The following is a 51,278-nucleotide window of genomic DNA, read 5'->3' as shown; positions in this document are numbered from 1 at the left end:
AATTTAAGTATATTTGAAAAACGAATGGGGACACGTCAAAAGAGTGGTTTTCCGGTTTTTCAAAACTTTTTGTACTAAAAAAATGAATGAGTTGTTGTTTTAATAGGAATGGAATAGCACCGGAAAAGTTATTTCTAACTATTAAAAAAAAATCTAGGCCAAACAATCCTTGTGTTAGGCTCCTGGGAAATAATATTGTTAGGATTTTGGAGAATTACCCAAATATATTTATTCTTAGGTAGTGCATATAACAGGGGTTCTCAAATTTTTTCGACTCAAGGCACCCTTTGAAGAGTTAAAATTTTCTCACGACACCCTAGTTCATCTCTGTTATGTAAACTACTAATGAGCTGTTATTTTTAGGGGTTTTCTCCCCAAACCTGCGCACAGATCGTGCAACATGTGCAACATATGTAGTACCGGATCATGTCATCCTCCCAAATACTTCGGTGTTATATTTAAAGGACGCCGGAGCGTTGATAAGGCGAACCATGGTAGGGTCAGGTGGGGTGGAATGGGTAGTTTAATTAATCTTTGAGTTACAGGAAAAAAAAAAAACCCAATTTTTAAAAAAATAATAAAAAAACTCATGTTATGTACAATAGTTTGGCTTTATTTTGGTTCAAGAAAAAACTGAATGGAAACAGTTAGTTTAGTGGCAGCCTTCTTGAAAGTTACATTGTAAAAATCAAAACTAACTGATATCTTTGAAACTTTGTTTTCAGAATTTTGTTTGAATTTAGATAACACTCTATTACTGCTTTTTTTATTTAAGGAAATCGAATTTGACAACTGAAAAAATTAAAAATGAAAAATTCCATACATTTTAAGAAATATGTTAAAAAATGTTAACTGGGGTGGAATTGGTATAATATAAGGCTTAATGACATAGGCTGTGGAATTAACATTTTTTCTCATTAAAAGTTTTTCTCTGAAGTAAGTTGTTCATTTTATCGAAAGTTTTAGATTCTCAAATCCTTATGTTATGGAGTTGCTTATGGTTGTACTAAATCGGGTTGCATAGAAGGCATAATATTTGAAGAATGGTTCAAACTTTTCGCAATTCATCTGAAAAGACATCTAAACCATCTGACATATGAAACTGTATCTATAAAGAAATTATCATTTGCCTACCGCCTAATACGAGCCATGCCCAGCAACCACTAGACAAAGCCAGAGCTGACTGAATAAATTGAAAACCAGTCTGATCAAACTTCCATTCCACTAAGCTTATGTACAATATCTACATGAGATTGGGTGCTAGTTATAAACATACATTGCTAAGAAATTTAAAAAGTATTTTATTGCTCAAGTTCTAGAATCTTTAGATACTTGTGCTTATGCTGTAAAAATTCTCAAGTCTATGTTGGGAAACTTTTTCACCTTCCCCAATAATGCGAAAATGGAGATTGAAGAAGAACAGATAATCAAAAAACTAAATCAATCCTCAATAATCGTGGACATTTTACCTTTTGTTGAAGTGAAATTACAGACCAAATTACTCTTATATTAATATCTTTTTGTGAAAAAATAATAAATAAATTCATGTTTTCACTCTGAAATTTAATTTAAAATAATGCTACCCATTTTACCCCACCCCATTGGGTGGAATGGGTATAAAAACAGACTTTGAAGTAATAGCTTTTTCACTAAACAATAAAACTATTTCAGCGATTATAACTATAGATATATGAAGTATATTGTTCAAATGTAAAAACTCAATTATGGTTTTTTGATTGTTGGATATCAGATTAGAATAGTTAGACAATCATTTCAAAATTATCCGTTTTTATACCCATTCCACCCCATCTGACTCTACTATTTTACTGCAATCTACTTTTCTAGGTTATTAAATTTCGGGAAAAATCATGGCACATAACGACATTTTTCTTTTTGGATTCGTCAACTACATAAGTTAGGCTTCAAGAACAAACACTATGCAACTTTTTTCTATTCTAGTTAAACTTCAGGGAACCATGTAGAAACTTACCTCACACGTATATTGAAACCACGGACACTTCGCGGCACCCCTCACCTCTTCCTACGGCAACCTAGGCTGCCATGGCACCCAGTTTGAGAACCACTGGCATATACAATAACATTAAAGTAAAAAAAACCCTACTGTATTCCCAAAATATGTAAGTCCTCGATATAACAATATATCCCTCTACAACAATATATTTCTTTGGTCCCCAAAATATCGTTGTAGCTAAGTTTTATTGTATTGCAACTACACGAGGCGACAAAAAAGAAGGCAAAGCCCTTAAGTACACCGCCGAAGACGGTGTACGCCAATCTGCCGTAGGCGACCTAGCAATAACAATTAATGCTCCTTTCATGTTTTGAGCTATTTTGTTTCAGAATCTTTCAGCCGAAGCTACTTTCATGTGAAAATATAATTCTCTTGAAATATTAAGTGAATGATAAAAATATCTTTATATTTTGTTTTAGGCCTTCTTTATCCACTACACTGACATTGAAATACAGAGACCTGGATGGACCTTTGTTAAACGAGCATGACGAAGTAACAAAGTTTCCTGGCATTACGATTTGTGGCCTTATACCTTTTAAAAGGCAAGGTAACCAACTTTTTTATTTTATTTATTTTTTCATCTAATTTTTATTTATTTATTTATTTATTTTGCAATTGTAATTTTAAAGGATAAAAATGCTTACATTAGAACACAATTTTAGAAGCACGATTACATAATGAATGTTTCAATGGTAGAAATTTTAGTATTTGACTCTACGTATGAAAATTGCAAGTTAACCCTTAACTGGTGAGGCATGTTGCCTTACACCGAAAAAAATTATAGGAAGGTCAATGAAATGTAAAAATAACTGAATATCCAGGTAAAATAAAAAGTTCTCGATTTTTCCCGACTTCCCGCGCCGTCTCTCATAATGAAAGTTTCCTGATTCGACCAATGTAAATTTTAGTAACCCTGAGTATAATAGTGGTTTAACTTTAGAGGGAAACGAATCATTTTACAGAAAATCGCCGCCAAATCGGAAGTATCTAATCCAACTAACTTTTCTACTCTTTGAGATAAGTTACGAAGCTCAATATATTCTGCCGTGGGAAAGTAAAACATAATATCTGCAGAAATAAGTTTCTGACATGTCTGAAAGAAACGCGTTTTTTATTCCTTACTAACAATAGGGAAATGTTGGAACTTGATTTTGTTTTTTTTTCTTTTGGCTTAATTTTCAGCGGAAACCAAGTAAGCAAGCTTATACAATAAAGTTAAAGTACAATAGATGCCAAAACTGCAAAGTGTTGAAAAATGAAATTTTTGCAATTACTACGCTTTACCTTCCCAAGGCAGTATTATTCAACATAGCCCTGCATTTTTAAGTGCGTATTTCTTTAACATTGTAATATTTTTACCATGGTGAAGTAAGAGTACTGCAGATTTGTTTTAAAAGACATGAGATAATTTCGCTTATAACGTTTTACTTTCTTCTACAGATTCCCAAGACTCTTTCTCCTCTACGATGTATCACGCCTTGAGTCTTGGATATCCTTATAGTGGTTTAACTTTAGAAGAAAAAATCATTTTGCAGAAAATCGTCGCCAAATCAGAAGACTGGAGTGATTTTAATATTTCAGTTGTTTCAGCTGTGAAGAAACGATTGGAAGAATACACCCTTCAATCTGTGGAGAGATCAGCTGTCTATGAAATTTTGTCCAATAACAGCTATAGGTGAGAGAAAACGCAGGACCTGTACCTCATATTGTGTTCACGGGAAAGATAGACTAGATGTAAACAAAAAAAAAAAAATACGCCATGTGGCGACGTCAACCGCATGTTTAGCGTGGATGATGTCAAACCGGTGCCAAGCAAACGGCGGATATTGGTTTACATTTTCTGTTTGAGAGAAAATACTAAAAAGTGGCGAACATTCTAGCAACTCATTTGTGTACTTTTAGTCTATCTTTCGGTGAACAGACTATACAACTGCACATACTGGACTGCTGATTGCTTTTAACGAAAATATTTGTTATTTGCTTGATATAAAACCATTTTAACATGGTATCAGTGAGTACAATTTACAAAATATCGTAACCAAAGTTATGTCTAAAATATATCAAAACTAAAAGTAAAACTTTGAACTCATGTATCTTCAGTATGTCAACGCTCTATTTTTAATGTATAAGAATTATATAAAACTTCTCTTATTCAGGTTCTGAAACTTTTTGTTGCGCGCCCTTGCTAAAAGGAGCATGTAAACAAAGCATATTAAAATATACATATATATATATGTAATGTGCCCCAAAACTTCATACATTTTACTTTATTATGCTTGAGAATGTAGAACGATGAAAAAAAATCTCGTTTATTTTTTTATAAGTTTTAAAGCAAGAAAAATGAGCTTGAGGGATTTATGATGACACACTACTTTCAAATACCTCACAATTCGTTACAGCATTCAGAATCAGCAACTTCATGCTCATTAACGACCATCAGTCTGGAATAGCAACAACAGAGATAGAAAACATTTCATTAAAGCCGAGATTACTTTCACATTGATACTGGCCCGGATCTGAAAATTTTTGGTCCCCTTTCAAGAAAATCTGTAGGGCCCCTCCCTAGAGGCCAACAGTGTATATTTGCAACGTTAATAAGTCTTAGTGCTAGTTTTTTTTTGGGGGGGGGGGCCGTTGGGTCCGTTAAGTACGTTGGCCCTCTGCACTGCAGGGTCTGCAGGCACGCAGCATCGGGACTGCATTGATAACTGAAAATAATTTGTCACAAAAATAAAGGTATACAAACCTGGTGAGACTAATTTATTAGAATGAAGATAAAAAGTTGAGTAATAAGCTGAAAATTACCAGTGGTAGCTATCAAACTGTTAAAAATTGAGGCTTCATTCGTGAAATACTGTAGTACTTGCCATTACTGGAATTCGGATTCGTTTCTAGTGTTCAGAGATTTTAATTTGAGGAAATAGCTTGCTCTTAATTTGAACTCTGCAAGAAAGCCTTCTCTCTCATTTTTTACAACTTTGATTTTCTGAAGTATTACATCAAACACCATTGTTTTGATCTGCAATCAACTATTGTTAATGGATTAGTTATTGTAAGGTTGTTTTTCTATTTAGAAGTAAATATTATTCCTTAGATTTTAAGCAAATCTCAAGAATAATCATTAGATAAGACTTAATTGCTTCCTTCACGATAGCTTTTGAAGCATTCCAGAATGCTTTGGCTAATAAAATGGGCGAAAAAGAAATATTTTAGAGCGTATTCTCACGTTAAAAATCATAAATTTTTTTGTCATGGCATATACAGAAGGAGATAAAAAATAAAAACATCAAAGCTCTGATTATAATCCAAGTGGTCTAAGCATTGCCCGTGTAAGATTAATCAAATCCCCCCCCCCCGCCAAAAAAAAACCTAATTATAAAATCACCTCTACTTTACCTTCAAAGGAATAAAACGATATTTCCGCACCCGCTGATGTGTCCATCCGCCATTTGCATTCTGAGTTGAACCGAAATTTCGGTGAAAGTAAGAATTCGCTGATTGAAATCATTTTAACTGATAGAGAAAAATAGTTCATTCTATTAAAGTTCTGTGAATTAACCGGAGTTTTGGTGAAACTTTGAACCTTTATTTTTCACAGTGCATGCATGCCCCTTTTTCCGAAGATAGAAACCGGCTGTCAACATGAGGAGAAAAAATGCACTCACCTTCCCCTTGCAAGATGTTAGTCAAAAATTCTTCACCCGATGATTTGCTCTTCCGCCGCCCGCGATTTGCACTCTGAGTTAAACCAAGATTTCGGTGAAAGTAGAAATTCGCAGATAGAAATTATTTTAATTGAAACAGGAAAATGATGCATTCTCTTGAAGGTCTATGAGTTAACTGGAGAAACGTTGAACCTTTATTTTTCTCAGTATACTGTTCGACCAGCACGAGAAAAGCCTCAGCCGAAATGTCTGTGCCTGTCTGTTGCTATAGCAACGAAGCGTACCTCAGTTTTCCTAGGGAATTGTAATGTTAGAAAAACTGTGCTACTGCACAAAATCGAGAAGACGAGTGGCGAAATGGCGCCGAAAAACACCTCCTGCTAATCCTTGCAGAAAATGAACGTAGTCTGTTTCTATGGCAGTAGATGGATTCAGACTTTACGGCGGGAGCTTTGCTCGTGAAGGACAGATAGTGTATAATCCTTTTGCAGCCAGGTAGAAACTGACTGTCAACATAAGGAGAAAAAAATGCACTCACCTTCACCATGCAAGGTTTCAGGCAAAAATTCTTCACCTGATAATTTCGGTGAACGTAGCGATTCCCTGATAAAAATTATTTTACATGAAACAGGAAAATTGTGAATCTTCTTGAAGGTGTGTAAATTGACTGAAATCTTTATGAAACATTGAACTTTTATTTTTCATAGTGCATGATCCTTTTCCCCGCAAGGTGGAAATCGGCTGTCAACATAAGGAGAAAAGTAGTGGTCAATAATTCTGTATTTTTTGACCTTTAAGCCATATCGTGGCGAAATTACAAGGTTGATTATGCTTGCGCTGAAACGTTTTGGCTGAAAACAAGATCGCTCCGCTCGCCAAACGGTAATAGTTAAAACCGTTGTCCCATAGACAGCCAAAAAATAACCTTAAAACGCGTTTGAGTTCTATCGTAACTTTAAAATCGCAACTCACAGTTTAACTGCATTCATCACGTTCAGTAAATCGTATAAATACAAGCATGTTTCCTTTAGCATAAAAAAGTGGTCTCTCGAGCTTTTTTCCATGCTGCTCTATTTTACTTTTTTTTTTAGTCGTTTAGTCAATAACAACACACAGATAGTATCAAGCCGGCTGTGAAATTATTTTTATTGTAGTTGCAGTGAAATCTTCAGCAACTGCTACCTAGGCTTCGAAAGTTTAAATTGCTGTGATATTTTCGAGCCCATTCTGACTACATATGGTTTCTGCTATGCTCTTCGAGTCGAAAGGACATCTCTCGGTGAAGTCGAAATGGAAACGTTGCCTTTTGTTGTTGATCTAAATACTGCTTCGAGTACTAGTAAGTATATTCCCTTATTTTTTTTTATACTGCTACTAGCGAATTGAGAGACATACACATAGGCACTACAAATCTTGTACAGTGCTCCTCCGAATTGTTGGTGCTCGATGGAAGAGTCAAAAGTATCGTATTCGTTGGAAATGGGAGGCCAATAAGTGCGATAAGTAAGTGATGAATTGCATAATGTGTACCTTAACGTGGAGTTAGGCACGAGTTTTCAATTGAAATTTAGTTGCAGATGTAAACAAGCTACGACGCTTCCCGACAAACCTTATTTCACCATCGCTTGCCTACAGTAACCCAAGCGTCTCTTGCTTTGAAGTGGACTAGCTCAAAAAACTAGGGAGTTGGGAGACCCCCTCCCATGTAGGGGGTTTCCACCAAAAAGTACGTGAAACGGAATGTTTACGCCTATGAATAGCAACGACTCATTTCATGGATTTTTTAAAAAATCCCAAAAGGTCTAAATTTAAATATTGAGTCATGAAATTGCTTTTCTTTACACGTTGAGGGGAAATTTTAACACTATTTATTATCTTTTACCTAAACCTGATTGTTGAACATGCGTTACTTGACACGACTTTAATTTTCGAGAAAGACCGTACAAAGCCAGGCAATGCAGCTAGTATACTAATTTAAGAAGAAAGTTTTAGAAGATCGTTTTACTTTATGATTCCCAAATAGTGAAAAGGTTACAATCATTCCTATATCTGCTTGAGTTGATATATTTCGATAACACACACCTGATGCTGTATCGTGTGGCTGTGATATATTGAGGCTTGACCTTGAGAATGTTTACCTGTTTTGGGACAGTTCAGTGAAGAGGGGAAGCGTTACTGGCACAGATTTGAATTGGAATACAGTCAAGTCCCGACTTACGCGAGGGATGCGTTCCAAGACTCCTCGCGTAAGTCGAAATTTCGCGTTGTGGAAAAATATATGCATACAAATTTTTGAAAGGATACCTAATACTTATAAACACCCCTCAAACTGCTGTAAAGCATTCCTTATCCATACACTACAGTTTCTTGCATAAAGAACTGAACTTTTACTGTATTTAAAAAATAAAAACTGTTATTCAACATGAAATACTTTATGATGAACAAAATACATGACCAATGGGAATGAAAGACATAAAATTAAAATGAAAAACTATAATAGTACAGTAGATACAGTAACAATATTTAAGAGTTAAAAAATGAAGACAGGGATGATTTATGCTCCATGATCAGATCGTTAATCTTATCTAATTCTGCATTTTTAAATACGTTTGCTTCGAATTTTTAACGTTTCAATTTGTGGCAACATCTCCTCTTCCTGATCTCTTTATTAATCCACAATACAGGAGCAGCTTCCATTTTCATAATATTTACTTTGATAGACTGCTCTGCAAGCTTCAATATTGAAACTAAGTTCGGAACTTTTACGGATATCTTTTAGTTTTGACTTTTAATTATACGTATGGAAGATTCACTCATACTTATTGTCGCGCTACCGTCGAAGTTTTGTAGTTGTTCAAGCATATCGAGAATTTTAGCGTTTTTTATATTTTTAATTAGAACCTCCCCCCCCCCCCCATCTTCACAAACTTTAGATGAAGGTAATACTAAGGTGCCATTATATTTCAAAAACTTTTATATTTAGAATGAAAAAAATAAATAAATGGAAGATGCTGAGTGGTTATTTCATGCACTAGACTAGTTTGGTGTGGGGACTTTGGCTGTCAGTGATGCTGAAAGGAATGCAATAACATTCACGAAATCAATATTTAGTCCCCAATAACAAAGTTGATATTTCTTTCCAAAAAAATCGTGCTGTGGACGAAAAATTCGAGTTAGCTCTAAAATTCGTAACTCGGGAAAAATTCGCGTTATAGCCATTTCGCGTAAGTCGAATCGCCTTGTAGCGGGAATCGACTGTACCTTCGCAAAACAACTAACTACAAAAGCCCAAGTCAATTCGATGGCAATCACCCTTCCCTATTGCACCAAAAAGAAGTAAACATTGCCAAGGTCAAGCCTCAACTTATGAAAGATATACTATTATTCCGTAGGAAAGAATTGATCGAAAACCAGCAGTTATTTATCTGGTAGATTAGTGCAGTTAGTATCTATCTTGACTGCTGAGGCTATGCTACTAAGGTAACCAAAATGAATGCAGCTAAATGTAAAAAGTGTTATAAAATAAAAGTTTGAAAAACTCTTAAACTTCTGGCATTTGGAGAACGCAGTTTCCATTTGCAAATGTCTCGTATAAGTCAGAACACCCAATTTATTTTCAAAAACATGCATAAAATAAATCAATAAACAAAATTACTATAAACAGAAAGTAGACTTGAAGAGTAAAATGCTTCGTTTATGTTCGTATGTCATTCGAATAAACTTAAAGCATGCACTGTATTGTGATTATGTAAGATTCGAATTAAAGAATTATTCAGATCAAAGAAACTGGTTGAAATGAGATTTAATCAAGATTTGCGCTTACCTGAATTTATTCCCGTTTTAGACATCCTGTACCGGCCTGGAAAGGAAGTATTTGGCACATAGAATGAACTTCGAGAATGATTACACGAATTTAATTTCTTTCGAGTTTAATGGAGAATTAAGGCTACATGATTCGATTTACATCAAGACCAAGCGGTCTCAGCGTGCGTACACAGACATTAGAAAACACATGACTAAAAGTTTATAGTCTCTGAAGCCGCCTGGCTTCAGGGGGAAAAACTAATTTTCCAGCAGTGGACTGTATAATGGATTGTTGACTGCATTGATGAGTCGTGGTTAAAACAACAACAATTAAATTTATTTACAATTAGAGTATGAGCATAATATTAAAGTAAGACTAGGATACGCATGTATCCTTACAAGGGATTGGGAGCGAGAGCCCTATGGCTGCATCCGCTAGCTACAACGTTGGAAGTGCATCACCGAGGGGTGGTTTCCCACGCTCCTCTCACAATGGGGGCTTTAGGGTTGCTTGGCAAAGCCAAGACCCCAAGCGTTGCTCCTTATCGCTCGGGGGCCCGCGCAGAGGCGTTAACATGCCGCCCGGCGTTGCAATGTATTTATTACATTCAACAATTGAAAAACATAGATTTTACCAAAAAATCGAACAAATCCTTTACCAAAGTTGAACAATAATGAAAACAATAACATATGTGAAATACGATAGCATATTGAATAACATAATGAGCAATACAAATGAAAATTTTTAAAAAAAAACTACAAACACAAATATTCATCCGAATAATAATAATTTCAATACTAACCATGTCTATTGTTCTATCAGCAGCACACAAACTTTAGAGAATGATCTCTTTGTTATCCCAGTTCCAATCAATTTCTGACTAACAGACATTAATTGTTGTAAAGATTTTTGCTTCTCAGCAGTGCGGTATTTCATGATGGCAAGTTCTTTGATTTCTTTTTATAAGTTTTATAACACATGATTTGGCACATTTGCTGAAAATGCTGGAAGAGTATGGCTTGGCACAATAGAACCATTATCCGCAATTTCAAAAGTATTTTCTCTGTTTCTAATTTTCTCAGGATCAGCTTGCACTTCGTTAGAGTTTGTTGTACCAGCAGGTACCATAAATGTAGATAGCACAGTTTTGGGGGTACCTTGTACAGGTGTCCGAGAAGAAGAGTCACTAGAAACAACCACAGTTTGAACCCGGAGTTCACGTGATTAATACGTTTTTGTTGCACAGAACTTGAGATCACCGATGTCACATGATTTGAAGATTTCTCCTTAGAGATGAAAAACTTATCTGGCGTGGTGCTGGATATGGCTGAAGACCGTTGCACTACGTAATTACTGGCATTACTAGAACTGTGAATGTTCAGGCTCTGAACAGTCAATGGCACAAGAGTTGTTGTAGTAGTTGTGATTGTAGTGGTAGTAATTGAAGATGTTGCTGTATCTCCTATGTATGTAACAATTGCCAAGGATGACGTATCAGAAATATTTATTGCTGGGGCAGCATTCAGCCTTGCGAGCAAAGTTGAATGGTTGCGTACGGTAAAGAGCTCCATGGCAACAACAGGCACTGAAACCGACGATGTCGTGACAGTGGGCAGGATGACAGGGGCCACCTTATTGGTTGTCCTTCCATGGATCTGCGAGGAAGGTATAAACTGCTGGACTCTCTGTGAAGTGCTGCTGAACGTATTATGAGGCTGAAAAATGGCACTGCCATCTTGTGTCAAAGCAGGATTGATCAGAGGTAGGGATGTGTGTCCTATAGGAATGTGACTTAGTTGTTCCAGGACTACTTGCTGTGATTGCAATGCTGTGACCAACTGAGGAGTGGGGACTACAGTATTTGAAGACTTCAAATGTGAAGGAAATGGATCCTCCATTAGAGGAGAATTTGAATCTAGAGAAGGGATAGGAGAATTTTTGGGCACAATGCCATGTTCCTTTAACAATTCTTCTAAATTCCCAGAAGTAATTTTGGAAGGCCTTGGTGGAGAAGCTGGTTTTGGAGAATATTCAACCTGTAACTGTTGCTGGCTTTGCAACTGATTTGGATGATTAGCAGGGACTTGTGGAGGAGCTAGAGGCTGTGGCACTTGAATCACTTGATGTGATGGCGGCTCTACATGGCTATTTAAAGGAACTGCTGTACCAAACAAAGACTGTTGTTGCTGTTGTGAGGCAGACTGTGGTGCATCAAATTCCCTTAGAGCGGATTGCTTGGATTCACCTAATTTTATTTCTTCCTTTGATGGCAATTGCACCACGTATTGTACAGTATTAGTGCGAGTATGAGTTTCCAGAAAATGCTGCTCACAAAACTGCTCGTCGCTGCCTTTGATTTTTTCCTCTTCAGAGACGTTCTCGATTTCCCAGAACGTCTTTATTTTGTTGGTTAGGTCTTCTTCTAAAACCATACCGCAATAGCTGGACTGATTTCCTGGGGTATTGTCAATGGCTCCATTCACTATGAATCCAAATACTGAATCTTGGAGTATCACATTTCCCGGATTAAGAAAAATCCTCTCAGGCTTTAGCATTTCAAAAAACACTTCGGCACCAAGCAGAACATCAATTTTTCCGGGGCAGTTGAACTCGGGATCAGCTAACTGGATTCCAGCCGGCCAATTAAATCTTGACACATCTAGGTATGTTGAGGGGGTAACATCAGTTATTTTGGGCACCGATAAAAATTCAAGAGTTCGCACGAAATCCCTATTTAAATTTGATACAGTGGCATGAAATTTCTTTCGTAGCGTCATTGACATGCCATTTAAACCCGACACAGCCATATTTGTTCTTGAGGTTTTAACCTTTAATTGATTCAAACAATTTGTGGTGACGAAATTCGACATCGATCCAGCATCCATCAGCGCCCGAAAGGGCCGCATCACCTTTGAGTCATCTGTTAAGTAGATGATAACAGTTGACAGTAGGATAGCTTTACGACTTGAAAGTAAACAAGTGTCTCTGTTCTTCCCCCGCTCGAGTGAGGGGTTTTCAACACCTGTATTGCTTGAGGCAAATTGTGGAGAAGAAATTGCTCTTCGTTCGCCATGGGGGTTGAGGATGAATGCATGGGAATTTCCGGTCGAGCTGTCCTTGTGTAGTAAAGAGTGGTGCCTTTGTGAACACTGTCGGCAGCTGTTCTTAGATTTGCAATCTTGTACTCGGTGAGAGAGTCCAAAACAATTTAAGCACAAATTGTTTTTCCGCACTAGGTCATACCTTTGTTTGACATTTAGACGCTTGAATTCTTCACAATTATGCAGATTATGTGAAGCACTGCACAATTTACAACTGTTCAACTGCAATGGCTTATTTACACTGCTTATGGATGTTTTTTGAGTTAATCTGGGTTCTATTTGTGAAGTGTATTGAATTTGAGAGTTCTCCAAAAAATGATACCTCTTTTCTAAGAGTTGAACAAAATTGCTCCATTTTGGGAGGTCAGTAGAGGTTAAGGACATCTCAAATTGCTTTCGTGACTCTGCATCCACCTTTTGAAGAAATATGTTGAGGAGTAAAACGTCTGTAAAATCATTACATTGCAGATCCAATTGCCGGAGTGCACGCAGATGCTTATGAATCTTGTCCACAAGATTTCTCAGCTCATCTGCAGACTCATGAGTAATTTTCTGGATGTTTAACAGCTCTTGTATATGACTGTTCACAATTAGTCTCTTATTTTCGAACCTCTCAGTCAAGGCCTTCCACAGGGACTGGTAGGTATCATCTATTGTTTCTATTTCTTTGGCGCGGCCGATAAGTGATGATTTCAGGTAATACAGTTTTTGTGAATCTGAGAGGGAAGAGTTGCTATTGATGATGGAGTTAAATTGTTCTTTGAAGAGGAACCATTCTTCATATTTACCGTTAAATTTTGGAAGTGATATTTCGGGAAGCCGGATACTGATTGTTGAGTTAGGTGGTGCATCATTAAAGGAGCGGGAAATATTGTTGTTCAGCTGCTTGAACTTGCGCTTGAGGGCGACTTCTATTTTTTCTAATTCTTCTTCGAGATCAATGAAAATCTTTTCATTTTCGTCCAATTCCTCATCCTTCAGCACTGAATAGTAATCCAATTTCAGCTGCTCGAATTTGGTTTCTAGAGCTTGCACATGTTCAAGTTTGCACTCGATTTCCGTCGAGTCCATTGCGTCGATATCACTTCCTATAAATGATAGCAACCGCGTGACTTGTCCTTTGAGACCTCCTCGTCTTCGGTTCAAAATGTTGAGGTCCGTCATCGTGTTACGTAGAAAGTCTGCTAAGAAATCAAATGCGCTGATTCTCCTCCGGTGAGACTTGACCAAAAATGAAGCCGCCTGGCTTCAGGGGGAAAAACTAATTTTCCAGCAGTGGACTGTATAATGGATTGTTGACTGCATTGATGAGTCGTGGTTAAAACAACAACAATTAAATTTATTTACAATTAGAGTATGAGCATAATATTAAAGTAAGACTAGGATACGCATGTATCCTTACAAGGGATTGGGAGCGAGAGCCCTATGGCTGCATCCGCTAGCTACAACGTTGGAAGTGCATCACCGAGGGGTGGTTTCCCACGCTCCTCTCACAATGGGGGCTTTAGGGTTGCTTGGCAAAGCCAAGACCCCAAGCGTTGCTCCTTATCGCTCGGGGGCCCGCGCAGAGGCGTTAACAGTCTCTCTTACGCGCTAGTTGACTTCAGCGCTCTCTATCAATGTTTTGTCCGAAACATACTCCGGGGGGGGGGGGCACAGTCACTAATCGGCAGCAGTCGTATACGTCCTACAGCACTGGTGACCTCTCCTGTGGCGGTTCGGATGTTGACAACTCGGGTGATGTCATCCTTCCCTGGAAATATTCTGACGATTAGACATAGGATGAATCCTTGGCGTGAAGCTTTGTCTTCTACCACGACCATTTGTCCCAGTTGCAGTTGACGCCCTGCTCTGGTCCACCGGGTCCTGGGTTGAAGTGACTGCAGATAATACTTGGACCACCTTCTCCAGAACTGCTCTCTTAGCTGCAATAACAACCTCCATCTGGAATAAAAACTAAGATGATTATTAGCGGAGTCAGATTCTGGGATTTCCAATAGAGGTGACCCGATCAAAAAATGACCAGGGGTAAGCACTTGGAAATTGTTAACGATAGAGGAGTCAGTGGGCGTGAATTTAGACATGCCTCTATCTGACAGAGGAGAGTACTTAGCTCCTCGAAATTTAGAAACGCTCTTCGAGTGATTTTTACCAGATGACGCTTTGCTAACTTGATGGAAGACTCCCATAGTCCCCAAAAGTTAGGCGTGTACGGTGGGATGAAGTGCCACGTCACATTTCTCGAACCACAATAGTCTTGCACAATTGGGTTCCATTCTTACGAGTTCTTTCAGGTACGACGCAAGACCTACGAAGTTCTTCCCGTTGTCCGAATGCATGTGAGTTGGTAGACCCCGATGTGCCACAAACCTTCGAAAAGCTGCTAAAAATGCCTGAGCAGACAAGCTGGAGACTAATTCTAAATGAACGGCTTTGGTGCTGAGGCACACAAAAAGGCATATATATGATTTGAATTCGCTCGCCTTGCGAATATGCTGACATTTTGTTAAAATTGGCCCAGCGAAGTCAACTCCAGAGTTTTCGAACGCCCTTGAAGGTGTAATTCTAGATGCGGGTAAATCGCCCATTATATAGTTGAGTGGGCGGTCTAGCAGAATACCGGAAACATCTTATACACATATGAATGAATTTTTTAACTGTTGATCTTTTATCCAGAATTAAGGATAAAACCATTTCAGTTCCTCTATGCAAACTGACTTCATAAAAGTGCCCAACAACTAATTTTGTGAAGTGATGTTGCTTTGGAAGAATAATAGGGTACTTATGGTCATACGGCAGAGTAGGATGCTTTGACAGGGGACCACCAACTCGAATAAGCCCCTCGGCATCTAAGAAGACATTTAATCTCAAAAGTCGACTTGAAGTGGGAATAGCCCGATTTTTCTCAGGTAGTTAATCTCCGTGTTGAAAGTCTCCTGTTGAATTGGTAGAAGAATGCACTTCAAAGACCGATGTAGCTCCGGAACAGTCAATGTCCCTGAAAGTCTTTCCTTGTGCTTTAGATTGTAGAAATAACGTAAAATCCGCTCAATAATATAAGAAGAATATTTTTTAAGAAGGCTCTGCTCTTCAGATGCGGTAGTTGCTAGGAAAAGATCCTCTTCAATATGTGAATCATTCCGAACAACATCTGGAATTGTAGACGGACTTGCCCAATTTGAAGCATCTTGGAGCCAGGTTGGACCCGCAAGCCAAGTCTTATGATCTTTTAATTGGTTAGGAAAGAGTCCCCTGCTAGCACAGTCGGCTGGGTTCTCCCGGGAAGGAATGAAATGCTAGGACTTAACATTTGATATGGATAAAATCTTTGTAAATCGATGACGCACAAATTGGTTTCCGCTTGAGGGTAGATTGGCTATCCAACTTAAAGTGGTGGTTGAGTCACACCATAAAAAGGTTTTCTCATTAGTGAGTGACAGTGTTTTTTGAATAGTGTTTACCAGTTCTGCAAGCAATAATACTCCACATAACTCCAGACTAGGTAAAGTCAATGTCTGGACTGGTGCAACCCGAGTTTTTGCTGCAACGAAAGATACGCGCACAGTCTCAGAAATAGCACGGATGTAAACTACTGCTGCGTACGCCTTTGTGGAAGCATCTGAGAAACCATGTAGCTCAATTGCTGTGGCTTTAGTGCATTGCAAATACCTAGGTGCAGAGATATACTGTAAGACGAAACTTTGAGACTGAAAGGTTTGCCATTCATCGAGCAGATAATGAGGTAAAGAATCATTCCAACCTATTTTAGTTTTCCAAATCTCTTGCAGCATTATTTTTAGTTTAATGGTGGCAGGTGCGATAAGACCAAGTGGATCGTATGTTTTAGCAATAACAGAGAGTAATTGACGCTTAGAATTTACACGTTCTGTAAGGACTGCCCGAACCCGAAGACTGTCTTTAGTTCCGTTCCATTCAAGACCCAAGACTTTCTGATTTACGTCATTTTGAAAGGAATGGGTATCGGTAGAAGCTCTCATGTGATCAGGAAGATTCTCTATTACCTCCGGGTAATTGCATGACCATTTGCGCAGAGGGAAACCCCCACTTTCCATGAATTTTATCATTAATTTATTATTATGAATCTTGCTTCTCCAACAGATGCAGCATCGCACAATAAGTCGTCGACATAAAAATAAGTACGCGAGAATTCTGACGCAATTGGACAATTTTCCTTTTCGTCGTCACATAGTTGATGGAGGGTACGTAGAGCTAAGAATGGCGCTGCTGACGTACCGTATGTCACTGTGTTAAGACGAAATATTTTTAGAGGTTCATCTTGATTATTCCTCCACACTATTCTTTGATAATCTTGATCTTCCTCAACAATACGAATCTGACGATACATTTTGGCGATGCCAGCCACAAAAGCAACGGGATAGGAACGAAATGTTATCAAATTGCAAAATAATGTGAGTCTGTAGTTTAGGTCCAGAAAGAAGAATGTCATTTAGAGAATTTTGAGATTAGAGGTTCTAGCTGAGGCATCGAACACTACGCGTGATTTCGTGGTGGTGCTATTTTCATTAACCACACCATGGTGAGGCAAATAATAGTGTGGGACCTTATGGACATCTTCAGATTTTACGACACTCATATGATTAAGTTTCTCATACTCCTTCATGAATGTGACATATTGTTCCTTCAACGCGGGATTTCTATCGAGTTTCTTTTCTAGGAGATGAAACCTTTGATGCGCTTCGGTTTTGCTTTCTCCCAGATTCGAATTTACTTTTATTGGGAGCTTTGCAATATATCTTTCATTTTCATCTCTTTTAACAGATCTTTTAAACAATGTTTCCGCGAGTTCATCATCTTCAGTTTGAGTTTCTTGGATGGGCACAGACTCCACGGTCCAGAATTTTTGTAAAGTCTCATTTAATGACACAGTAGTAAGGTGGGACACAGATTTCCGATCACTGTGGCAATGTCCGACTTTGCCTGCCAGCATATATCCTATTTCTGTTGGCAAGGCATCTGGTGTTCCGTGCTGGCATCGAAGAGGAGGGCCAATGATAAGACGTGTGGCTAGCTCAGCCCCTAACAAAATGTCAATCTCTGTGTCGTAGAATGTGGGATCAGCCAACTGAATCCCTTCCAGGTGAGGCCAAGAATGTTTTCTCAAACGGAAATTCGGAAGAGGTGAGGTTATTTGATTTACTACGAAAGCATTAATTTTCAGAAATATTTTAGAAAAGTGTGCGGAGAATTCAAAGGTAGTCGAATGAAGAGAAGTTTCAGCCATAAGGCCATAATTCCTTATCAACTGATGAGATGTGTTTTCAAAATTTAATTGTAAGCGTTCCGCACATTTTCGAGTGATTAACAGATTTTGCGATGCATTATCAATCAATAATTTACACTGAATTACCTCTCCCGAACTACCCTTCACATTAACTAATGCTGTTGACAAAAGTACACACATTGAGTTTTGCCCCGCATTATTAGACACTGCTGATGCCGAATGGACAGGCTATGGAGCCACAGTATACCTATGCAACAAAGTATGATGGCGCAAAGCGCAACATTTACATGTGTATGAAAGTTTGCACTCCGATTGACTGTGATTATCCCTCAAACAATTTTCGCACAACTTGTAAGTTTGCACGACACCCCATCTATCATCAAGGGGCATATTATTGAATTTTGGACATTTGAACAACTTATGATTTTGTTTGCACACAACACAGATATTTCCTTTCTCTACAATTGTACTATTTACAACAGGCTTACGGAATCGATTTGAATTACCCACTTAGTTTACCCCCAGTCACTTAGAGCGTTAGACTCCAAACCTAATGTTTTTAGATTTCTGACTGCTTCATTGCATCTATCTAACAACTCCAGTAGACCTTTCGAATTATCAACCTTTGTTATTTTAGACGAAAACAAGTTATTTATTTGAGCTAAGGCTAAAATACGTTTGTTTTCAAATCTCTGACATAAAATATCCCAACAGTATTTTAAGTTATCTCCTTGGAGGGAAAATTCACGAATTAATTTGGCTGCACTTCCACGAACAGCTGTCTGGAGATATTGTAATTTTTCTAAGTCTGTTAACTGACTGTTGTCAAGAATAGCCGATTTAAATATTTCTCTAAAACTAATCCAATCCTCTGTATCTCCATAAAAATTCATCAAAGTCATTTTCGGGAGTTTAAGAGTTTTTGTCTCCGGATCATTTCTTACCTTCTGATCCCGAGTTCTGTGATACAAAGATTTCGATTTTAGCTAATGCTTCAAGCACTTTATCTGACGTTTGGATGTATTTATCATAAAACTCCTCATTATCTTCAATTTAAAAAAAAGCTGATTCCAAACCCCCTGCTAAATTATCCAATTTTGTTTTTATGCCCGTTAGAAATGCAATGTTTTCATTTTCCGAAATTAAAGTTCCGACTTTATCACAGTATCTAATACATTATTTCGACAGAAATGTGAATTTAGACACCACTTCACTCTGATTTTGCTCCTTTGATTTCGGCATATTAATGCCAAGAATCTTCTTACTATTGCAATATCTAACTTTTCAACACCAAATGAAAGAAAAAATAATATTCCGCACGGAAAAAGAATTTTAAGTTTCGCCACTACTCATGCATGAAAAAAACATAAACAACGCAAAGAATCCTAGCCAGACTATGAAACATAACACATGGCGCCAGGGGTCATGAGGGGGGAAAACCAGATCAATCTGCTACGCACAACGAAATCAAAACGAAATAATTAGATTTTCGCAATTTTTTGATTTATTTCTACTTTTTAATTAGCTTAATTACCCACGAAAGCTCCCCGGACTGCGACGGACCACACTTATGTATTGTGATTATGTAAGGTTCGAATTAAAGAATTATTCAGATCAAAGAAACTGATTGAAATGAGATTGAATCAAGATTTGCGCTTACCTGAATTTATTCCCGTTTGAGACATCCTGTACCGACCTGGAAAGGAAGTATTTGGCACACAAAATGAACGACAAGAATGACTACACGAATTTAATTTCTTTCGAGTTTAATAGAGATTTAAGGCTACATGATTCGAATAAAATCAAGACCAAGCGGTCTCAGCATGCTTACACAGACATTAGAAAACACGTGACTAAAAGTTTATAGTCTCTCTTACGCGCTATAGTTGACTTCAGCGCTCTCTATCAATGTTTTGTTCGAAACATGCACAATAACTCAATATTTTTGGAATCAAGAATTGTTTTACAGTTGAACATTGCTTTTCATCCAGACAACACAATTAACAGTAAAACACTGACATTCCGGTTACGACATCCAGAGACTGCGGTTTCAACCTTGTTTTGGGCTCATTAGGTCCGAGCTGGAGGCAAATGTCCTCTCATTGAAGCTGAGTAAGGCAGTACTGTTGCTACGGGCTCTTGCTAATGAGCTAAATTGATTTTAGCTACCATTGTGAAGGTCATCTTAGCATCAGTGAGATGACATCTGCCTCTAGCTCTGTTATGACTATTTCAGACAGATGAACCCAAAATAAGGACAAAATTGCACTCTCTGGGTAATGTAACCCGGCATTTTCAAACTTGGCCCAGCGTTTCGAGAAGCTGTTGTATCACTTTTGTTAGCTATGGGAAAAGTTAGAAAGATACATTACCCATAGAATTAGAAAAACTTTCCAGGACTATTTCTTTGTACCCTAACATCCAAGACTTGGGATCACTGCCCAATTGACCACTGTATGCCTTGCAGCAACGCATGGTAATCATAGGCATCACACTAAATGCTAAGCAGTTCAGGAGAAAAGTATTTACATTTTGTGTATGTCAGATTTTTTTTTACCATATCCTCTAGTTTATGTATCAAATTCGAAAATTGTTTTTCACATTTATGTCTTTTAGCTGCCCATTCCGAAGAGGGCTATCTGCTGCTGATACACGATCCACGTTTTACACCAAGAATGGTGTTGTCCAAAGATGGTCTTCTAGTTCCACCAGGAGTAGCCATGAGTCTTCGTTTGACATTAAGAATAGTGAGTATGACTTCGCACTGGAAAACTTTCTTTAAAAACACTTTAAAAATTTTTTTTCACGCCAGTTCAAAGGAAGACGTAAACCGATCAGTTCTATACATTTTTTTTTTTTTCAGAATCGGAAGAATTGTTCTCTTAGCACATTAAATACTGTTTACATTCAGAGACTTCAAATGTCTGAACTCCTTAGTCTGAATCAGAAAAACACTGCTTTCAGTTAAGTTTTGTTATACATTCAGAGACTTTTATGACTAAACTTCTTTTGCGTAATTCAAACAGCGTCTGCACATCACGTTCGCCACGAAAAGCGGACACAGTAACGTTTTTCGAAAAGGGAGAAACATTCATACTTTGCGAACGCGAAAAAGACACATGTCAGTCTCTCACCCAATAGAGAGAGCGCGCTCATCTCGTGGAAACCAATGAAATGCGACGCCCAACTCTACGGACGTCAGATGCAACATTCACACTGCGTCCGCACATCCGTCACCGACGTATACTTTTTTCCCTAAAACCAGTTTTCGGCCGGCGTTGCCATGACAGCAAGCCGTATTGTGCGGGACCCGACAACGTGTCTAGAAGCCAGATATCTGACGGCTCTGACGTCCGTAGAGTTGGTAGTCGCATTTCATTGGTCTCCACGAGATGAGCGCGCTGTCGCTATTGGGTGAGAGTATCGACATGTGCTTTACGCGCGTTCGAATGTATGAATGCTTCCCTCTGTTCGGAAAACGTAAATGTGTCCGCTTGACGTGGCGAACGTGATGTGCGGATGCTGATTGAATGTTGCAAGAGCCGTTAGATATCTGGCTTCTAGACACGTTGTCGGGTCCCGTACAATACGGCTTGCTGTCATGGCAACGCCGGCTGAAGGTTTTAGGGAGAAAAGCTTACGTCGGTGACGGAAGTGCGGACGCAGTGTGAATGTTGCATTAGTCTGAAGTAGAAAAATACGGCTCTTAGTTTAATTTAATTTCCTTTTATAGGTTTCTGCGTCTAACAGTCTTTTCTTCTTTAAGAACTTGAAAGCGATTTCGGTACAAGTGTCAAGACGTCCTGAAAAATGAGTTTTAACATACTACGTTTTTTTACGTGCATGTTTTTCAAGTAACAGCCAAAATGTTTATTTCACCTATAGTGGTGGGAAAATTTTTAAAGCGATGCCTTACCTGTGAAGTTTTATGAAGTATTAAGGAATTCATGGTGTACCCACAAAAAGGCTTTTGAGAAATAATGTATATGATGATTGATAAACCACTGTTGAAGTATATAGGTCTGAAAGAATACATATCTTGGTGACTTTTCTTACAGACAGACTACAGTGCAAAGTATTTAAAATGGTTTGGACTTGTGACGGATTGCCCCACTGTTGCCTGTATGGGAGAAGATTACAGTATTCAAGAGTGCGTTTTTCAGATTGCTGCTTCCAAAATCAACGAAATATGTGAATGCTCTTGGATTCTCGACGACTGCAACAGTGAGGTCATTTCATATGTCTTTTGTTTCATCTTGATATTACAGAAGTTTGTCTTGCTTTTAGGTTTGATTTTTATGTAACAGAAGTCAAGTTTCGTTTGAGCATGGTTTCTTACGTATGATATCCTTTTGTAAATGTTTGAATCAACATTTATTATGTTTTAGCTTTGAAAAGTTTGGATCTTGTTATTTTAAAACAAAAAAGAATCTACATACAGAGTGTGTTCTGAAATTAGTAAGACTTATTAGTTGAAAAATATATATATTCTGGAGACTAGTACAAACGATCAGAATTTTTCAAAGCACCCTTCGAAATAAAAAACATGCAAAACAATCGAAGTTTATTCAGCTGAAATGTATTGCAATGTTGTCCAAACAGTTTATAAGACTTGTTGCAACATTTGCAGAACTATAATTTTGGAAGGAAAACATGTTATCTAAATAAAAGAAATCTGAAAAGATAGACTCAACTTTATAAGCAAAATTACATCTTTTTCAAACAGGAGTAATCGACTCTAGAGCGTAGAAATTCGAAAAAAAAAAAAAAAAAGAGCTCTTCAAAATTGTACGTAACGAAACGTTAACGAACGTTCACTCGTACGTAACGAAAATGCAATATAATATTTACGAATCCATTCTTGGGGAAAACTAGACGCAAAAATATGTAGACACTCCGATTCCGATGGCTGGTTCTTAAATAAATTCTTGAAACATATATTCTATACTTTACTCAATTAAAACATTATTGCAAGGTATTAGTGAAAGTTAAACTCTACTAAACTAAATCCAACAATTATGGCTAATGAAGCACATCGTAAATGCCTAACGCTCAAATAAATAATTTCTTTTGTAAAAGATTTTTTTCTCACAATTTTAAGGTTTTTCAATCAAGGATTGCTGCCGTGAAATGAAACACTGTTTTCTATATTTTGAAGCGCTCTTTTTTTTTCGAATTTCTACGCTCTAGAGTCGATTACTCCTGTTTAAAAAACATGTAATTTTGCTTATAAAGTCTATCTTTTCAGATTTCTTTTATTCGTTGTAAATGTCATACAAATAACTACTGATTAATCGGATGTTTTACAAGTTAATAATTTAATACAGGAAGCATTCACCAAAAATTAAAATAATTGTCACTAATAAACCATGTATTTTATAAATTAATAACTTAATATGCATAAAGCTTTCAACAAAAATTAAGACAACTGCCACTAATAAATCGTATATTTTACCAATTAATAACTTAATGCACGAAACATCCAGCAAAAATTACATTCTGTGGAGTAAGAAATGTTCTAAATAAGAATATTGAAAAATAAAAGAAGCTGTTTGAAAATATAAAAAGTTATTTTTTTAAGGACTAAATGAGAGTGAAAAGCTAAATGAATTCCTCTCATGATCTTCGGTATCAGAAGTCGTCCAGTACGACCTAAAGAATAATCATTCATAGCTTATTCAGTACATAAACCCTAAGTTAATTCTGTGTTTCAAACGTTTAAAAAAGGAATCAAATCCCAACGACGTGACATGACCTGGCCTTACCTAAGATCCAGTCGCCACATAAAGCCATGGATAACGTGACACACTTTCAACCAATCACAAAGTGGCAAAACTAACGCCATGCCACTGCTTACTGAAATGAAGAAATAATCATGATAGCCGAGTAAATAAAACAACCTCGTTGCTTTGTCAAATCTTTTCTAATCTCATGCATCTTCAAATATGGATCATGTGGCATCTCCATATAATTGACTGTGATAGTCTCCACTCACTAAGATTACCACATGACCACTCGCATTTTCAAAAAAAAAAAAAAAAAATGTATAATAGGAGGATTCTTTAAAAGAAATTATAGGCTGACTCTGTAAGGTTGATTTCCAATCCACTTAGGCTTAAGCGATTCCATTTGACAAAAAATAGGGGTGAGGAAAGCTGATTTGTGATAATTGACGTTGTGAGAATCAAAGAATTTCTCATCTTTCAACCCAAACATAAATGAGCTCGTCCAAGATTACCACATCAAGTTAACACAGCCACACCATATTTCACTCGTTTTTTGAATATTTAACTCAAATTTGCTTTTCAAACATTCACAAGTGTTTGTCCTTGAACATACAAGATAGCTTAGTCCCAACATCGAAAACACAACTTATTTTACTTGAATGAGCAGATGTGAAGTAATACTTTCAATTTCTTACTAATTCATACGCTGATTCTTTTTTAAACTTATTTTTATTATTTATTTATTTTGTTATTTTTATATAGATGCAACTGATCATCCAGTATGTGGCGCGAAAGAAATGATCGGTTGTGTTGCAACACATACATCGAAATTATTGGGTAAGGTATTTCTATGACTAAATGTTTGTACTTTCACTTTTTATTTGATTTTAAAGTGATCTTTTCAAGTTACTGGAAACTAAAATAAAAAATGTTGATTGCATTGGAAAAATTTAATGCACTAGTAAAAAGGTTCATTTTCATAACATGGAGCAACATATGTATAGTTTAACATGTTTTCAGATCTTTTTATTTAAATCTGAAAAAAAAATAGCAGTCTGAAAGTTGATACTAGTACACTGCCGTGGGGAGGTAAAGTGCAGTAACTGCACCTTTTTTTTTTTGCATTTTTGCTATCTTTTGTTTTATTGTACAAGTAAGTTTGCTTTATTGTACAAGTTTGCTTATCTGGTTTCCGCTGAAAAAAAAAACTTGAAGAAACGACTAATTTCAACATTTCCCTATTACATTCCCCGGTATTGAATCTAAAACGCATTTCTTAAAATGTCTCGAACACTCATTTCTGTAGATACTGTCGTTCACCTGCCCACGGCAGTACAACGCAAGGTGATAGAGCTGACCAAGACAAGTTAGGCAGAATGAAAATTTCTTTTTGGAGCACTTAAAAGTTGTTCGAAAAAAACCGACGCATAGTTTTCAAAAAAAAAAAAAAAAAGAAGGCAACGACATAACTTTCAGTGAAATCAAGAGCAATGATAAAAATAGTGTACTATTAACACATGTTTCTACATCACGGTGAATCTCAACTTATTAATGAATTACTGGATTAAATATTTTTGTTTTTGAACATATTTAATTTTATTTTTAGGTGAATTATTAAAAATGTGCCAACCACCTTGTTCAGAATACATATTCGAATCCACGTCTTCTTATGCGCAGCTAAGATACAATAACAGCTTCAACGAAAGGTACTGATTTTATTATATGAAGTTGATAACTTCTGTAGGTTATTGTACATTTAATATTTTGCTAGCATTCTACATTTGATTCAACTTTCGAAATGAAAACTTCTTTAGGCGCGTGGAGCATTTTTGAGGTGGGGGAAAACCATCCATTTAGCGACACTGTCACAGTCACCTCACCGACATTTGGAATACAGCGCATGCGCGTCTTCTCTCAGCTCCTTCACTACGTTGATTTCGGTTGGAACTGAGAACTTCAGTAGTGCTGTCAGCAGCACGTGAGTCTTATAATCCGATTCCTGAGTAAGCGTGAGTTCAACCCTCATCCCGGGTCAGTGCATTTCTTCTCCAGAAGAAAACATTGTTTAGCTCATACAATATTTTTGAAGTGAAAACGTCTTTAGACTCTTTGGGCATTTTTTGAGATGGGGAAAAACAATAACGTTTCTGATATCGGTGACATATGTGTTTGTTGTTGCCACTCTGCAAATGGACAGCTAATTGTAATGGTTGCTGTTTATATTTCTCCGGCTTAGTTTTGAAATGCAACACAAGAGATTTTGAACGAATATTTATTTTTTCTAAAGACGCTTCTGCATTACTTCAAAATACAAGTGGGAAAAGCTTTGATGATTTGTCAATGATTTTGCATGGGAATTTCAACATAAACTTTGCAGGTGATAAAAATCCACCATTAATTGAATTTTTAAATAGAGAATTTAATTTAACGATGTCTAATGATTTGCACAACGAGACATAAAACTACAATTGATGCAGTTTGTACAAGATATTTAAATAGATTCGAATCAAAGTTTTTATTTCCTATTTTAGTTACCAAAAACCTACAGTATCAGTATTGGAATATAATGATAATAATGATGATGATGATCAGGGCATAAATAAATCATGATGTTTTTCGAAAAAAAAAATGGAATTTTTTTTTTTTTATTTGATTCAGTTTTTTTTTTTTTTTTTCGAAATGAACTTTGAATTATCTGGCATGCCTCAAAATCTCAATTTCCTGGCAGGCTGGTCAATCTCACGGCATGGTCGGCTCTTTTAGGGCATGTCGGTTAAAGATGCGTAATACAGTAAATTGATTACATGGAAAATTCAGTATGTGTATTGTTCATTATTTTTATGCGACTGAATAACACAATAGGGAAAGCTGAATAACACAAACTAAGAACTTATTTCCAAATATTTCCTACATTTGCAACAATATTTACTTTCTACACGAACTGAAATAAACCATACCAAAATATATATAATTGATGCTCATATTGCTGATAAACGTAAAAACTGGATTGTAGCTGATATTTTGAATTTACATGTTATAAAATTTTAATTTTTGAAACTACAATCAATTTAAATGAAAATTAAACACACACCACGCACACACCAACACGCGCGCACAAACACACCAAATTTATTTCGTAGTTATAAGTTTTCACTTCTGTCGGCAGTCCCATGACTGCCTAATTATTTTGTTCAATCAGTTTCTTGAAAAAAAAAAAGACTAATTGTTTGCCTCACATTAATAAATACTAAAGTCGTCAGCAATTTCAAATGTAGATCAGCTGCCTATTGAAAAGTATCACTTGCATTTATTTTATCGAAAACCTATCAAAACTTGATTAAACAAAAGTAAAGGGTTGACACAGGAGAACATAAATAACTATTGATTATCATTAAAAAAAAATATATTTAAAATAATATAGTTGCATTTTAGCTACCTGAAAATAAGCAAAAATAAAGCATATAGAAAATTTTACAATTGAATTCGTTGATTAGATTATCAATTGTAATGCATTTGCGATCTAAAAGTTAGAGACCGTGGTGACCAGGACGGTAAGGTTTTGAGTAGTGGGAAAAGGACAGTTCTGCGGCAGGAGGCGCAATGCGCAATATTGCGCCTCCCACTCCCCCTCTGACCTTGGGGTTGCGCATGAATCTTGAAGAAGGTGACGAGGGTTTTTTTCCCGTGATTTCGCTCTTCCTCGTTTTCACTCGGCTACGTTTTCGCCCTTCCTCGTTTTCGCTCGGCTACATTTTCGCTCGAGTTTTTGCTCTTCCTCGTTTTTGCTCGCGTTTTTACCGTGAAAGGTTACAGGGATATTTTTAGACTTTGTCGTTTTTACCGTGAAAAGTTTTTGGACTTAGAATATTTTTCCGTAACCTTATACGATGGTTTTCGAGTGGCAACCTGTTTAGGGTATGACAAAACGTCACAATTGTTGTCATAAGAATGTGTGATACTTTTTGTCATGCCATCCTCATGAAGTTGTACAGAGCTATTTCCAGTGTTTTTTTTTTTTTTTTTTTTTACAAACATACTGGACTTTGTCGGTTTTTTTTTACCGTGAAAGATTTTCCCTACGTTTCTGAACTTTGTTACAAAATAAATTTATGTTTTAAGTTGACGGTCCCACCAACCAGCCCGGTGCATTAAATACACCCCATCAACTTCTTTTCATCTACCAATGCAATTTGCATACAAATGCAGATCAATTTTGAAGATTTTTCACAAGTTAGATCAATCAGCTTTAATATTCAATATGATTTATACATTTTCATGAGTTATGTTTTAATCGCGTTATTAATCGTTTACACTGTCATTTTATTATTTTCATGCATTTATTATACTTGTAAAAATAAATCCCAACTCTGTTATATTTATCATTCTTTCGGTGATTCTTTTTTTTTTTTTCGGACTTTGAATAATTTCGACGAATGGTTGTCAAGACAACCAAAGTTTCGCGAATTTAATTATTTTTATTTTACAGAGTGTCGGGAATCGAACACCCAAACTTTGAGTTAGCAAAAACGTATGCTAACCACTATGCTATATTTCCCATTACACTTTCAGTCTTAATGTGAATCTGTACCATGACAACGAATATTACAATTAAATTAATTTTAAAACCATCAGTTAATTCACTCTTTAGTACTAATCATGGCATATCATTAACTGTATTTCAGCTCATAATTGAAACTATCATCATTATTATTATTTTTCATAATAACAAAGTTTTCACTTAAGTAAAGATTTATTTAAATACAACCCATTCGAGATTTTAGATTTGGTTCAATGCTTTGTGGACTTGAAATATATTTTAAACTTTGATTTTCTTTTTCATGCATTTCAAACTTTATCATTTTTATTTTTTCTAACTTGTTAAATTTTCTTAACTAATTTCTTTTTTCTTTGTCAAATTGACAAATATTTTTTCTAACTTGTAAAAATTTCGAAGAAATAATTTTCTTAACTAATTTTTTTTTTTTTGACTTTCATACAACAAAATATTTTTTCTTACTTGTTAAATTTTCGAAGAAACAATTAACTTAAATATTCTTTCACACATTTTTAACTTTAACGTTTTTTCCTGTCATTTAGCACTTTGAATTTTTTTTTTTTCACTATTTTAGCGTTTTTCAATTATTTTCAGTCTTTAACTATTTTCTTAACTTTTTAGTCTTTAACTAATTTCAAGCATTTCAGACTTAGATTATTTTTTCGTGATTTCGATTTTTTTTTTAGTATATTTTAGAGTTTGATCATTTTCTTGCTTGTTTTTACTTTATCGTTTTTTTTTCCCACGTTATTTTTAAACTTAGAAATTTTTCACAATTAGTAACAGGAATCGAACACACAAATTTTTCGAAACATTATCAAGTCTACAATTTTCATCCAACTAAGTTAATTTAAAAACTTGCAATCAATTTACTCTTAGTAGTAATTAACACTTATCATTATCAAATTTTCCCGATTTTAAAAAAATCAACTTATATAATTTTTTTCCAGTAAGCAAATTTCGCACTCAAGTTACATTCCAACACTGCATATACGTTTCAAGAGTTTCATTGAATTTATCACATTTTATTTAATTATTTTTTGATTAGTATTAAACTTAGTCATTTTATCGCTTAGTATTTAACTTAATCATTTTCTTGCTTGTTTTTACTTTATCGTTTTTTTTCCCCGTTATTTTTAAACTTAGAAATTTTTCACAATTAGTAACAGGAATCGAACACACAAATTTTTCAAAACGTTATCATGTCTTCAATTTTTGCAATCATGTCAAACTTGCAATCAATTTACTCTTAGTAGTAATTAACACTTATCATTATCAAATTTTCACGATTTTAAAAAAATCAACTTTTTTAATTTTTTTCCAGTAAGCAAATTTCGCACTCAAGTTACATTCCAACACTGCATATACGTTTCAAGAGTTTCATTGAATTTATCACATTTTATTTAATTATTTTTTGATTAGTATTAAACTTAGTCATTTTATCGCTTAGTATTTAACTTAATCATTTTCTTGCTTGTTTTTACTTTATCGTTTTTTTTCCCCGTTATTTTTAAACTTAGAAATTTTTCACAATTAGTAACAGGAATCGAACACACAAATTTTTCGAAACATTATCAAGTCTACAATTTTCATCCAACTAAGTTAATTTAAAAACTTGCAATCAATTTACTCTTAGTAGTAATTAACACTTATCATTATCAAATTTTCACGATTTTAAAAAAATCAACTTATTTAATTTTTTTCCAGTAAGCAAATTTCGCACTCAAGTTACATTTCATCACTTTATATGCTTTTCAAGAGTTTCATTTAATTTATCACATTTTATTTAATCAACTCTATTAATTATTTTTTGATTAGTATTTAACTTAGTCATTTTATCGCATAGTGGTTTACTTTATTATTATTTTTTTTTTTTCATACAAGCACTCTTGTTAGAATAAAACAAAATTTTCAACCTTTATGAATTAGAATCACTTTGACTATTTCATTTTCCCAATAATATTTTACTTTAACAACTAATTTCTTTAACAAAATCGATATCATTTATTTTAGTCTTTATCCTTTTCGAACGATACATTCAAATGGACAGCTATACGTTAGATTAAGAAACTTAATCTAAAATTTGACAAATTAAGTTAAAGCTAAATACTGACTAAAATTAAGTACAAAAGACTAACCTTTTTGGGGTGAAATCTCTCAAGTACCAGCTATCGCGAAGTTATTTAAAAACAGTGAATGAAATTGTAATAAGTGGATTGTTAATTATAACTCAATCTCACAAATTACAACTACACGCATGTTTTATTTGAAATCGCTGCATACGGCTGTTTGCCCATCGTCGATTTGCAGAAGGCATGCCGTAAAATCGCAAATCAACTCGGCTGTTGAAAAAAACTACCGTAATCCTACAGCACTTCGGATGGTCCACACACAACGGTGCGAATTGAGGAAATGACTTTATCAATATTTCTATCTACCCTTTACCGATAACAGATAACAAACCCCACGTGCGAGTATGATTCACCCCTTAGCAAGTACGTCTTGTAAGTGATGTCACTGTTTCTGACCAATTAAAATTAGTTCACGTTTCTCAAATATCAAGCACATAGATCGACAATAGTCTGATGTCAGGTTTTCCAAACAAAATTTTAGATTTTAATTCGTAGTTTCGAATTAATTTCTTTTTCATTTCAAACTTATAAAAAAAAATTTCCAGCTTGTAAGAATATTTCTTTCAAAAACAGATTTTTGATTCAAAACAGTATTTTTTCAAACTTGTAATATTTTTCTACTTAGAAAATGGAATCAAAAATTTTTGTTTTCTTTAATCATATAAAATGTTTTTAAGAAATAATTTCTCAAACTTGTAATATTTTTCCACTAATTAAAAAAAATCAATTTTTTTTCAATCATATAAAAATAAATTTTTAATCTTACAACAATAAATTTTTCCGCAAAAATATTTTTTTCAAATCAAAATAATAATATTTTTGTAACATATTATTTTTTTTTCTTTTCAATCTTTTTTTTTTTCGCAAAACTATTTTCTTTTTTTTTTTCAAAAATTTTCAAACTTACAAAATAAAATTTTTTTAACTGAATCTTTAAACGAAATGCTTTAATTAAATTTAAAACTCAATATCACTTTACTCTTAGTATTAATAACCAATAGCACTTAACCATTTACTCTTTGCACTCTAAGTATTAATTAACACACATGCATTAGAAATAATAATAATAATGTTTAAGATACTTACAAATCATCCACTCAAGCTTTCAAATATCCATCTAGCATGTTATTGTTCATTCGTGTGAGGGAACTTGTAATAAAACTTTACACATTAACCGAAATTATAAGCGAAAATATCACATTTTTAGCACTTAATATAATCCTACAATTAACAAATTGGTTTTAACTTTGAATTTAAGAAAAATAAAAACTATTACACACTTAGTAATTATCTATCGATGTATATTATTTCATGACAAATCACAAATAGGTGAGGATCTTTTATCGATCATGTGACCAACTAAGTTAAGAAAGAGCGTTCTTATCTCATATGAGAATTTATAAGTCTTTAATATTTCTCTTTAATGTAAGTGTATTGATACGTACGAGTTTGTGTATGTGAATATAACTGTGTATTGTTTTCAAACCATTGACATGTTTAAGCTTTACGGTTCTAATTTTGACTTTCCACTTAGCATTAGTCGAAGTCCTTCGCATGTATTAAACTATAGAAATATTACAAAAAATTATATTTTCACTCAGTCTTAATTACAAAACCATACAATAAGATGAAGACAACACCGATAGTATAAAGATTACTTACAATAAAGTGCATATAAAAAATATATGTAAGAGTGATTTCAAAGTATAATCCATCAACCATATTCAACAACTCAATCAAAACACAAGTCTCTTTTAAAATGATAAACACAATTTATTCACACATACAGTAAAAGACAATTAAAAAAACTTTCATCTTTAAGTAAAACTCTTCAAAACTTTCAAGCGTATTTTTAACATCGATTGCATCAAATAAATCAGACACATGACATTTTAAACATGGACTATCAACATTCAAAGTAACGAAGTCACGAGTCAAGTTTTCCCAATTAACATTAAAAAGAGCCTGTTCGAAAAAAGTGTCGAACTTTCGACCCCTTGTTAATGATTCACATTCATGCACTCTCTCTCATGTAAAAAATGAATCCATTTTTACAATCCACACATTCTTTTTTAGAAAGGTAGTTTATGTTGCATATGAGCTCATCAAATAGTCACTTACGTAGAGAATCAGCCAGTTTACGAACTTCTTGTGATGTATATGTGCTGATTTTATCACATCGACAATCACAGGGATATTTTTTCTCAATTTCCAAAAGGATGTACTCTTTTAGAGTATAAGTCATAAGTTTGTCTTTGACACTACGTGAGATACAAGGGGACGCGTAGCACAATTTGTCAATCTGGCTTTCCAAAAGTAGAATTCTATCAGGCATCAACTGGAACACTTCTCGTTTCAGTTTGAACAATCTTTGCACACTAACACAGATGTTACCATTCGCACTCGACTCTCCTTTTTTTTTTATAACAAAAACGAAATCACGGTCTTCGATTAATTTTTGATTTATATTTTTACGTAGGCTTGAAATAAGTGATCTCCACACATCTGGTTCTAAGGAAATACCATCCTTAGTTGGTCGAAGAATACCATCTTTCCCACACGTATATCTTCTAATATGCACGCATGTACGTTTCCGAAAAGTATGCACCTAAAGTGAAAATACAATCACCCAAGTGTCTCACATCATCAGGCTGTGGAGAAGCCTCAGTGTTCATTTTCATGTTCGTTGCATCCCATCTGTTCATCTTCAGGCTTCAAAGTTTCAGAATGATTTTCACCAGCCTTAGTCATTCTTAACTCTCATAGGATTAAGAGTCACAATACTAAAACAACTTCCTGCGAACTTAAAAAATAAATCAAACTAGGTTTTAACACTAGCGGGTGAAGAAAAATCCTAAGTACATAGAATAAAATTTCACGACGTCTTTCAAAGCTCAGAATCACTCTGAAAATGATTCTCCAAACATCCACTATAAACCAATGAATATTCACTTTAACCAATGAGAAGTGTACACGTCGTGAAATTTTATTCTATGTACTTAGGATTTTTCTTCACCCGCTAGTGTTAAAACCTGGTTTGATTTATTTTTTAAGTTCGCAGGAAGTTGTTTTAGTATTGTGACTCTTAATCCTATGAGAGTTAAGAATGACTAAGGCTGGTGAAAATCATTCTGAAACTTTGAAGCCTGAAGATGAACAGATGGGATGCAACGAACATGAAAATGAACACTGAGGCTTCTCCACAGCCTGATGATATGATACACTTGGGTGATTGTATTTTCACTTTAGGTGAATACTTTTCGGAAACGTACATGCGTGCATATTAGAAGATATACGTGTGGGAAAGATGGTATTCTTCGACCAACTAAGGATGGTATTTCCTTAGAACCAGATGTGTGGAGATCACTTATTTCAAGCCTACGTAAAAATATAAATCAAAAATTAATCGAAGACCGTGATTTCGCTTTTGTTATAAAAAAAAGGAGAGTCGAGTGCGAATGGTAACATCTGTGTTAGTGTGCAAAGATTGTTCAAACTGAAACGAGAAGTGTTCCAGTTGATGCCTGATAGAATTCTACTTTTGGAAAGCCAGATTGACAAATTGTGCTACGCGTCCCCTTGTATCTCACGTAGTGTCAAAGACAAACTTATGACTTATACTCTAAAAGAGTACATCCTTTTGGAAATTGAGAAAAAATATCCCTGTGATTGTCGATGTGATAAAATCAGCACATATACATCACAAGAAGTTCGTAAACTGGCTGATTCTCTACGTAAGTGACTATTTGATGAGCTCATATGCAACATAAACTACCTTTCTAAAAAAGAATGTGTGGATTGTAAAAATGGATTCATTTTTTACATGAGAGAGAGTGCATGAATGTGAATCATTAACAAGGGGTCGAAAGTTCGACACTTTTTTTGAACAGGCTCTTTTTAATGTTAATTGGGAAAACTTGACTCGTGACTTCGTTACTTTGAATGTTGATAGTCCATGTTTAAAATGTCATGTGTCTGATTTATTTGATGCAATCGATGTTAAAAATACGCTTGAAAGTTTTGAAGAGTTTTACTTAAAGATGAAAGTTTTTTTAATTGTCTTTTACTGTATGTGTGAATAAATTGTGCTTATCATTTTAAAAGAGACTTGTGTTTTGATTGAGTTGTTGAATATGGTTGATGGATTATACTTTGAAATCACTCTTACATATATTTTTTATATGCACTTTATTGTAAGTAATCTTTATACTATCGGTGTTGTCTTCATCTTATTGTATGGTTTTGTAATTAAGACTGAGTGAAAATATAATTTTTTGTAATATTTCTATAGTTTAATACATGCGAAGGACTTCGACTAATGCTAAGTGGAAAGTCAAAATTAGAACCGTAAAGCTTAAACATGTCAATGGTTTGAAAACAATACACAGTTATATTCACATACACAAACTCGTACGTATCAATACACTTACATTAAAGAGAAATATTAAAGACTTATAAATTCTCATATGAGATAAGAACGCTCTTTCTTAACTTAGTTGGTCACATGATCGATAAAAGATCCTCACCTATTTGTGATTTGTCATGAAATAATATACATCGATAGATATGTTACTAAGTGTGTAATAGTTTTTATTTTTCTTAAATTCAAAGTTAAAACCAATTTGTTAATTGTAGGATTATATTAAGTGCTAAAAATGTGATATTTTCGCTTATAATTTCGGTTGATGTGTAAAGTTTTATTACAAGTTCCCTCACACGAATGAACAATAACATGCTAGATGGATATTTGAAAGCTTGAGTGGATGATTTGTAAGTATCTTAAACATTATTATTATTATTTCTAATGCATGTGTGTTAATTAATACTTAGAGTGCAAAGAGTAAATGGTTAAGTGCTATTGGTTATTAATACTAAGAGTAAAGTGATATTGAGTTTTAAATTTAATTAAAGCATTTCGTTTAAAGATTCAGTTGAAAAAATTTTATTTTGTAAGTTTGAAAATTTTTGAAAAAAAAAAGAAAATAGTTTTGCGAAAAAAAAAAAAAGATTGAAAAGAAAAAAAAATAATATGTTACAAAAATATTATTATTTTGATTTGAAAAAATATTTTTGCGGAAAAATTTATTGTTGTAATATTAAAAATTTATTTTTATATGATTGAAAAAAAAATTGATTTTTTTTAATTAGTGGAAAAATATTACAAGTTTGAGAAATTATTTCTTAAAAACATTTTATATGATTAAAGAAAACAAAAATTTTTGATTTCATTTTCTAAGTAGAAAAATATTACAAGTTTGAAAAAATACTGTTTTGAATCAAAAATCTGTTTTTGAAAGAAATATTCTTACAAGCTGGAAATTTTTTTTTATAAGTTTGAAATGAAAAAGAAATTAATTCGAAACTACGAATTAAAATCTAAAATTTTGTTTGGAAAACCTGACATCAGACTATTGTCGATCTATGTGCTTGATATTTGAGAAACGTGAACTAATTTTAATTGGTCAGAAACAGTGACATCACTTACAAGACGTACTTGCTAAGGGGTGAATCATACTCGCACGTGGGGTTTGTTATCTGTTATCGGTAAAGGGTAGATAGAAATATTGATAAAGTCATTTCCTCAATTCGCACCGTTGTGTGTGGACCATCCGAAGTGCTGTAGGATTACGGTAGTTTTTTTCAACAGCCGAGTTGATTTGCGATTTTACGGCATGCCTTCTGCAAATCGACGATGGGCAAACAGCCGTATGCAGCGATTTCAAATAAAACATGCGTGTAGTTGTAATTTGTGAGATTGAGTTATAATTAACAATCCACTTATTACAATTTCATTCACTGTTTTTAAATAACTTCGCGATAGCTGGTACTTGAGAGATTTCACCCCAAAAAGGTTAGTCTTTTGTACTTAATTTTAGTCAGTATTTAGCTTTAACTTAATTTGTCAAATTTTAGATTAAGTTTCTTAATCTAACGTATAGCTGTCCATTTGAATGTATCGTTCGAAAAGGATAAAGACTAAAATAAATGATATCGATTTTGTTAAAGAAATTAGTTGTTAAAGTAAAATATTATTGGGAAAATGAAATAGTCAAAGTGATTCTAATTCATGAAGGTTGAAAATTTTGTTTTATTCTAACAAGAGTGCTTGTATGAAAAAAAAAATAATAATAAAGTAAACCACTATGCGATAAAATGACTAAGTTAAATACTAATCAAAAAATAATTAATAGAGTTGATTAAATAAAATGTGATAAATTAAATGAAACTCTTGAAAAGCATATAAAGTGATGAAATGTAACTTGAGTGCGAAATTTGCTTACTGGAAAAAAATTAAATAAGTTGATTTTTTTAAAATCGTGAAAATTTGATAATGATAAGTGTTAATTACTACTAAGAGTAAATTGATTGCAAGTTTTTAAATTAACTTAGTTGGATGAAAATTGTAGACTTGATAATGTTTCGAAAAATTTGTGTGTTCGATTCCTGTTACTAATTGTGAAAAATTTCTAAGTTTAAAAATAACGGGGGAAAAAAACGATAAAGTAAAAACAAGCAAGAAAATGATTAAGTTAAATACTAAGCGATAAAATGACTAAGTTTAATACTAATCAAAAAATAATTAAATAAAATGTGATAAATTCAATGAAACTCTTGAAACGTATATGCAGTGTTGGAATGTAACTTGAGTGCGAAATTTGCTTACTGGAAAAAAATTAAATAAGTTGATTTTTTTAAAATCGGGAAAATTTGATAATGATAAGTGTTAATTACTACTAAGAGTAAATTGATTGCAAGTTTTTAAATTAACTTAGTTGGATGAAAATTGTAGACTTGATAATGTTTCGAAAAATTTGTGTGTTCGATTCCTGTTACTAATTGTGAAAAATTTCTAAGTTTAAAAATAACGGGGGAAAAAAAACGATAAAGTAAAAACAAGCAAGAAAATGATCAAACTCTAAAATATACTAAAAAAAAATCGAAATCACGAAAAATTAATCTAAGTCTGAAATGCTTGAAATTAGTTAAAGACTAAAAAGTTAAGAAAATAGTTAAAGACTGAAAATAATTGAAAAACGCTAAAATAGTGAAAAAAAAAATCAAAGTGCTAAATGACAGGAAAAAACGTTAAAGTTCAAAATGTGTGAAAGAATATTTAAGTTAATTATTTCTTCGAAATTTTAACAAGTAAGAAAAATATTTTGTTGTATGAAAGTCAAAAAAAAAATTAGTTAAGAAAATTATTTCTTCGAAATTTTTACAAGTTAGAAAAAATATTTGTCAATTTGACAAAGAAAAAAGAAATTAGTTAAGAAAATTTAACAAGTTAGAAAAAATAAAAATGATAAAGTTTGAAATGCATGAAAAAGAAAATCAAAGTTTAAAATATATTTCAAGTCCACAAAGCATTGAACCAAATCTAAAATCTCAAATGGGTTGTATTTAAATAAATCTTTACTTAAGTGAAAACTTTGTTATTATGAAAAATAATAATAATGATGATAGTTTCAATTATGAGCTGAAATACAGTTAATGATATGCCATGATTAGTACTAAAGAGTGAATTAACTGATGGTTTTAAAATTAATTTAATTGTAATATTCGTTGTCATGGTACAGATTCACATTAAGACTGAAAGTGTAATGGGAAATATAGCATAGTGGTTAGCATACGTTTTTGCTAACTCAAAGTTTGGGTGTTCGATTCCCGACACTCTGTAAAATAAAAATAATTAAATTCGCGAAACTTTGGTTGTCTTGACAACCATTCGTCGAAATTATTCAAAGTCCGAAAAAAAAAAAAGAATCACCGAAAGAATGATAAATATAACAGAGTTGGGATTTATTTTTACAAGTATAATAAATGCATGAAAATAATAAAATGACAGTGTAAACGATTAATAACGCGATTAAAACATAACTCATGAAAATGTATAAATCATATTGAATATTAAAGCTGATTGATCTAACTTGTGAAAATTCTTCAAAATTGATCTGCATTTGTATGCAAATTGCATTGGTAGATGAAAAGAAGTTGATGGGGTGTATTTAATACACCGGGCTGGTTGGTGGGACCGTCAACTTAAAACATAAATTTATTTTGTAACAAAGTTCAGAAACGTAGGGAAAATCTTTCACGGTAAAAAAAAAAACGACAAAGTCCAGTATGTTTGTAAAAAAAAAAAAACACTGGAAATAGCTCTGTACAACTTCATGAGGATGGCATGACAAAAAGTATCACACATTCTTATGACAACAATTGTGACGTTTTGTCATACCCTAAACAGGTTGCCACTCGAAAACCATCGTATAAGGTTACGGAAAAATATTCTAAGTCCAAAAACTTTTCACGGTAAAAACGACCAAGTCTAAAAATATCCCTGTAACCTTTCACGGTAAAAACGCGAGCAAAAACGAGGAAGAGCAAAAACTCGAGCGAAAATGTAGCCGAGCGAAAACGAGGAAGGGCGAAAACGTAGCCGAGTGAAAACGAGGAAGAGCGAAATCACGGGAAAAAAACCCTCGTCACCTTCTTCAAGATTCATGCGCAACCCCAAGGTCAGAGGGGGAGTGGGAGGCGCAATATTGCGCATTGCGCCTCCTGCCGCAGAACTGTCCTTTTCCCACTACTGTTTTGGACTCGTAACTGGAGGGTTGCGAGTATATGCCAATTACGATTAGAAGATTCTAAATGTCCGCTAATGGTAACTGGTGCAAGTTAAATGTTACGGTTATAAAATCTTCCCATTCTAAATCAATACATATGGGGGGCTAGATCAGAGTTTGCTCAACTCCTGGATTAATAAGTTTGATTGTTATTGTAATTACTTTTGCTTACATTTTATCTTTTTTTTTTTTTTTTTTTGCTGAACTTCAAGATAATTTCTACCTTATGATCTTTTGATGCTAAAAACCACGTAAATGATCGTTTTTCTCTGACGACCGCATTGCTTGTTTTGAGTAAACTTATTCGTGGTAATGACGTCCTCATGGTCATTCTGTTTGGTAGGAGAAAATCTTCGTTATTTTCTTTGGGGAAAAAAACTCAATTTGTAGGACTCTTCTAGGAAATTTTTAATAATATAAAACAGCATGGAATATGATCGAGTGCGGCCTGAAAACCGCATTGCTTTTTTGAGTAGTTTTTCAAGGTAATGATGTGCTTGTGATCTTTTTGTTTGGTTAAGCGACAAAACCTTGGCTTTTTTCTTGAAAAAACCATGTATATTTGAATGATTCTTTTGAGAACATTTCAATAATGTCGAGCAGCACTTAAATGTAGGTCAAACGCAAGCTTTTACCTGGAATAGCATATTAACATTTCGCTATTACTTTTGATTTTTAAATGTTTACTCATCTTTAGCTATTACTTTTGATTTATAAGGGACAACGAAAATATTTCAGTAATGCTAGTCTAGAGAAACTGTCAGTAGCCGTGACCATCACTGTATTCTCTAGGATCTCAATGGCATACCTTGATTCTGGTAATTGCATATTCTACACTGAGAGCGTTAAGTATAGTCAGAGAGTTAATTCCCCCCCCCCCTCCCCCACTTTGCTCAGGGATCTTTGTATACAGATTTCTAGGTACATTCCATTCCGCATCTTAACTAACTCATAATGCCTCAAATCTTCAATAATTTAAAAATTGTATATTATGCCGAATTTGTGTCAGAAGTGTGAACAAAACAAAAACTGAACTGAATTACTGAAAATTTCAAGTTCTAACATTTTATGTACATGTTTTTTTTTTCTTTCTTTCTTTCAGGAGTCGGATATCAATTTCTTATAACACTATTAGCTACTACCACAACATTTACCATAAGCATTACCTTTCCTCGCTGTTTAGTAAGTATGAATTTTGCGATGCATTCAATCACTATATTTCGAGAAAATCTTTTAACAACAATTTATGTAACTGATAATAATAAATAAGCATCTTGTAGAGTAGAGAAAATAACTTTTATTTCTTCTGTAATAGATTGTCCATAAAAGAATTACGGGGTTTTGATGCTTTTTTTTTTCATATACAATCTCAAAATTAGGTTAGTGTTATATACATACCTGTATATACACTGCTAAAACCAGGGGTTCCAGACGATTGAATATATTCACACTAAGGTGAAACCACGGTGCCCCAGGGTGCCATGCTGGCCAGAAAATAGAGTAAGGGTGCCAAAAGACCACGCAATCGCAGAATGAATCGCTTGCACATTCGCTTTGGCTTGACACACATTTAACCACTTCAATATGGCGGACGAAGGATTGATTGCAACGCAGTTGCAACGATGTGACTTTCACATTGAATAAATATTGGATTAAAACTCAACTTTTCTTGGATTAAACTACAAAATAACAAGTACAGCTTTTGATCACTTTGTAGCTTTCAGGGCTTTCAAACATGGTTATAGGTGTTTAAAACTACGTTCACTGCTTTTCATTGTTCAGTTTACCGTTGTAATGCCGTGCTATTTCCATCATTCAAAACGCTACTAAAAATCTCTCATTAGTTTCTTGAGTACTCGATAAACAACATTAAACTACCAAAATAATAACCAGCAGTAAGATTATCAATAACCAACAAGTGAGAACCTGGATAATAATGCTGATTCATGTGCTTTGTAGATATAACAGAAGATCCCCCCAAACGGAAAAAATAAACTGAACTCTCTCTCCGTTCAACTTTTTTTTCATTCAAGTGTTTGAATCAGTTCCTGTTAGCGGTTAATATCTGGATGGTGGTTTTTTTGTGAAGCCGATAGAATAATTATAGCGTTAGAAATTTCTTTTGGTTTTTAAATTGTTGAAAAATTTCATGTGCATTTTATTTTGCTAATTTTGAAATTTTGAACATTTATGAAACGCATGAAATACACCGCCAGCTCAGTCATTTCCAACCGAGGACTGCAGTTTCGTGCTTATTAGCAATCATCAGCCTGGCATAGGAAAGTGACTGAGCCGGAGTTGGAAAACCTCTTAAGGATGCCAAGAGTGCCAAACAAACTGGTAGCTAATATGAATTAGCACAGACCAGACGAGTGACCGAAGCAATGGTTCGGTTCAACTCGAAGATTGAAGGCAAGGCATGGCATATTCAGTAAATTACCGCCCATTAGCCAGGGCTAAAGCAAAAATACATGAAATACACCGCGAGCTCAGTCATTTCCAGCCGATGACTGCAGTTTCGTGCTTTTTAGCACTGATCAGCCCGGCAGTGAATACCATGCCTTGTCTTCAATCTTCGACTTGAACCGAACCATTGCTTCGGTCACTCGTCTGGTCTGTGCTAATTCATATTAGCTACCAGTTTGTTTGGCACTCTTGACTTCCTTAAGAGATTTTCCAACTCCGGCGCAGTAACTTTCCTATGCCAGGCTGATGAGTGCTAATAAGCACGAAACTGCAGTCCTCGACTGGAAATGATTGAGCTGGCGTTGTATTTCATGTATTTCTGCTTAGCCCTGGCTAATGGGCGGTAATTTACTGAATATACCATGCCTTGCCTTCAATCTTCGAGTTGAAATGAACCATTGCTTCGGTCACTCGTCTGGTCTGTGCTAATTCATATTAGCTACCAGTTTGTTTGGCACTCTTGACTTCCTTAAGAGATTTTCCAACTCCGGCGCAGTAACTTTCCTATGCCAGGCTGATGAGTGCTAATAAGCACGAAACTGCTGTCCTCGGCTGGAAATGACTGAGCTGGCGGTGTATTTCATGTATTTCTGCTTTAGTCCTGGCTAATGGGCAGTAATTTACTGAATATTTATGAAACGGTTTTGTTTTTCCACAATTGTAATATCCCAGAATATTTTTGGCTCTTCCTGTAAATAATTCATAAGAACCTCTACACTTCATTTTCGGTACGGATCATGCTGTAGTAAATATCAATAACATATTAAAATATTTGAGAAATCCAAGTGGAAATTAGAGCAGCGATTCTCAACCGGCACCGGTCCTTGGAAACAATTTTACCGGTGCTCGGTGGTTTTTCCTCATTCACGTTACTATTTCTTTGCTCAAAATAAATAAGTAAATGAATAAATTAAAATAAAATTAAGAAATAAAATAATAAAAGTATTTTTTTTTCATTATTAATGTAATAAATCGTGTAATTTTCTATAATTTCTCACTAATGATTATTAACTTAACTATGATTATTGAAATAATTACTCGTCTTTAAATTTAAATATATTTGTGACAGCTCTTTGATACCAAGTTAAGGGAGGAAGATATTTATTGTTTTATTTATTTTTTATATTACTTTGTAAAAAAAAGAACTCATCAGTACGCAGAATTTTTTTCACATGTTTTTAACGGCTCCAGGTTTAATATTATTAATATTATTATTCTTTATTTATTTTTAAAAAAAGGATAAAAATTTCACTGGTCCGCATTTTTTTTTTCATAAGCTTCTACCGGTCTGTGGTTCAAAAGAAGTTGAGAAACACCAAGTAAGAGCACGATCAGATGAATTAAAGCAATGAAAACATCTCAACTATGTTGAAAACTCTGAAATGTGGTCAAATGCTGTAATTACAAGTTTTAATCATTTTAAAAAGAGAATTCAATGTGAAAAATGTCCAAAACTTAGTATATCATGTTGTTTTTCAAAACAATTAAAAAAAAAAATACAAACTACACAACTGTATTCAAAAACGCACACAATACGGGGGAGGGGGAGGAGGGTCTACAATAGAATTCAGTAAGAGTGCCATTTTTTTCTCCGAAAGGGTTTCTTCTTTTCTCCCCCGCTGCCTATTTTTCAAACAAGGCCGTAGCCAACGGGGGAAAAAAGATCAGGGGGTCAGAAGAACCCCCCCCCCTCCCCCCATCCCGAAATTTTCAATGTTTGACATGCTATAAAAAATGGAAAAAAACTTCGTTTTTCGGACTTCAACTCACAAAAAAGTAAGGTGTTAACGGTCCTCTACCCCCCAATTCACCAAAGATCGTCTAAACTTTCGATTTTAGGGCTTCAATTTCAAAAAAAATTCCGACGGCGCGTCCCCGAAAGTTACCGTAAAGTGGTCCTCAAACCTCCCGCTCATTACGAAGATCTTCTAAAGCCTGGTTTTTTTAAAGCTAACTTCAAATTTTTTTCCGGGGGGAATGTCCCTCCGCCCCCCCCCTCTCTCCCTAACATCATTAAAGATTTTTTTATTGAAAATTTTCTGGAGAGAAACTCCAAAAACTCTTCCTCCTAACATCATTGAAAGTCAACAACCAAAATTACGTTTTTGGAGCTTCAATTGCGAAAGATTGCCGGTCCCCTTAACGTTTCCAAAGATGGTATATTACAATCGTGTTTTGAAGATTTCAATTTCAAAAAAGTCCCGAGGATTGGCCTCGAATCTCTCTTACCTCAAACATTATAAAAGATCGTCTAAAACTGCGTTTTTGCAACTATAAATTCGCAAAATTTCGGGGGAGAGCCCCCGCCCCCTCCCTCTCCCCACACAGCATAATAGGTCATAATCAATAATTGCATTAGGATTAAATTTCAAAAAGAAAAAACTGGGGGCGCCCTTGAACCTCCCCCCCCCCCCTCCCTTTTACATTACCAAAAATTGTCTGAAATGCATAAAAAAACTGGGGGCGCCCTTGAACCTCCCCCCCTCTCCCTTTTACATTACCAAAAATTGTCTGAAATGCATTTTTAAAGTCACAAATTAAGAAATTTTCCGGGGTTGGGTCCTTGAATCTCTTCCCCTTAACATCACCAAAAAATTTTCAAAACTGCGTTTTTAGAGCTACTATTTTAAAAATTTCGTTGAAGATCTCCCGAATTTATTTTATAAACATAATTAGGGATATAACAATTGCAGTTTCGGGGGGAGCAACCTCAAACATCTCTTCCTTCTAACATTATCAAAGCTGGTCAAAAATGATTTTTCTAGACGACAATTCCTTAAAGTTTCTGAAGGGTTCTCCTCCTGTATTTAAAACACATGTGATATAAAAAAGAGGTCTTTAATTTCGTATAACGTCCCATTAATTTTTTGACTTCGGAATGACCCTGAGAGTTAGATCATGCCGCTGCAACAACTTCTGACTAAGAGCAGCAAGTTTAAGTGTTGCGATAAAAACACTTACCGGTGATCCAAAAGAAGGTTTTAACCCCTTTGACAAAACCAAAGTGTTAGACATTGTGTTTTTAAGCCATTAATTTTGGAAACTTTTCGAGTCAAAGTCCCCGATCGCTGCTATCCTCCCTAATATCACTAAATAACTTAAAAATGCATCTTCAGAATTTTGATTTCGAAAATTTACGGGAGGACAGCCTTATGCCGTCGTACCAAACAAAATAGAAAATCATATTTCTTGGACTTCGATTGCCAACAGTTGTCTCTTGGGAACCTCTTTTCCTTGTCTAACGTTGCCAAAGAGAACTTTAAAATGTGTTTTATAAGAAAGGAAAACTCCTAAATTTCCATCGGATTCCCGTAAACTCACCCGAAAATTTGTAGTGGCGTTTTTAAAGTCTTATTGTCAAAAATTTGAGAACTTCCGATCCTTCTCCCAATTTGAGAACCCCCAGCTTCATCAAGCGCAAGTCTTATAAACTAAAAAAAAAATTCCGAGTCAGAGCAAGCACCTCCTCCTCTAACATGTCAACATGTATCCCAAAATTGGGTTTTTAACACTTCAATAACAAAATTTTCCGGGGACAGTCCCAAATGCGGTTTTTAGTCTTCAAAAATTTCCAGGGGAGCGTCCGTAAACGAAATCCTTTCCCTTGTGTTACTACCAAATGTAGCCTGAATTGCGTTAGAAAAAAAATGTCTTTTGAAATTGCGTCTAAAATGAGATACCGAACCCAGTGTCATTTTGGCATGTATTTCAAAATATTAAAAATACTCCTAGTTCTGCTCCTCCCTTACAAGCAATCATTTGGTCGCTCCTGATCCTCAAAGCTCATGAAAAGTGATTTGTGGTGTATTTTACTATTTCATGTCCAACTTGAGCGCCAATTAAAGGTCCTTATATCATTGGTATCTTTCGCAAGCTGGAGCTGCCCCAATCAAAATCTTAATCAAACATTCAAAATATTAAATTTTAATAATAAATTTAAATTATCTGAGGAAACATTTGCTCTCATTTTGATAAAGTAACTTTAACTCTTGGTAATTCAGTAAAATTACTGTTCAAAATAAAAAATTCCAAAAAACAACCCTCTCCCACGTCTTCTTCTAAAAAAATTTTCATTTTGCTCTGTTACCCCCCCCCCCCCCACACACACACTCTATTGCCATATGTGTACCAATGCGCAATATGCTACAAAACTCATAGCAACAGCTGACTTTTACGTCTTTTTCGTCGAAAATTTTTGACCCCCCCCCCCCCCGAAACAGAATCCTTGCTACGGCTTTCTTTTAAAGGATACCTGTTTTTCACGCAAGTAAGAGGTGCCATTTTGATTCCGTAATGGGTGCCGCTGTTGCTACAAGCGTTTCACCCCTGAAAGGCAGCGTATGCAACCTGTAGTTTTAACAGTGTATGTACTTAAAGGGTTAATTTAACAAGATTTTAAATATTCAATAGATCCCAAATGTTTGACCCATTAGTGGCGGCACAGGCCCAAATGGCAACCATACCCTTCCCACTTCATTCCAATTAACAGGCTGTTTAATTACCCGGATTGTTTTAAGACCAGGTGTTTTTCCCCGTCATTTTCATTTTTAAAAAATATTAATTGTATAGTATATATATTTCGCGTAATAATGCTTATGTGCATGTTTTAACCATATATACCAATTTTGTAGAAAGCACAGTTTAAAAGCAGAAGATAAAAAATTATATTTTATGTATGACAGTTGTAACATTCTAAAATATGCGTAAGTACAAGTGCTATAGCCTTAAATTCGGAGAAAAGAAGGGAAAAGACAATAAATTGACATGCCGCAGTTGACATTTTGCACAGGAAAATGCAGGCAATAGTTTTATGGGTTCGAACTTCTTTTCCATAATAGACAATTATCATTCATTTGTTTGCAGGTGACATCGGAGGAGCCATGGGATTGCTATTAGGAGCTAGTTGTCTGACAGGAGTTGAACTTTTCATTTTTCTAGGACAATGGATTTATTTCACCCTTTTGGACAGGAAGGCTAAAGGAAGAACAAAGCCTTCTTAACGATGAAAAACACCAGATACCTACTGCTACAAAATTGTATACAAAATAAATAGATAAATATACTGCTTAAAATATTAATAAAAACCATCTTGTTCTTTACACTGTACAACAAATTTCAATTTTTTTCTGTCATTCAAATGAAACTCTTATATTCTGCACAAACAAAACGTGCTTCATTTATACATGGGAACAAAAAAATGGTCCATCACGTACCGTTTTTGTTTCTTCCTGCACATTAATGTGAATACCAGTCGAGCTTTTTTCTTTTTTTTTTCTTTTTTTGTTCTTCGGACAATTTATTTTCAAACTCTTCATCAGGAAGATTGGTTGAATTTGTGTAATTGTAGAATACTCTTGCTAACAGAATGTTTTCCTTTCCAATAGTCTGCGACAAAAAATGAAAAAAATAAAAACCCAAAAGTAGTCTGCAAGGTAAATCCGCATAAAATTAATCATGACATTTATTATTAGTCATCACCGGGAAAAGCCTGAAAATCAAATGCTAAATTTTAAAATGACGAGTAAAAGGTGGCACAAGAAGTTTCAAAATAAATAACCGATTAATACGGATTTTGGTTTTCATTTTATTATTATTTATTTAAAACGAGAGGGGGGGGAGAGATGAATTATCTAAATTTTTTTAGCATCTTGTGACGTTAAAGCTTTTCTTCATAACAGATTTTGTTTATTATAGGTATTTGAAATGTCTGTGACACTAAATACCATATTTTTCAAGCCAAACTGCTCTTAAAAACTTTCGAACGTTTTGTGCTCTGGTGTCAGGGTCATTATCTCTGAAAATGAAGAACGATTTGTGAAGTGTACTTTAATGTTTTTGACCAGTTCTTGTAATAATTGTCTCGTAGTATTTTCCGTTAAGACCATATCATCTTCTGGTGCTGTATTTTAAGGCATCTGGAGTTGATACGATGAATTGGCTCTGCATCTTCAAAATCAGTGCTCGCTCTTTTATTTCCTTCAAGGAATCCCAAAATTATCGAGCATCAGTGGCGGATCACCGCACAGGCGCATGAGGCCTGTGAGCTGGAGCCTCCAGCAAAGCAGGAGGCCTCGGAGCCGCCAATTGTCACATCCTCAAAATTATGGTTTTCCATAGTAAATCCTCAAAAGTCGTGGAAATTGATAGATAATCATGGATTTTAGGCGCGGGATAATTGCTTCCAATAGAGCTAGGGCCCCCTGAGTCTTAAGGGGCCCCAGGCTTCAGGTACCTTTGTTTAGATTTTTCCCAAGAGTTTGGATTTTCCTCATTCTTCCCAGAATTTTAGTACAAAATTGTATGTTTTTAAATACTCCACAAAACTATCTTGTACTTTCCGATAAAATGCACAGTTAGTCTTGCTAGAATATTTTTTACCGTTCCAAGTAGTTTTTTGGCCGAGTACTCCGTACACTCGGCCACTTACTACTCGGCTGAGTAAAGAGTATGCATCTTGTTTAAAGAAAACACTATTGTCCATGAAGATATTTGCTTTAATTGGAATAGCCAAGGAAGCCCCGGATCTGCGTACCCGCAGATCCCGCAGTGCGGGGGGCCCACGTCCGTAAAGGGCTCAACGGCTCAAAAAATTGAAGGAAAAATTAAAAAAAAAAAATAGCATTAAGGCTTATTAACGTTACAAATATACACTGCTGACCTCTGGGGAGGGGCCCTACAGATTTTGATGCAGGGGGGCCCAAAATTTATAGATCCCAGGCCTGGCCAAGGACGTGTTTAGAGGGGGTTAGACCCCTCCCCCAAACAAAGAATAACCAGTCGTCATTTGTCACAGTATTATGGTCCGTCTTCAAAGTATCCCAGTCGTCGTTTGTGCGATTACGCCCGAGTCGGTGTTTTTAAGGCAAGCAGGACTTACTAAATTGGATAAACTTGACGTAATTCGACCTCTCCGAATGGTCACTTTTCTTGATGAACAAATTCATTGCCCTTCTTTATCTAGAAGGGAGCAGACAGATCTGTGGGGGGTCCCAGATCGAAGCCATCGGCACAATGGCAACAACTGTGTTTTCTTTCTTTACTTTTTGCAAAGTTTCCCGCTTTCCCACCAGTAAAAACCAACCCGTAACAAGATAGTTTTTGTGACGTATTTAGTTAAACAAGTAATTTGGAAAAGGCGGGAATGTTTTCTTTTTTTGGAGGAAGAACGAAGAACGTTCGTCCGCTGTTTTGATTCACTCGTGAACGTGCTTTTGCTCTGTGTCTTCAATCAACGACAAGACCATTCTTTTTGAGATAAGTTGAATAATATGTTTTAATAAATTTAATTTTTAGAATAATGCTGCTATCATAGTGTTAAATGATGGGAATGGTGTTTTTGAATATAATAGGTTTAATGGTACAAAGGTATAGCTTTTGAAAAAAAAAAAAAATACTGTTCATTCTTCTTTAAATTATATTTCTATTACAGAGAAAAGGAACATCTGTTAATTCATTGCAAAAAAACGCTTTATAAAAATTTACTATAAAAATTTTAAATGCCTCTGCTGCGAGAAAGTAGTTGATTTTGAGTGTTCTCCTTCTTTCCCTATTGCCATTTGTTTGTAATATATTTTACAATTTCTACTTCATAAAGATTGATTTACTCACTAAAGGCAAACGTTTTATATATAAACTGTAGTTGGGGAAGACCTAACCTGACAGCGTCGTAATGCTTTAATTAAGAGTTAGATCTGCGTAGCTTTCACAATGCTGCCAGGTTAGGTTTCGCCAACTAGTGCTTCAGTTTTATATTCAGGAGATGTACATATGCCATATTCTGCAGCAGGTAAAGAGCGTGTTTTAATGCTTCGGGAAAAAAAAATGATGATAATGTTTAAAGAAAAACATAGGCTTTAAGGTTTACTTGAAAATTTCTGCAGAATAAGAATTTTCGAATTTAGAATTTCAGAAGAAAATAAATAATTCCAGGAAAATACTGACAAAAAATCTGGATTCTCAAATTCTGATGTTTTTTTTTTTTTTTTCATATTTGTTCTTCGTTCTGTAAACGTACTACGAAAGAAATTCCATCATCCAACTGAAATCAAAAAATAAATAAATAAATAAAGGAACGAAAATAAAAGGGCTTCACTGATGACTTATTAAATGACCCTCGATAAATTACTGGCCCTAATGTTACAAAATATGGTCTTAATAATCGCCTTTTTAAGACTTAAATTTCAGGAAATATTCGAGCGAGCGGGGTCCCCCGAACTGCCTTTTTTTAATATTGTTAAAAAAAATCAAGTTTTTTAAACTACACTTAGAAAAAAACTTAAATGGAATAGCCCCTGAGTAAAAACAAATTGCTGTAAAAATTTTTTAACAAATTTTCACGGAAGAGATTCAGCACCCCTTTCTTGAAAAATTGTTTATCATGTAAAGTTTGTCTACAATTACGTTTTTGAAACTTCAATTTTGAAAATTGGGAAGGGGGGGGGGGGGAGAGAAATTATTTTTTGATCTATTTTTTAAAATATTTATCGGGGGGCATTCCCTGGGCTCCATCCCTTACCCTAACACGGTTAATAAATATGGCCTATAATCGCGTTTGTAAGGCTTCAATTTCTACTACTTTCCGCTGAGATACCCTGCACCTTTTTGTCCCCAAACATCAGCAAAGAAAGTCTAAAATTACGTTTTTAAAACTTCAAGTTTCAAGAACCCCCGGACCCCCCTTCACTTATCAAATCACAGATTTCCTTTTTTTTTTTTTTTTTTTTTTTGTTAAGTGCCCCGCCCTTCTAAGACTTTTTTTCTGGTTGCGCCACTAAATTACACTTGCATTGGAAAACTGGTTAAAACTGGGATTTTGCTAAATGCATTTTTTTGACAGAAATGTCGTTTTTTCCCTTTTAAAATAAGAATGTAACTGCGCCCCTACCTCCTCCAAAGCTTATTTTTTTATTCAAAAAATTAAAAAATATATACACATATAATTTTCTGCATTGTTAATATTAATAAACTATATTGTTTTTTGTTGTGTCCATAGAGGGCCTCCGGATCAGGCTGCGGCTGGGGCCTCACAATCCCATGATCCGCCACTGTCGAGCATGCAATAGTGCGACTCCGGTTAGTTGAGCTATGACTTTGACAGTATTCACCACCTTTTCGGACGTTCAGTAAAAAAGGGTTAATGCGTAATTAGAGCAGATTTGAGTTGAAATACTTTTGCAAAACTATTACGATAGTAATCCTTTTCAGCTCAGTGTTAATAACACTTTCCTGCTACCCCTCTCCCCCTCCCCCCAAAAAAATAACATTTCAACGTCGTGGCTCAATTATATTACAGTCACGCTAGCCGATTTTTTACTCTTACTTCACTGGCGATTAATTCCTCTCTCACAACGCAAATAATATTAAAGATGCTTGCACGATAAAACTTTTTCACAAATCAAACACGGCATTTGGTAAGACGAATTTAGACATGAGTAAAATATTTCAGATTCCTGGATAGTAATAAAATGTCTGTGATAATATGGCTAATAATTCGAATCAAGTAATAAAACGTTTGCAAAGCAAGCTAGCGCATGGCTAATAATAAGCGGAACAAAAACAAAAGCAGTAATGTCTACACCAGAGCTTAGGATTCAAAGTCGATAACTTCATTTCTAACTTCATTTCGGTGCATTTTTTTAATTTTTTGTTCCTGTTTCATTCGGAACTGTATTTTTCTACTTTAAAATCTAATAGATTCGTAGAATTTCATTATTATTTTTTTTTTTTTTTAACTTTCCAACTAAGCATAGTCTGCAAACCTTCTCAAAAGTCTACGACGGGGAATAGCAGGGTCTACGCGTTTCTGCTATTGGACTTTTACCTTTGCCTCACTTGAATATTTTATTCGTTCCTGAGACACAAGAAAAACACCCCCATCTCTATCAAATAGCTTTTACAAATATTTTCATA

At 34.8% G+C, this 51,278-nt stretch overlaps 1 protein-coding gene across 1 annotated transcript; it reads left to right on the top strand.

Annotated features, from left to right (window-relative positions):
• Positions 1–6,872: 6,872 nt before the first annotated feature.
• On the top strand, positions 6,873–46,379 carry LOC129231208 (acid-sensing ion channel 2-like). Its single transcript, XM_054865455.1, has 7 exons — positions 6,873–7,036; positions 20,483–20,613; positions 21,925–22,090; positions 24,355–24,429; positions 25,199–25,298; positions 40,006–40,085; positions 46,233–46,379. Exons 1-7 carry the CDS (start codon positions 6,988–6,990, stop codon positions 46,367–46,369), a joined length of 738 nt encoding a protein of 245 aa, XP_054721430.1. The 5' UTR covers positions 6,873–6,987; the 3' UTR covers positions 46,370–46,379.
• Positions 46,380–51,278: the final 4,899 nt, after the last annotated feature.

This window comes from Uloborus diversus, chromosome 10, assembly GCF_026930045.1.
Source record: "Uloborus diversus isolate 005 chromosome 10, Udiv.v.3.1, whole genome shotgun sequence".
Lineage (NCBI taxonomy): Eukaryota > Metazoa > Arthropoda > Arachnida > Araneae > Uloboridae > Uloborus > Uloborus diversus.
This window is presented reverse-complemented; position numbering and strand designations above follow the sequence as displayed.

What these genes read in the sequence shown, in the direction of transcription:
- LOC129231208 (XM_054865455.1), top strand. Translation starts at nt 6,988, where the DNA reads ATGGAAACGTTGCCTTTTGTTGTTGATCTAAATACTGCTTCGAGTACT. An exon ending in GATTCTCGACGACTGCAACA is followed by an intron (nt 22,091 to 24,354) that starts GTGAGGTCATTT and finishes ATTTTTATATAG; the next exon opens with ATGCAACTGATCATCCAGTA. An exon ending in AATAACAGCTTCAACGAAAG is followed by an intron (nt 25,299 to 40,005) that starts GTACTGATTTTA and finishes TCTTTCTTTCAG; the next exon opens with GAGTCGGATATCAATTTCTT.